The sequence below is a fragment of the Anabas testudineus genome, chromosome 2 (assembly GCF_900324465.2).
Source record: "Anabas testudineus chromosome 2, fAnaTes1.2, whole genome shotgun sequence".
Lineage (NCBI taxonomy): Eukaryota > Metazoa > Chordata > Actinopteri > Anabantiformes > Anabantidae > Anabas > Anabas testudineus.
The window spans coordinates 29,816,156-29,871,814 of record NC_046611.1 but is presented as its reverse complement, the minus strand read 5'-3'; the positions used below and the strand labels follow the sequence as shown (position 1 = coordinate 29,871,814).

Below are 55,659 nucleotides of genomic sequence, written 5' to 3'. Positions count from 1 at the left end.
TATGTGGTGTAAATGCTACCACTGAATCAGCATTAGCATGTGCTATGTTAGACGTTGAGGATACATTTAAGAGCTCACCTGTGTATTTTATGTGTTTTGTGAATTAGAACTGTGGTGATAAATGAGCAAAAGCAGCTGTAAAGTGTTGACATCATCCCAATAAAATAACAATGCTGTAGGTTTTTGTCAGAGAGAATGAATGAAAAACATAAGTAAATCAAAATCTGACAGGGTTCTGCTGTGTTATTAGTTTAGTCGTAGTTACATCATATCAGACATTGTTATGTTTTCTTATATTATTGGTCAGTATGCCAGGGTTGGACATGTTATTTATAAATTGTGATCAATTACTCTCCTTTACTTTACTTATTATTCAGCATTAACACTAATGAATTACATTACTCATTATGTTACTGTATAACTGATGATGTCTACAACATTTTCACAGCTGGACGAAAATAAAACGGAACCATTTTAACAGAACAGCGCAGGAGCCGTTAAATCAGACTTGGGTTGTCTTTCAAAATAAGTCAAGAAGCAGAAGAAGAAGACACGTGCACACGTCATAATCCTACATAGAACAAAAATCTAATCCTGTCAGAAATACAGCGCAGACATTGTGGATGTTGTAAACGACTACAGCTGCTTTTTTAATGGAAGATCTGCACAGACGTACATCAGTCCAGTGTTCCAGCGGTACACTGCGTTTGTAACTATAAGCATGTATGTTTTGATGGAAAACAAAGACATTTGTAAGTGATCCCAAGCTGTTGAACGGTGGTGTGCCAAGTCATACTATAATTAGCTTTTGATATCCAAAGACAAACAGCAGATGTGGGCTTTTCAATGTGGAATTTGGTAAATCTTTTCTAAAAGGAAGACATGCAGTGACTTTTGTTTGACAGCTCTATCCATCTGTAAAGACCATAAATATATATAGATTGTTTTTTCTGCATGTCTCACAGGTTATGTATTATAGGTAGATAAATAGATTTTCAGTTATGTATGAGCTTACGCTGATCTGTGTGTTTAAAAATGGAGCTCAGAAAGAGCAATTTGTCAAGCGATGGCATATCAAACTGCCCCTTTGCACATATGCACATGGTTACACACACACAAACACACTGGTAATGCCTCCGTGTACATTCTGCTATTTAGTGGTTAAATAAATGAACATGATATTTAAGTGACTGCTATTTCCTGAGCACAGGCTTTTCTTTCCTCCTCCTCCTTCTCGGCTTTTCTCTAAATTTCCCCGGGGACGTTCAGCCCCCTGGGTTTGGCTCGGTGTCACAGTCCCGGCAGCCATGATACTTCATCAGGCTTTTGCACCATTATTGGCAAGAGCACTCCATATCCTCTTAGCAGTTATAGTTTTTCAATTTTCCTTTGAAATGCTGAGCGCAGCAGAACATATAGCAATATCTTGGCTTTAAGTCCTGGATCGGAGTGAAAGCCTGTAAAACCGCCCTGCATCCTGAACATGCAGCCAGGCTATTCACTGTTTGACCTTTTTAAGAGTTTTAGAGTGCGCCTCCACGCTGCTGTGGCCACTGTTTAAGACATTTATAATAGGCACAATTACAAGACGCTACTGGACTGGATAGTCTGCCACACTAATGTTATGGAGTGACTCCCTGCCCCGAGCCCCCTCAGTAAGAGCCTCTGGACCCATTCAGTTGGAGTAAAATCTCTGTCTTTCCCCATCATTCAACTTCCTTTGGAAGCAGCGTGTGTCTTCAGAGGGGGACAATGCTCAAATATTGTATGTACACCAGCTATTGTATCATTTTCAAGTGCTCAGCAGACTATGGATTTTTAGTCCACTCCATTACTAATTCATGCTGTTGGGGGGACTGGTGCAGGAGGAGGGTCGACCCTCCTAGAAACCTAATCTGGATCAATAGGGTTGACCTTGGGCTCGGCTGCTGCGAGGCACACTGGACTGAAGGGGTGTGCTTCCTGATCACCGAGGGGGGTCCGTGCAGGTCCTTCATTCATATATACATATTAGTTTAAATGAGAGGCATTTTTGTAAATTCAGTTTCCTTAGTGAGAGTTAAGAGTTAGCTGGAAGATAAATCCCACTGACGTGACTGAACGCAGATTGAGAAGCTCCATCCAGTAGCTGGTTAGTTTAACTATGATATTGAAGCTAGTTAAAGCTACAATATGTAACTTCACAATACGCTAGCACGAGACTCTAAATCAGTCCACTCTGCTCTGGTGTTAGATGGATGAACCTGCTCCTCCATCTCTGCCATACTTCCAGTCTTTATGCTAAGCTAACTGGCTGCTTCATATTTTACATAAGTACCAACCTTATCATCTTGTTCAAACAGAAAATCACAACTTTTTGTAGCAAATATTTAAAGCACTGCTTTTCAGAGTCATAGTTATAATCAACAGTCGAAATGAGGAAAATGTTCAGTCAATACAATCTTAAGTTTGTTTTGAGTTGATTTTTTAATGTTGATATTTGCTTAAATATTGCAGCGAAAGCAACAACTTCATACGGTGTGATTGTACTCTCAATGACAATATCATCACAAACTGAGCAGCTTGTAATTGATGTATTTTATTGTGAGATGGGGAGCCATAAAAAAATGAACAAAAAAAAAACAAAACAAAACAAAACAAAAAAAACAATCACTATAAAAAATTAAGGTGTTAAAAAGGGAGGGGGTATAAAAGCGGTGTGGTCTTGACACTAACATATAAAGTAACAAATTGGCACAAATGAAACATAAGAATGTCAATATTATTTTGGCTTGGCAAAGAGGACAGTTTGTGTGGTTAAGGATCATCCTTCAATACAACAGCACACACTCATGCTATTAGACATACAATTAGTTTTCAAAAGTTCAGTAGCTTCATATAAGAGAGGGGAAGAAAACTAAACTAATATGAGAATGTATGCAAAGAGGTCACAGGTTCCAATTTTCAGGCTTGCAGGCTGCAAGATTATTTTTTTTCCCGAGGAAAAACACAATTTCATTTGTTCGAAAAACATACTTCAGTATGCCGGAGTCTCATTTTCCAGGCTTGTATTATTTGCGTTTGAACCTTTTTTCCATACTAAAATATATTATCGTATTAATACAAACTACAGTATTGTACACTACATAGTGTAATAAATAACCACAAAGAAATATAAAAAATAAGACACATAAATATAAAAGTTCTCTATGACTAAACAGACATACCCATCTCACTGGGGGTGGGGATAATACTGCCATTGCTGAAAACATACAGTACACTAAAACTGAACATAAAACAACATAAGAGACAAAACATAATACTTTGTTGAATTAAACTCCTGGGATTCTTGTTTGCCTACATTTTGTTACCTGAAGAGACATCTGAGCATTTTATGGTGTGTTAAACAAGTGCACTGAATAAGCTTGGAGAAAGGCAGGACACAGTTAACAATTAGAAATCATACTTCATCGTCATTCACTTGAAAACATGTGCATTGTAATTCATTAAGTTGCAAAGAGTAGAAATAAAAGCAACTCATCTAAAGTCTATGATACACGGATATGTGTTAGGCTATACGTTCTCTCAGGTGTGGTGGCAAGCCAAAGTTAACAGTATTCCGGCTTATTGGTTGATCTTGGACTGGCAAAACCTGATCATAGTTTCTAAGCTTCAACAGCAATACTCAATGGCACTTTTGATATGCATGTTTCTTTTGATTTTGTTTTGAGTTTTTGCATAAGGCTCGGAGCGGGGGGTAGGTATAGGAGGGGTCAGGCCATTTTCTAAATCCCCTTTCTGCTCACTCTTGACATTTAAAACAGGAGTTTCACATTTTGGGAACTAGGCTTATTTGCTTTCTAGCTAAGAGTTAGATAAGAAGATAGACATTACTCTCATATGTGTCGTGTAAATGTATAGCTACAGCCTGAAGATCATTAGAGATCATTGTTTGTAGTTCAATGAGTACAAACAAGGGAAAATGGCAAAGCTTTGCTCTGTCATTTTTACAAATTCATATGGATTAACAAGCAATAATATATTTTGTGAACTTAAGCTAGCTTCGTGGTCTGTGGCAGTTGGCAAACCAGCTGACATGTTCATTACTGCCACCTGCCGGACTTGAGTTTGAAGCACTAAATAGACAGCCAGAAGCTACTAGCCTGAGCCACTTCAGCTTGCAGTGTCCATTTCTTTTTCCAGTCCTCAAGCTAAGCTATGCGAAACACTATTTTACAACACGGGCTTGAGAGTGGTCTTGACCTTCTCACAAAGAACGCAAATAAGCTCATTTCCCAAAATATGAAACTATTTCTCTAAAACACTGATTTGTAAAAGACACTTTGACAACAATGTGTCTACACGTCTGAAAAAACTGAAAAAACCCGTCTGGCTTCCATTGTTTTTCTTCTTAAGGCTCACAATCCAATTGAAACGACAGCAAAAACATAAAAAATAAAAGCTAACATCTGCTAGTGTGATGGCATGGTATATCTAGTGCAGTAATACTGAAGGGTAGACGACACAACTCAACCAGTCAATCCATAGGTAAACCAAGCCACTTGTAGTGCACAGGATTTTTCTTATTTTCCTTCCAACTTAACAAAATACTGACTTTTTTGTTCATTGGCAATAAAAAGGTATAGAAATATCTCCCAACTGTACAGCTTTTAAAGGTTAAAATATGCGTGATAAAATTAGTAACACTGATAAAAAGAAATGACCCAAGGTGTTTTAGTAATAAAACATTATCTAAAACATGTCGGCTCTAGCTTCCAAAGTCTGTATAATGCATTTCTTTTGTTTGTTAAAATTCGTGTTCATCTTCATTGTTTTCTTTACAAATTTTCTAACAATGAGAAATTGTTCTCCTGTGGAAAAGTCACTTGTATTTTTTCAGGCACACCTGGATTTCTACACAGTAGTGAACTGAAACAAACTGTCAGAGTGACCAGACATCATCTCCCGCATTCTTCCTCTGCACAGGGAGAGGATCTGATTGTGTCTCTATGAGGAGTCTGCCTCCTCTTCTTTTAGTCACTATCTCCTCTCTCCTGTGGGGTCTGGTTCTCATCTTCAGAAATCGCACTACTACATGTATCCCCTCCGTTCTTCTCTGTGTCCTCGCCCTCTGCTTCCGTCACCCTTCCTTCTGTATCCATTGCCTCCTCTTCGTCCATCTTGACTGCTTCTTCTTCCTGAACAATCCCAAGGGTCTCCCCCTGCCTTGTGTCAGCCTCATCTTCCTCCTCGTTCATTTCTATCTCTGTTTTGTCCTCTTCTCCCCCACCTTCCACCACTACTCTCTCTATTTCCTCATCATTCCTGTCTTCTCGCTCTTCCCCCTCCTCCTCATCCCCTCCTTCATCCCCTATCTGCACCACCTGGATGTCATCCATGTCCACTGCCCCTTCCTCCTCCTCCTCCTCTTCACTTTCCTCGTCATCTCTGGTGCTACTCCCTCGTTCGTCCGAATCTAGCTGGGATGGGGCCAAGTGCCGCCTCTGCACCTGACTCAGGGCCTCCATCTCAGCCTGGGTCTCGCCATCCTCCTCTGGGCTCTCTGGGCCTCCTCCTTGGTTTTGTGTCTCCTTCTTGCAGTAGGAGTAGCGGTGGTTCATGTGCTGGGAGTAGGAGCCAGAGTGGGAGAAACGCTTGCCGCACTTGTCACACTGGTAAGGCTTCTCTCCCGAGTGGAGTCTCATGTGTTCGATCAAGTGGTGTTTGTGTTTAAAGGCCTTGCTGCAGATGCCGCACTCGTGAGGTCGCTTCCCTGCGAAGGAAGAGAAAATAAATTCAGCAGAATTCAGATTCAGCATATTTAACAAAAATGGAAATTGAGGGAAAAGTGGGAGGAAAACAATAAACGCTCCAGTGCGATTACAGTGAATCCCCCACTTTGTAGCGCCAATGGTGCCAAAGCTTGCAAAATACATAACAATATCTGTCAATGTATCCAAGGAGAACATTTCAAAACAATACAACTAAATCACAACAGCTGAGCTTGAAAACTGTCAGGGAAACTTTATCCAGGCAGCAGCTAGTTTCACCTAGGATGAGGTCATTTGGAGCTGAAAACTGTGGTTACAAGCCAGGTATCAGAGTAATAAAGAAAAAAAAGGCTAAAACGCCTGTGAGAGCATTGACCTGATATTGGCCGTGGAATCATCATCGTAGAGCAATGCAAATCACTACCAGAACTTTCCTCTTGCAACATTTGCTGCTTCACATGAGAAGCTGGCAGTGCAGAGGTGGGGAGTTGGCGGAAAGAAATTCTCAGACCTCTTCTGTGTGTGTTGAGTAATACCTGCTGGTGTAGAAGTGTCCACCCTTTCTTACACTACATCTCAAAATCCCCCTTCTCGCTCACTCTGACTCATCTTTCCCAAGACCCTACAGTGAGTGATGGTGAGACATGTTCCATCTGGGATTGTTTGTGTGTAGGACTGGGAAACTATGACAATTTGTATTTACCCGTGTGTTCGTATTTGTGTCTCAGAAGTGAGCTGCTCTTCTGGAAGATCTTGTCACACAGGTCACAGGCATACATGCCGCTTTCTGTTTTCTTCATCTTCTTCCTTGGTGGGCCCGAGTCTGAGTCGTTCTGCTCCTCCATGGTAGACAGGCCATCTGAGCCTGTGTCCTGTTTCTCCTCCTGACGAATGTGAGAAATCATATTAACACACCAGAAGGAATTCAAAGCGAGGTTTTCATGTTACTTTAACAGCAGAAACACAATGAATGAGTCAGAAAATAGAATACCAGTGAACAGTGTTGCAGGCAATTATGCCGTGTCACACCCTACTCATCAATCCCCCAGGATTCTTTACAAATCTTTTCCTTTCCCTGATATTTGTTCACTTATGAGCAAATTTAGCTTTCAATGTCCCTGGGCTACTAAAACTCATCCACTGATGCAGTGAAGAAGTGAGGCATTATTAGGGAGGAGATATATACAGAGGGCTCTTTTTTTTTTTACAAGGCAGGTCTATGCCAATCCACTTAACACAAAAGTATAATACAACAACAATAAATCAATGAGGCAGGCAGAGGTGTGGTGTTTAAACAGATTCCAGCAAATCAATAGTAACTGTAGTAAAGTGCTGCCTCATGTCCTCTGGGTGACAGCCCAGGAGGATCACTCACACACCCAGTGAGATCTACATCCATCATTACAGGCCCATTAGGTGTCTGCACAATGAAGAACTATTAAAGACTATCATTTTTACAAAGATCTGAATTCTGACATTTCTATATATGACTTATTGATTACACCATGGATGCCCTTATACTATCTATCATGTTCTAGTGGTTTTAAACAATAAGAAGATATCGTCTGGACTGAAGGGTTTGACTGATCACTCCAAAAAGAGAAAAGCAATTTAATTCCATTACACTTGCTTCTTCAATTAGACAGTGAATGCTTTTTTAGAATTGGGCCTGTTTGCTGCAGTTAAACTAACTTTACTCTGAAATGCTGAGGAAACTAATAAAGCTCTGTTGTGTGGTTTTTAACTAGCTTCTTTAGAGGTGTTGGTGGATTTTGTTAGCTAATACAATTGCTTTATTTTTCAGATTCTTCTGACAATTATGCCTTTATTTAATAGCATTAGTAGAGAAGCAGACATGAATCATGGGAGAGAAAACAGGGCATAACATGTATCACACTGGGTACACACATTACATGTCATGTACAATAAACATTAGGCAAATAATCTAAAGAACATAAATGATTGCACACCTTCACTCCATTTAGGTGGATGGTTTCGTGCATCTCGGTCCCTGTGGGGCTGTTTGCTGTAGTGGTATAGGTGTAAGCCAACTGGGGGATCAGGATAGTCTGTTTGTTGTTGGTAGCTAGTGCTTTTAAGCATTGCATTGTGGTCACAATATCGAGGGGTTTGCCACTCAGCTGGTTGGCGTAAAGTGTGACAGGACTGGAGCCCATGGCTGACAGTGGCAATGCTTCCTTCTTTGTGCAAGTTAAGTTTAGGGGTTCATCCTCATTGGCAGAGCCAGAGAAAGGAGAGGGGTAAACACAGGCTTTAGCCACCACTTTCTCTGATTCCTCTCTGGTGGGCTTTGGCAGTGACAGGTCTAGGGGTCCCTCTGTGCTCTGAGGAGGTTGGCCAGTAACAGGACTGCCAGATGTCAGGTTTAGTGGCAAGGGGGAAGCTGGTGAGCTATGAGTGCCGTTGACCTCCGCTGGGGTGGCTTCTGTAGGGCTGTCCTGGATCACAGAGGGGCTCATAGTGGCCATGTCCTTCCCTGGGACAAGAGAAACCACGCTATTAGCTTCATAGATGTCCTCTTCCTCTGAAGGGGGCGTTGGGGCACCCAGAGATATCTGACCCTCCTGCATTTTGTCAAACCACTTCTTAACCACATGGATTGGCAAACTAACTGAGTCAGAGATCTTGGCCAGCTCATCCTTAGTTGGCTCTGCATTTAAGGCAAAGTAGGCCTTGAGCAGGGACAAGAGGTTCTTGGGCTGGCTGCAGAGTCCTCCCTCTGAGAGCAGGGCAGCAACAGCAGACTCAGACTTTTCCAAGCCTGCTCCATTCAGCCTGAGGCAATCCTTCTTGCAGTGCTTGAGGGCATGGAGTGCTTCCAGTCCACCAGGACAGTTATCACACAGGAGACAAGTTTTAGTGGTCTTTTCCTCTTTGTCTTTAGTCTCATGGGGCCTGATGCCCCTGAACGTAAGGTCTTCTGGGAGTTTCTGGGACTTGAAGGTATCAGTGGTGTGAGCTGGTGAGACTTGTTCAGGCTCTTTCTTCAGGTTTTGGGCTGTGAGCTGGCCCTGGTTGGGTTCTAAACTGTAGTTTATAATGATTTTTGCATTTCCATCCTGACCCACTATAGGCAGACTGATGGCTGAGATGAGTTGCTGCTGTGGGGGGTGGAGTGTTCCAGTGGTTAACCCCTGGCCTTTGGCATTGTTTTCCAGCACCTGGCGAATGACGTTACCATCCACTGCCACTTTGAGAGCACTCTGTAGGTCTGCAAGGTTGATGCTAATTGGTGACACCAGCCCCACAGTGGGCAGGACCACTGCCTGCACTGTGCCCTGCAGAGGAGCCGCAGCACCTCCGTTGAAGACCCCACCATTCATGGCAGTCACAGCTGGGGATGTTACCACTGTTGGCTTGTACTCGTAGTCCACAGGCTCAGTCTTGATCTGGTTGAGGGGCAGCTGCTCCTGCAGGGGTTTGCTGTGCTCCAGCTTCTCCCTAATCTGGGTGTGGAGAACTGAGGGTTGTGTGGGCAGCACTGGTGATGAACCCTGGGGCTGGGTTTTGGTGTTTTCTGAGCGTGGTCTGCCGTTAACTGAGATGACGCTTATGCACTTCTTACTGCTGATGTGGGAGCTGTATGAGCCTGAGTGGGAGAACCGCTTCTTGCAGTTGGAGCACTCATAGGGTTTCTCTCCTGAATAAATGTGTATGACAGAGAGAGAAATAAAAAGGTGGAGGAGAGAGAAACAGATTTCCATTAGTAAATGAAACTAAATGAGAAAGCTAGGCTATGAGAAGAAAGAAGAAAAGAAAGAAGAATAAGAAAGGCAGAAACAAGCTCTAATGCATTTCAATGATGCTTAAACGCTGATGTAATGGTACCATTGGGAAATGCCCTTCTCTAAATGCTGTCCCGTAATGCCAAAAGAAACACAATTATGGCACATTAAGGAAGAGTACACAATAGGCTGAAATAAAATGAAGGACATCTAAATACAAGGAGTTGGCCAAAACATAAATAAAACATAAATATTTGTGCGGTTAAATCTGAAACATCTGTGGCCAACAGAGAATCATCAATCAATATGCAAAGATGTGTACTCTTGATCTGTGAAAGTGTACGCACACATACACAAACACACAGAATGCTGCTTTGGTGACAGGGGTTGTCCACTCACCGCTGTGGATACGTAGGTGCTCCTTCAGATGGTGCTTGTATTTAAATGCCTTGCCACATTCAGTGCACTTGAATTTACGATTGCCTCCCGACTGTGTGATGTGTCTCTGTCAGACAAGGTGAGAGGGGTCATTCAGTGAGATACACAATCAAAACACAACCTTTGAACTGCTACTAATACCTGTCACAATGTCTTTAATCAATAAAGGACAAAAGTTCATATTTATTTATCATGTTTGAAGGTTAGCTGCTAAAGCTTCAGTGTAGGTTTGCATAATTCAGAATCAGCCAGGAGATACTTACTACAGCACTACACAAAAACAAATCACATGCAGTCAAGCTACAGTGAGTATTTGAAAATGAAAATGTCTAGTGTAGACTAATTCATATAAATAACATAAATATTAAACCACTGCCTGGTTTCAATAAGGCTTCATAAAAGCTACTGGTTATGAGGGTACAGTAGAGCAGTAAAAAAGCATTAGCATTAGTAAAAAAAAAAAAAGGGTAGGTAAGAGTTAAACATTAGAAGATGCCACAAAGAAGGAGATTTTTCGCCCTAATCAGTTATTGTGTTTTATCAGTACCAGCCCGACTCGTTTTTACCTGATCCCGTCCGCTCTTATGCACCGTCATATGCCTCTCCAGTTGAGCCTGGTATGCAAAGCTGTAACTGCACTCAGGGCACCTAAAGCTCTCTTCAGTCTGCTCGTGCCGGTACTTGATGTGCTCCTTCAGGGAGCTGTAACGCTTATAGCCACGTGCGCAGTATGGGCAGGTGAGCAGCTGAGAGAATGAATCAGGAGTTCCTGGGTGGAAAAAAAAACACAAAAGGGAAGAGTTGTAAAGACATGTGACACTGATGTGGGGCGGAGAGAAAAGGGTTAACACATGGTCAATAGGAAAGACTCTTTGATGTTACACATGGTCTGCTGCAGTAACACTCCTCTGCTATTTCACCAATCACTGAAAGAACCTCCCCCACAGGTAAACAGCAGTCAGGTAACCAAATGGATAAAGACTGATTACTGATCTGTAGTAACACCTCCGTGTCTATGTAGAAACAGCATACTGGGCTGCCATTGCAGGACAACCTTTTCTTTTTGCTTTTGTATTTTTCACGTACACATAGCCCGGCAATTACAACTTTCACATGCTTGAAATTCCATCACTTGATTGCCTATTGTGCATTAAAACTGTTTCAGAAACACCCACACATGTAAGGAAAAGTGAGCTTAGTGAAAACCAGCCTCCTGTCTGGATTCAAGCTGCTTAACAGAGGGTCTCAGTTGCCTGGCTCCCACACAGTTAAGCATTACTTCGTTAACAGGTGATGTATTAAGTTCCCCTGTGGGACAGGTGAGGGCCTCGGGATGAGAATGCACACACATTATCGCCCAGGTAGCTGTGAGTCAGAGCTTGCACAGACGTGACAAATTTACTCAGGTGTTGCTGTTTCTCTTCCTCCCCCACTCCCTCCTCCCTTTCTTTTTTCCCCTCTGTGGTTGCAGGTAAAAGCCAAAAGCCCAGGAGTCATAAAGGACCCTCTGTGCTGCACTTAACAAATCACAGTGTGTGTAATGATGTCGGAGAGTGGCGTTAATGGGGTGGAGTTAACACCTGAGGTGAGACAGGGAGCAGGTAGTATCATCCCTAGGGGGTGAGTAATTACTGGGTAGGTGCAATAATAGTGTGAGAGCTCAGTGACTCTGAGCTCTCAGGTGGAAATTTAGTGTGTATTTTAGAGTGGGTGTTATGTAGGGACACTGCACTTCGCTTGTGTGCCCTGCTGATAAAGACATGAATGACATTTGAAACAATTAAACAACAGTGTTTTGGTAAGGCATCAATACACACAAACAGTCTTGATAAGAATGTGTTTATGATTGATAATGTGAAGCGCTTGTGACTGCTGTATAATGTGTACCATTTTCATCATGAACCCTGGCATCAGGGGTGCCCTGACGCTGTGGCTCATCCTCTGGGGCCTCTGGGTAGATTACGGCTGTGTCTTGTTGCTGGAGCATCTCCTCCACCAGTGCATCTGTGCTCATGCCATCTTCACCATCTGACCCACAATCTTCCTTCACTGTGAGAGATAAGAAAACGCATACATTGATTATGGTTATGCCTGCTAAAAGGTATTATTGATTACCCTGGTATTTCAAGACTTACATTCTTTTCTATTGACGTTATGGTATGCAGATGAAACCTTGACCTCTACAGTATGTAGGTAATGTGATAATCCAATAATACTGCAGTGAGTGCCATTATAGCTGAACCGGAGCTTACAGGCTAAGTTCTTGATCATGATAAGTTCACCAGCATCAAATCAAGCATGCGGTGCCAGGAAAAAACACAAGCGCTGAATGCTATTGTTCACAATAGGATGAGAAACCTAATTTGCATCAAGAGCCACAGGTTACTGTATGAGCATCATGCTCTTTGTAATAACTGAATGGCAAGCCCCAATTCACAGTATGTTAGGTAAGGTACTTGTTGAGACTGTGACAGATAATTAGGTAATGAATCTCGTCCTGATGTGGCCCGGCGGATACTTATCACGCAGGAATGGATGCACACACACATGCTCTGCTCTCTGGAGAGGCATGGCCTTCAGCCTGTGCATAATATGTCAGCAAATGAGAACATGCATGTGGGAGCTGAGCATGATCTTTCTCCACATCACATGATCCCGGCTAGCTAGTCTAACAAGAGCTAATTACCAAGCTATAGGAAGTGAAACCTGAGGACGAAGTTTAGGATGCATGAAAGCTTCCTTTTCTCTTTCCGTCTCTCACTCTCACACAGCGCTTCCTGAAGTTGATGCCGGAACCAAGTATAGTGTGTCCGCAATTGAACTAAGCATTAGTCCTCTATGACCATGTAAGTGTGCTTATGTGTGTCATTACAGAGAATAATTACAAGGGTGAGCTATTAGATAAAAGCAAAGTTAGGCTTTGCTTTTAGATACTGGTATTGTTTCCTAAGCAGATGTTTTAATATGTTGATTTAAGTAATCCCCCTGCTAGTGGAGATTTGAGAATAGTGCTTTGTAAATGTTTTGTGTTAAAAAAACAAAAAAACAGGACCAGCTGTGTTCTCCTCTGAGATGGGAACAGGTGTAGAACTTCACGACTCACAGACGCACAGTGAATACCAGTACTCTGACATACACTGCTCTGGCTTCCTCTGGTGCACCTTAACAATTTGAGTGCAGTCATTTGTTGCTATGGTTATTAAAGAATATTTGAAGAAGACGGAAAGAAGTTATCTCTCTGTAAGAGATAACGCAGAGCAAGAAGTGAACAAGTGTGCATATCTAAAGCTTGTGCTAACAGTAGATGCTGAGAAAGTCACGTCACGCTGAAGAGGAAAAAAAAAAATACACCATTGCATTGGCAAAGGTGTCAAACCAGTCTTTGCAAATAAGTGTTACATATCTGCAACAACTATTGTGGAGTAAAGTAAAACATATTAGAAGTGGAAAAGTGCTGACAACATTACCTCCCAAACCCTGCTTAAAGGTAGCATCCAAACACATAAACCTCTAGGCTAGAGAATGTTGAGCATGTGTGTGAAATAGAGTCCCGGTTGGAAGTCTGTGGTGCAAAGGTATGACAAGCTGTTGTTTTCTCTTCTTCTTTGTGTGTGTTTGTCTCTCTCAGCTCTTTGTTAAGTACAGAGGAAGGCCAGGAGAGTTCACAACCTCGCTGAGGCGGCTCTGCGTTATCAGGCTGCTCCCCTGACGTGTAACATCACACAAGCCATTTATGTGCTGACGCAGGTATGTGAACGCACCACTGCACACGTGGAAAATGGGTTTAAAAAGTCCCAGAACTCAAATCCTGTGAGGTTGTAGCAGGACTTTCTGTTGTATTTCTCATGGAAAAAAGTGGTTTAGTTATTTATTTCGCAGTGTGACCTTATTACAGTATGTCTTAGAACTAAATCACCAGACCACCCACTCCTCTTTCCCTCTCTCTTTTCTCATCGTTCTCTGCCCACATCACTGCAACATGATACAGCACTATCTTATGATGCATTTCCCGGCCTAGCTGACCTTTGCCCCACTGCTTCCTGTGGTCGTGCATCCAGACCCGTTCATAGATTCTATCTTGTATAGGAGAGACACATAAACGATAAGGATTCTCACCAACAGCTGAGATATTCCACAATCATTAGTAAATATGTTATGTTTATCTCCCGTCAACAGGAGGTAAGTTAGAGAATAGCTGTGAGGTATTTCAAAATCTGGGAAGATTTGCTTATCCTTGGCTTAGTGCTATCAGCATTTGCACTGTGTGTCCCCACTGGACAATCTTTCCAGTGCTCTGGAGATTCTTCCTTTCCTGTGTAGAAGGGTGGCTCAGTTTTAACTTTCACATCATGACATACAACACACAGGAATGTAGGTGTTCCTTTGTGTCCACAGAATCCCTGTGGACACATCTGCACACATTCAAATGTCTCCAATTGTTATAAAATCATCACAGTAGGTCAGGTCAACGGTGAGTGTCATTATGCACGAGGGACTTACAAATTCACTGCTACTTGGTATAATGCAGTGCAATGTGAGTGCCCATCAAACCAACCAACATCCAACCAGCTCATCTTGCAAACTTATGCTGTATTTTAATGTAGTTAAACCCAGCCCTTGGCTTTTAGTAAGTTCCACTGCAGCCTCATTGCATCAACACTCTCCAGCTCCACCCTGCTTATTCTGTGAGATGTAATCATTGTCTACAACTCATCAGGTACAAGGGTGAAACCCTCCTAGGTCAGCTCTCTCTACCTTTGCCTCCACTGGCCTTTTTCGTCTGTTCTTAGAGCAAAAGAGGCTGCAGTTTACTGCTCCAACACTCGGCTTCCCCACACTACATAATCATTTAGGAGTGAATGAGTAATGACAGTGAGCAGGGGAGCCATGATACTATATAATCAAGAGGAATGATTCAGAACAAGAGAAACATTGCGAGAAAATAAAGGAGTATAAAAAAGGGAGAGGTGGCAAAGCGCTGAAAAACCACTGTTTGCTTTTGGAGCACGGTAGTCTCAGGAGAAGTGGTGTCAAGGCTTTAATTTGAAGCAAACTGGCCTCTGCTGAGGAGAAGATTAGTGGGTGGTGGTCACTTTTTAAGGCTTCACTTCTCTGTTCTCAGGAGTGAAATCAACAGAGGGAGGGATGAAGGGATGAGAGTCAGGAGATATATGTGGCTTTCCCCATGTTTCATCAGTCCAATCCTGAGTGACACCAAAGATGTTTCTTGATGTATGAGATGAGGACTGGGGTTGGGGGGTGGGGCTGGGGGGAATTAAAATGTGTGTGAGCGTATTTTGTGTGCTTGAGTAAAACCAGAACAAAATATGCCTGATCAGGCATAACTGTGGAGATTGGCCAGCACACTGAGCTGTTGCAGTGTAACTTACTCTTTTGAAGTGTTTAATGTTCACAAGGCCAAAAGCAATGACATTATTCTTCCCCCAACCTTCTCTTTATTCAATTAGGTACAGCTGTAGAGCACTGATGAGAACGACAGCATACACTGGGGAATAGGTGGCTACTCTGTGCATAGGTCTGTGGTTTAAGTGTATGTGCGTAATGTGCAACTGAAAGTGACTGGGTGAGCCGAAACTGAAGTCAGCTCATTGGAGAGGAATTTCTAAAAATCCCACCCTACACTGACACTGATAGGTTGCTGGACATTTGCTAACTTGACCTATTGCTAAATCAAAGAATCTTTCGAGTTTATATAGCTCTTGTCCATGGAAAAATCGAGCCATAATAACATAATAACAGCTAAAAAAATATTCTTGTGTCTCAATATCATGTCCGTTACATATGGGCTTGTCACATTGTTGCATTTGTTATACTTGGCATACTCCTGAAACTGACGGCATCACACATGCACAAAAATTTCTATGCATATGCTGTATCAGGTCAAGAGCGCAGCAAAGCCTTGGGCCCAAGCTGAAACACCAACATCCTTCAGCACCTGCAATTGTTGTTTTGGCAGGAGAAGAGAGTGTGACATCAGCCCTTCCTGTAGCAGAGAACTGCCTCTGATGTCACTTCCACATGGGTTTGAGGTAAAAAGAAGTTCACGGCAGTCCCTTCAATGCCCACCAGTGCTATAAAGTTCTCCTCTGGCTCCTTAGTCACAAGGCTATTTTCTGTATGTGAAGGTCTCTCCCTCTGTTGGCATTGTCTTTGTTTAACACTGTGCTTCCTGCCTTAGTTTGAAATCCACCACGTGTAGTACCTGTTTCCTTGCACTCAGTAGTTCACAATGAGACAAAGCCTGGTACTTAACTGTGTACAGATATCAATTGAACATTACTTAACTTAACTTGCATCACGTCAGCTGAAGTCAAAGCAGAGGTGGAAAGTAACTAAGTACATTTACTCCAGTACTGTACTTAACGTTGAGGTACTTATACTCTATTGCTGTATTTTGCTTTTATTTTTAACCCACTACAAATCAGAGGAAAATTATGTAGTTATTTTGACATCATTAGTTAATATTTACTTTTTTTATGATTAGATAAAAATTATTATATAATATATATCTTAATAAAATGCTGATGTACATTTTATGTATTAACTCCTATCATAATTAATTAAATAATTAAGGTAACAACATATTTTTACCATAATTTTCACCTTTGAGTACTTTCCTGGGCATGTACACACATTTTTAGAAGATGGGAATAAGTCTCAAGTTCAGAGATGCTTTTTTCAGAGATGTCACTTGTTGTGATAGTTGAAATTAACAAGATTACACAAACACATACTGAACTTTTCTACAATGCACAAAAGTTGCAGTTGGAAAAATAAGTGATTATTTGCATTTAGATGATTGAGTGTGGATATGTGATAGTAATAATGCACCATATGACTGTGCATTTGGTCTCACCTCGATCCCAGCACTGCTCCCTGGGGTGCTCGTCGTCTGGCAGGGTGCTGTCGCAATCGGCCCTGTCCGCCAGGCTGCCTTCCTCCTCCACGATGTGCAGCTTGTCCTCATCATCCGAGTCTGAGGTGGCCTCCACCACATTACTGTAGTTAGTCACTGAGCAAGAAGACAACAGAGGCAGAGGTTAGAATGACTTGTGTACTCTTTAACTAGTCTTTAAATGACATAGGCCAGACTACATATATTAAGTATTTTGGTCCTTTATAAAGATGATAGGAGGTGTACTGTATATACTTATACTTAATACTTAATTTTTTACTTAACACAAAAGACTATGAGACGGAAAGGTTAAATATAAATGTCAAAACTATTAAAGGAAATGGTTGAGTAAGGAGGGTGTAGTTAACTGCAAACACCAATTCAATACACTCAGCTCCAGTAGATTAGATGAAACTTCAAATAATCCCCATGGGTAAAGTGGGTTGTTAAAGCAGGAAAGAATAAAAAACTGCTATGACGACTAACAACAAAGTAAATGGGGGCTATTAAAAAATGTGGTTTTGATGCTGCAGTGCAGTAGAAAGAAGCAAAGGAAAACTTGAGATAGACACAAATCTAGAGTGAAAACACTGTTAAACAACAGGCTCCGTGTTGTAAAGACAAATTCACACTTAGACACTTGTAAAAACACATACAATACCAGTGTGTGAGATCATTACATTGCAGGTTGAAGTGGTGTGTGTGTTGTGTGGGAGTCGGTGTGACCTGGTCAACTGTATTATGGGCTGAAGGAGCCAAGGGATACACAGACGGCCAGCCTACAGAGAGGGTTATTACGGGGAGTAAATTTTCCTGACCGACTGTCTGCTTCAGATGTGTGTGTGAGTATGTGTTCCTATGTCTTCTTTTCATTTCCACCCTGCTCCTCCATCTCTCAATTCCACCTGTGTTACTTCCACCCACTCTCCTTCCACCCCTCCTCCCCCCATATCTCTGTTCCTCTGGGAGAGCTACAGATCCTCTTGGAGGCCAAATCAATTCTCCTATGAGAGCAGCACAGTCAGCAGAGGGTCTGGGCTGCAGCGCTGAAACTACCTCCCCGGCTACTTCATCTCACATCACACACACACTACCCACAGTACTTACACATACACACCACCTGCATTCACTCACTGAATATGCACTGCCAGTACAAAGCACCTGGACATTTCTTTCTCTCTATCTTCACTCACCCCCAACCCCACTCGCCCACCTCTCTCTGAAGTGGCTGCTAATGTTTTTTGTCGGGATGAGGCAGGAGAATCGTGGTCCTCCTTTTCAATCAATGAGAATTGTTTTGTCTCTCCCTTTCTCTCTGCACTGAGCAGGTCATTACAACCAGTTGGGATTCACACAGACTTGGTAGACGTGCAAGGTTAAGTCTGAGGGGGAGGCGAGAGGTGTGGGGGCGGAGGGATGAAAGGCGGAGGAAGAGGGAGAAGCACTGTTATTTGGCGAGTCCTTCGTAGGGTCAATGCCGCTGTGCCACAGCTGCAAAATCCTATTGGGGTTCATCAGGAGATCTACTTCATTCTCAACCTCTTCCCTATCTTCACCCTATTCCTCATGCAACAATATTATTCTTAACCATGGTTTGATGGTGAACATGTTGTTGTTTTCAAGAGATAAATTCAGCCTTTGTACCAAGATTGCTACTCTTGCTACATGTTATAGTTGGCTGAGCTAATAAAATAACTAACCTAGAAGTCACAAAGATTTTTCCCTTTCAAATAAATTATTACATTTATACAGCGTTATAAGACTCTCTTCCTTGTCTCTCTTACACTACCCTTCTCATCCTATTCCTACCTCTTTTCTTTCTGTCAGGGAAGCTCTGCCAGGTGATGTATTGTCCATACAGAAGCTCAAACAGGGTGCAACACTTCATATTGAAACAGAAATACTTTAGGGCAAGCCTGAGAGGCTGTTTAGGGCTACAGCCAGTCAGGTGTGGAGCTGAGGTCAGCAACAACAAAGGCAACACTCTCTGCCGGCAGGTTTAAGAGAAAATTATCAACTATAAAGCTGCAGAGAGACAAACAATGTGTTGTTGTGTGTGGACAGGGGTGGCAACAATGACGGGGACAATTTAAGTGGGTACTGTGAAAAACAGCAAAGGGGGGTGGGTGGGGTGTGGGGGGGAGAAAAGTTAAGGATGCAGGGTGGTGTTGGGGGTGTGGGGAGGTGTTCAAAGATGGTCTTCCTGTGCCAAATGGTTAGCAGTGTTGAAACAAAAGTGTGTGTTCCAACAGGAGATGTAACACCTAGAATCAACAAAGGCTGTGGTCCCTTCTGGCTGACCGGCTGAGCGTTTGGACAGCTGGCCTCATTAGCGCTAGCATGCTAGCACACAACAGGAGGACAACTCCTACGCATCTGAGAGGGAAAGCATTTGTAGGTGGAGGAGGTGAAGAACTTACTTCTGAAAGTTTACTTCCCTACATAGGTTGCAGCTTGTCAAACACCTGAGAAAATATTAGCTAACTATGGCATTGGCTCCAGGTTAGACCATAACCAATGTAGATGACACAATGTTCTACATATCTGGGCGACACAATCAATGAAGGCTGAGTAAACATTAATGTCTTGATTACACCTTTCCACATATGTTAGGCCCTGATCTCTATAGACCTTATGCATTTTGGACTTAAATCTATTTGTTAAAGTAATAATAGAGAAAAAAATAAAAAGGGTATAATATGTTGTTTACACCTCGACATACTTCAGATACAAGCTGTTGAGCTGAGAATGGTAAATGGTTTGTACTTATAGAGCAATTTCTACCTTACTTGTACTCAAAGCAGTTTTACAAGCACTTTTCTCGCTCACCCAATCATACACACTCACGCGCCCAACCTGACTCAACTTTTGGGCTTGCCCAAGGACACTGTCAGGAGAAGCTGGCAATTGAACCACCGATCCCATGATTGGCAGATAACTGTGCTACCTCCTAAGCCACAGCCGCCCCCAGAATTGCTGATGTTTTCCACTGATAATGTGAAATATGACTGAAACCAAATCTACTTGAATTTCTCCACTCACACTATCACTTATCACCTTCTTTCCCTCTTGCACAATTCCCAGAGCCTTCTGAAAGACAGTACCAGACAGTCCATGTCAGTGCCACTTAAATAAGCCTGTCAGAGACAAGGTTGTGTTGTTATGACACCTGCCAGGCTGTATCAATTACTAGAAAATGAGATAGTGACTGGTTGGTTCCTCCCAAAACCATCCCAATGTTATTCTGTTGGAGAGGATCACCTTAGCAAATGTGTCTTCACTGCTTTGAACATAAAGTGCCATTCTGTCCCTGTCAAAGGTTTGTATATTCTCCCCTCCAGCCATTTCAGGAACTGAACTGAGGAGTGCTGTACTTGTACAACACCAGATTGCTTGGTTGCTGCTCTCGTACATTGAGGCATGCCAGATAGTAATGGTAGTATCTCAGCCTCCGTGGGAGTGAGCTATCTCTGTGCTTGGAGCCCCTCGAGGTGTGAGTGACTGGTTTAATAACTGAGCTTTAGATGGGGACACAGAGAAACATCTATAGCTTGTGAACAAACACATTACTGTCTGAAGTAAGTTTTTATCTTGATTTATAGCCTATAAGAACGTCTGTAAAGAACCCAAAACCTATACATATTATGTGCAGACCGACAGCCCCATACCAGGACATGTATGAGGTATGTCTGGAATGTCCAACCAAAACACATTTCACTGAGTTTGGCTCTTAAAGAGACAGATCAAAGGGCGTGCTCTCTCCCTGCTACTAATTTCAGTCAAGTGACTGACACACATTTTGAGGTCTGCTGTTCTTCTGCTTGTGATTAGACATTGACTCATTATGAGCAGCAGCAGCATTTTGTCTGCATTGCTACTTCTCTTCTTTCTCTATATTTAGCCCTGGTACAGACTCCCTCATTGAGGGACACCACTTATCTCATCCAGAGCTCAGGGCCAGGCAGGCAGTGGTGAAACTACCACAGGCATCCTCAAAGAGTACAGACCCTGCCGTCTCAGAGTCTGCCCTTGTGGCTCTGCAATGCCATTTTCTCAGGGAAACCAACCACTACAAAAAACACAGCTCAAACCAAAGTAAAACAAAGCCATGCCGTTCACAACCTCAAGTATGCTGTCTCAAGGTGAGGCGCCTCATTCAGCACTGAGGTAAACGCTGCTGGTTTTGTTAAAACAACAGCCTTCTTCGCACAGAGTCAGGAAGGTCAACTCAAGTGCCGATAACAAAGCAGAAGAATTGGGGATTTTTCATGGTTTGCCTCTTTGCAGTCTGCCTCAAACTTGCTAGGGCATTTAGGTCAGGCAAAGGCTGGTTCATACAGAGTTACGACCTATATGATAAAGCACAGTATCCTTTCACACAGTCAGTAAGCTGTAGAGGGCACTAGGTGTCCCTAAGGACAGTATACTTTAAGCAACTTTAGCCATACCTACAACAGCAGTTGATGACAAGTCTCACTTGTCAATCAAGCAGACCAGTCACATCTAGGGCCAGTCATATCTTGGACAATCTGGAAGTTGAGTCTTCCTTCTTGTTAGGCTGAAACATTTCACTACTCATTCAAGTAGCTTCTTCAGTCAAACTGAACATTGTCCAAGATGTCGTTCTTGGTCAGTCAGACTGAAGAAACGTTTCAACCTAACATGAAGGAAGTCCAGTTGCCATGACTCAGCTTCCAGATAACTCTGTATCTAAATCTGTATGACTAAAAATCTTCACCGACATGTGGGGCAATGTTTCTCCATAAGAACACAGCAATATTCACACAGCTACAAAACTTTCTACCATCAAATGACTCTTACTCACTGTACTGAGAGAAACAGCAGTACAGAAGCACTTTTTTGTAAAAAAAAAAAAAGAAAATAGAGCTAAGCAATCCTGAGAATGTGTCCCTTTTGATGTAGTTCTGTATTTACCTGTGCTACAACCACCAACTACCAAAGGCAAAGCACTTCAACAACCTGTAGAGCACGGGGCTTCACAGGAATCATTTCAGAGGTGAGGTAGAAGACAATGGGCTCTTGTCTTCCTAATGATGCTGATCAAGGGTTTAGCATGTGAGCTAATGGGCCTCCACAGGTCACTCATCTCCCATCTGATGAGCACTTTCCATGATAACACTAATGCTAATGGACGCTATTGTTCTCTTAATCTGCATGATGGCACTTCGAAGTGTAAAAGAAGTCAGTGGGTGTTAATGAGCGTTAGAAAAAAAAGCTTAACTTCACCTCAGAGATTGTGGAATGCTTTTCAAAAAAAAAGACTAAACCTTGCCTATTATCAGCTTTTGTTATTCTGCCATGTCTCCTTATTTTTCATGGCTAGTCCTAATAGAGCTGTTGTACCTAAATGACACCCAGGTAATAGACCATACTTCTACAAAGGGGAAGTCACAGGCTGTTCTGGGTACGAATCATAGTGGCACGCAGTGGTGTTACTCTCCAGGGCTAATGAGCATGATGATGAGCCACACACATTCTGTTACACTGGGTGTCCTCAGAGAGTTGCTGCTTCTGGCTCCTCTCAGCTCTTCTAAATAAGGCCAGGGGGCTGGTTGGGCCTGGAGGGTGTGATCACACCACACACACACAAATACACACACTCACACAATCCACAGTAATGCCCTGGCCACCAAGTTTACACTAGTCTCCCAACCCATGTTTATGTTGGAGGTGAGACAGCCCCATCCAAGGTAATAACACTGGTACACCTAAGTGAGAGTGAAGAGTGTGTGTGTGCTTGTTTTGCAGATAAGCCATTAAGAGGCATGCTAGGCATGTTGTGGTGACTGTGGATCATTTGGTAGAACAATGGTCTACAAGCCCTGGGGTTGGTTGTTTGATTCCCGGTTTCCCTCATTTCCTGGCCACATGTCAAAGTGTCCCTGGACAAGAAACTAAACCCTGAACTCTTGAAGCCTCAAGGGGGCAGCCTCTCTACAAGGAAAGAATAATCAAGTACTGTTATTATTATTATTATTATTATTAGAAGGCTGTGGTCACATGCCATTGGCTGCATATACATCACAAAAGGCTATAATGTTCGGTTGGGTAACACATTAATCCAATGCAAAAGGTGATGCCACCTTATACAGCTCCCACCAACATGTGTCTAAAGGCTATGCTGTCCACTTTGAGTATCTGTGGTTCATTCTTCCCTCTCCACCAGTGAGGAGGCCAGCTCCAGTTCTCGTACACTCAGCAGGTTTCTAGTGAGAGAATTCCCACCTAGCAAACTAGTATTTACAGTATAGGCAGGTGACTAAGAAGTGAAATGGAAGGTGGGTGAACAGGGGGAGTGAAAGAGAGAGGTGAGGAGAGGAAACATCTGCTGTTGATTCTGGTAAGGCCAAAAAACATGCAGTCACACATCCGGAAACCACCTTCCTTCTGTTCTCTCTCTTTCTTACCTCTCTGCCCCTTCTTTTATGCCTTTTGCGGTTGATCTGTCACAGTTTTTTCCCCCTTGTCTCAGTCATACCAAGAAATAATATAGTATGAGCTCTACCATGTATTAGCTTGATATTATTCACAGATGACTACACTGAAATAACCCAGTACTCAATGACAACACCAAAACATTAGAACAAATATTTACTCTGCACAGGAAAGCTTCAGCACCCACCTTGGATAAACAGTTGTTTCCCTTCTGATAGGGGCTTCAAGTTAAGTGCAACACCTCTGTAATACCAGGCAAGCAACCAAACACAAACCTAGCTAATGTAGCGTTAGCTTCCGTCAAATCTTATTGGAGTGTCACAGGCAAAATGAAATGTCCCTGTCACCTCTGCTGTCAGACTCTATTTAGGCTACAGTTACACACTGATAGGTTTTGAAAGCTGCACAGTAGTATTATAGTCTTCTTCACCGCTGATTTTGCCAGGTTGTGTCTAGGGTTGACATTTTGAGTGGAGGCTCTGTGAGGATATTATTAGAGCAATTGCCTAAAGGTATTTGGTGTTTAAATGTAGTCAGTACATGAGTATTTACAAAGATTGCTTCCTTTTTCTTCAACCACTTATGCGCTATGCTCTGATCACAGCAACATGACTGGGTCAGCAGATGCTATTTGAGTCCACATGTGTGAAAAACATCCACTTGTGCTTTAAGGCTGTACAACAGACAAATGTACTCAGAGCCGTGATAATCATTTGTCATCAACAGGAGGCCACATTGTTGCATCTGTTCCATGTGTTGTGAGAGAACAGAATCCAATTTCACAGCACGACCCAAGCGGTGTTAAAGATACACACAGGTCAGATGGCTGAGCACTTCAAAGCTATGGCTAACATGCTTGAAATGCTACCAGTCTTAAATAAAAATAAAAATCCATCATTTTTTGTTAGTTTGACATATTTCTAAAATCATGTGTAAATGCACAGCATGATGCTAATTTCCACAACATAAGATTGTGTCATAACCGCAGAACTAGTGCACACTGTGGTGAGCATTTAGATATATGCAATGAGCAATAACGGTGTTATCCAACCTGCTTGTGTAGTGCAGGTCTATATTAGGTTAGTGTAGCACAGGGCTGTTGCATTTTAGGAGCAGGTGACTGGACATTCCTGCCTGTATTAGGCTTGACAGTTTACTGTGGGGGAGTAGAGCGCAGGGAGAATTACACTAGCCTATGAAGAGGGAGGGAGGTACACTGTCAAACAATTCTCCAACTGGAAAATCTCATTAAATCTTGCTTACCTGTAAGTACTCCTTACAGCAAAGACTAGCACACACTAGCATCAGTAAATCCAACTTCAGTAGCCAGAAGTCAAGACTGTGTTTGTTATTTAGATAAATACAAAGCTTGTTAGTTAGCAGCAGGGAGACGTGTGCACACACAACACAAAAGAGGGCAGAAAAGGTGAACGGAGGGGAATGATCGCAAGGTGGGTGGAGAGGAACTGCTAATGGCTTAAAAAGACAAAGCTGGCCTGTCACATATGATGCTCATCTGAACTGATGTCTGCCCCAGGGAGGGAGTGTCACAAAGTGTCAAGAGAGACTGAGAGAAAGACAGACAGACAGAACATAGATGAAAAGCAGAGGCTGGGAAATAAAAAAAAAGTTACGAGGGTATTATTATGGGTAGTTGTAGAAAGAGGAAAATGAGGTGAATCATTTTAGTACTATTTATAACCAATTACATGAGGAAGGGAAACAGACAACATTTATGTTGGGCTGTGTGCATTTGGTGTTTGCCCATGCCTCAGTAAATGTCAGGTGTAGACACTGTGGTTCTACCTGACAAATGTCTGACTAAGGTGACAGGCTGTAGGACAACAGGCAGCACACATGCACAGTTGCACATACTTGTACACAGCGACATGCACAGGTGGAAGTGCAGAAATAAGTATCTTTTTTTGTTACATCTAATTTTACAACAGTTGCACAGTTGTGTTTATAGCAATCAGCAGGTCAGCACACGTCAGACGAGACATGGCCAAGATTCATGTTGACAACCTACTGTGGTTTCACTAACTCTGACACTAACATGTAAAAGTGCAGTGAAGATCTTCGTTTTTGTAGATAACCCTCCCCTTTATGGCATTTTGACAACAGCTGACCACTTTCTCTCCAGAATGTCAGCACTGTCACAAGACTCCTGAGGCTAAACGTCCTGAACAACCCCTGACACACACAAAATGCATAATCAAACGCACAGCCTCAGGCTATTGCTCAGTTGTCACAGTGGTTTCTTGTTATTCATGTGAAGTGGGGAGAGAAAGGGGTTAATGCCGTAAACTTGCATCTACAAAAGCTCTTTTGTCACCTCAGTCCTCCACCAGCACCCCCTCCTTCCTTTCTCCCCAGGCAAAGTGGCCTTTCCCCATGTGATCAGGAAGGGTTAGCCTCCTCTCCCCACAACACCAGCCTCCAGGGTGACTAGAGCCGAAGAGCAGTCAACCAGTACTGCTCACACCATTACCCTGCTGTTAAATGACCATGAGGGTGGACCACAGACGGATGGACAGCTACAGAAATTCGTCTTGCTAAACCAAGCGAGAAAGAGTGGGTCCATGTGTGTGTACACATGTTGGAAGACCTCACCTAAAGTGTGGATATATAGGAGGTCAAATTAGTCCACTGTGCCCCACTGCCAGCTCAATCCATTTCACTATGACTGTACTTTGATTTGTAGAATGGGGCGGACAGATGAAAGATCACAAGCTGAATGGGCAGCATTGTTATTAATGCACCCTCTCAACATGGCACTGATTAGTCAAAGGGCTGATGCAGCAGGTAAACACAGGTCTTCAGGTATTGATGTATTGATGCACCCACTTTTGTCCATTACACCCAGAGGTGCTGGGCTGGTATGTGGGCGTGTGTCTGGTTGCCACAGACCCCCGGACACCATTACTTCAATGTGTCAGAATTCGAAGGGGAGTATCGACAGTTCAGCTGGGGGTAATCGATAGGCACAGATCGCTCACTCCCCCTTGCCGTCTATGGTAATAGGCCTACAATGAGTCAAACAGTGCTGCTGTGGGACCTCATGCACCTCATGTTATATCATCTCGCACAGTGTATCCAGTATTGTAAACAGGAACAAAAAAATGAAATGTTGAGTCAACCAGACTGAAGTGGAAGTGACTAACTATGTTCAAACAGTCAGACTAATGCAGCTGTCAACAAAATAAAGCTATTACTTTATGTAAGTAACATACAGTAGTCTTGTCCTCTCTTCAGCTGAGTCTTGTTTTCAATGTTCTCTGGTCAGATGTTGGTTATTGCCCGGACAGAGTCCAGACCAGGGCTTTTTATATGCAACAGCCAACAGGGTGGGACTCTGATTACCCAAGCACACTGCAATCATTGGACTAGACTCTTGGGACTATCCTATGTGATGTCACCCATAATGTGAAGTCATTCAACAGTAAACAGCCAGATGTTTTCTGGGATAGAGTACTTCAGAGTAAAAAGAGAGCATAGCTTTGCTAGAGGTAAAGCCTCCATCTATAAAGATCACAGCTCTCTGTCAGAACAGCCTTTCTAGTATTGTCCTACTAATTTTTTCTGTGTGATGAAATGGCCTGTGTTATCAATACCAATTTGTAATTAGTTAAATGAAACATGGGAGTTCCTGGAGGGTTGTCTCGCCCTGGAAGGCCAGATTCTTAAAAATTCAGCAATTACCTCAGGGCACATAGACATTGTGTAGCCCTAACCCTTATGGTAGAGCAACAAACATCAGTGCTGATATCACCAATCACATTACTGTTGTTTAGCTCTTGGTACAATTCCTGTACTGGTGTACTGTACAGTTGTAAGTCAGCCAAACGTAAGAAGCTTTGAGGAAAAAACTGTGAATAGAAGAGACTTTGCGCTTTGTTTCTCTGACACTACAATGTCTGACATAGGTCAAACAGAGCTATATTTTTATCATCTGAGCTCCGTGCAGTTGACGGGGAATTCCACTGGGCAGTGCGTGTCCCTGCACACTGACCTTCCTGTTGGAGTTTGGGGATGAGCTCTGTAGCAGAGAGGAAGAGGAAAGAAAGACTGTTCTGTCCACGAACCCTTTGTCACACCACCAACATTGGTGTTATGTGTACTTTATATTTACAGTTCATATTTGTGTGTATGTATGTTTGTGTTGTTTGTGTTCACGGCTGTGCAGCTGCTGTGGGACAAATCAGTGGTAACACTCTAGCTTTTAATAAACTCAACAGGACTGTGCTTATGTTACCTTACTGAAAAGTCCTGAGCATGTGATTAATGGGAGCTTTAGCACAGTAAACACATGCACACACTGTTACACATGAGAGAGGGGTAATCATATGTAGCTGACATTATTCATCCTGTGTTCATCCATGTGAGCTGAGCCCACCGTTCCCCATATTGATGAGCAGGGCTGAGTGTATTAGTCACTTTATTTACATAGCTACATACACACACACACGCACAAAGGAAAACAGGCAAATGCAGCCCCTGTGAGACCAGGAGTGCAGAATGGGGGCAATTTAGAGCATTTTGGACCTTTTTCTTTTGTCTTTTTCCTTTTTGTACTTCTTACATCCTGCGCTTGGAAGACAGGGTGATTCAGAGAAAAAAAGACTGAGAGAGGGCGGCTGAGAAGGAGAGAATGGAGAGAGAGCAAGCGGGGAGGAGGAGAGGTTATTTTGGAGTCTCTGAACTGTAATCACCACCTACAGCTGCTTCCTCCCAGGTGCTCCAACTGGACATCAACACAGAGAGGGATTGAGAAAGTGGAGAAGAGAGAGCAGTCACACAGTCCTGTAGCTGAAGTAGTGGACTTACTGTGTTGTTTATAATTATCCTGAATTTATCACTACATAACTAAAACATTCTGATATGTCTTCCTTGTCCACTGTAGACAGATTGCTGTGTCTTTTTACATATAAGCCTATGCAAGGCAAGGGGAAGTTCAATCTTTAGGAGTAGGAGGAAGTTGAAGGGGCTATCGCAGAGCTGACGCGACACTTCCAGGACCTGCCAAAAGAGACAGGATGGTGACTACTTTCAGAGGAAGCTAGACTAGCTGTGAATTATGCCAGACAGCATGTGACTTGCACAAGCACAGCTGATGACCAACAGGTGAGATCAAGTCACCAGCTCAGTTTCATCTGCATGCTAACCCAGTCTACATATTGCTTTTAGTTATTTACTCTCATTACATTTATTTTATCAAAAATAAACAAATTATAATTAGCTGCTATATTACTATATTTACTGTACATTATGTAATATAATTACAGTTTGAATATTGTAACTGTACAGTAATATCAGGTGCATGTGTAGGTTAATCTGATATTGTAACACTGTTGACTCAGCCCACAGCCATGTAATGAGCTGATGAGGGCTAACTTCTTTAATGGCTGGCTTATTTTCCGATAGAAATAGATTCAGCATGACCCAGCAATGACCTCAAGAACTGTCCTGATACAGTGGATTTTGCACCAGCATAAGCTCACCATAACATGAGATCTACACATCAATCCAATCAACAGTGACTTTGTGACATGCCATAAGAAATTGGAACTTTTAAAGCATCATTAAGATTTTACAGGGTGTGACTCACAAGTCTAAACACACTCACAAACATAAAGAAGTTTGTACACTGTAGAAGTGCAGCTAATGGATTGCCTCTAATCACAGTTTCAGAAATGTACTGGCATGAGCAACAAACACTATCAGTCGCACACCCAAAAGTCACTCCCACACAGTTATAGGTGTTGCTGCGTGAAGCCTTCGAGGCCAGAAAATACATCATACTGATTTTCATATGGAAAATCTTCCACACTTGTGCACCGAGCCTCTTCTCTTCAAATAAAACCCCTTGAAGGTGGTGGGTGCGTCCCAGTAAGTCACCCATGGCAGCCTACCATTATTGTCCAATAAAAGCAGTTGGCGCCATGTGAGCCGTGCATGTCACCACCAACAGCTCCACTGTCTGCTGTGTTTCCAGCCAGCACAGAGTGGCATACTGGATTCACCAACATAATCTGGACTAATAATACCAATATAGTAAACATAAACTAACTTAAAGGAGAGATGAAGAAAGATGGGCGGTGGAAGAATACTACACTACAATTTCTTTTGTATTTTTTGCGTCTTTCACCATTTTACCAACATTTTACTTAAAAGCTCCCACAGACTCACACACTAAAATGTCTGTGCACAGATGCAGCCTATTCATGGATAAATAAAAACAGAAGCAGTGACAAAAAGTCGTAGTGCTCTCTACCAAAGGTTAATCATGCAACATTGTCATACCGTTAAAACCAGCACCCTGAGCCTGGCCAAACAAATGTAGCTGATAAGCACGGTGGTGGCATCAAAGCTTTACAGATTATAGATTACCATTAAATCAGCCTGTGCTCTGCTGCAACGGACAGACACCTGCTACATTACTATAATGCCCCTTATATGTGGGGCTGGTGAATAGGGCAGCATGTCTCTGTGTATGTACTGTATATGTGTCTAACAAGGCTGAGCTGGACCTGTATGCACAAAGGCTTTTCATTATTGATGGGATGGTGGTTGATATGTGGCCTGTTTTTAAGCCCTCTCATGTTTGCATGGCTGTGTGTGAGTGTGTGCCAACGTGTGTCTGCAGATGCCTGTTTACACATCACAAGGTTAACTCACATCTGGTCTGTGGCTACGTGTGTGTGTTTGTGTGCATGCGTGTGTGTTTGAGTAAGTGTGTGTGTGAAGCTGTGCAGCTATGTGTACCGTGTAATAGTGCAATTTGAGCTTATTGTAATTAGTGTCCAATATATATTATTTTACATACAGTGTTATAGTGGCACAGAGCCATAACCCCTCCTACCCCAAACATACTGTCTCAAAGCAGTGTGTTGCCTCTCTGTTACTGTCAGGCTTGTCTGCCAGCAGCACTTGTAGGGAAATCCTGACACTGTGATCCACCTTTCTTTAATGCCTATTATTTTAAATGACTCCTCCAAAACTAACAGGCTGGATTACTGCTCAGGTGCTCGCCCAGAATGCCGCTAACTCTGTTTTTGTGTGTGCATGATGCTGCACACTGTTCCCAACATTATTAAATGATGACGATTACACACATATGAAATTGCACTAATAATGATCTTTGAGATGTAGTGTCTACATGTCAGTGAGGACAGAACAAAAGGATGAGTATAACTATATTCAATTTATCTGTAGAGCACAACACACACACTCACTCCTCTCCTCGCAATGTCACTGTTGGCTATTTTTCCATCATTTTTACAAATCAGGGCCCTCACAGGGAAACAGGGTTATAAAGGTGGCAAATGCTGATATTGTTTGGCCCTCTGTTTATGTGTCATCAACTCTCATGCGCCTTTATTGGGAAGGAATAAAGGATGATTCAAAGCTTGGACACCAGGTTAAGATGCTGTTTAGCACCTTCTGGCCCAGTGCTGAGCATTATGAGGAAGGGTAGAAGTAAAGGAGACATGCTAGAGGGAGAAAAACAGCAGAGGTGACAAGAGGGTTTGAAGAGGACATTGTACCAAATTGATAGTACTACTGTAGCCAAATCTACTGTATAGCATTAAGAAAGTTGTTCGGGGGTTGTTTTTTCCAGAGTAAACTTTAGCAAATTAAGAAGCAGGGAATCAGAGAAAGCAGAGAAAGCTGATTGTTGACACTGAGTCTGGTTCCATACGCCTCCACAAACCTCTTTTCTTTGATCCACCTTGGGAAAAAATGAAAGGAGCGGGAAGAAGAAAAAAGAGCAGAAATGCACAAAGTCCTTGAAGAAGGCATCTAACGCTGTACCTTTGACAAAAAGCAGGGTTTTGTGAGCTAGATGGTGATGGGACACATTGCCAGTTTTACTTAGCTTGGTGAGCTACTCCGTCAAGTGTTGTGCATCCATAACAATTGAGAGTTGGGAGAGTTGACAATGCGATGGCAGTGGTGCCAGGCTGCTACCTCAGACAGAGCCATAATGGCTGCCACCTGCCCTGGGTTATGGCAACCAGAAAGACCTCGCGGCACCACCTGTGCTCAACAGTCAGATTGCCACATCAAAACAAGCCTGACAGAGTAGATGACAACTGGTGGTGGAGTCAAAGGGTGCCTGAAGAAGCCATAGACAGAAAGACGCTTTTCTCCCTGCACTGACACCAGTGTAAAGGTGACTGCAAGTGCAGTTAAGGCCAAACCATTTTGTAAATTTATAACTTAAATTATTTATTGACATCGTATCACCAGTTTATACTCTTTTTCAAGAGCTAATCAATCATATCAAGGTGAGGCAAAGCATCACAACTCATGAGACTTTACAATACAACACTGAAAATGAAGAGAGGTGGGAGCACAATAGCAGAGCTCGTAACAAAAAGCAGCAAGAAAGTGTTATGATAATGACAGCTAAACCACCTGGGCAGCACCTATTTCATAAAAAAAAAAAAGAAATGAAATGCAGAGTAGTGTGAAAACAGCTTCCTGCACTTTGAAGCTTATAAAGTCTGGGGAGTATTTGAGGTGGTGGTGCCATGTCACATGGTGTGAGTGCATCTTATTATAGAGTGAGAGGTTGAGATAAGGTGTTAAAAGTAGGGGAGGGAGAGGAATGCTGAGCTGTCCTTGTAAGTCTCGATGCACAGTGGATGTCATTTCCCCTCCCAGGTTAAATTCTTTGATTACAACCACTGCCAGCTAATGGTCAAAGAAAATGCCCTTTATTGCATTTGTCTTGATCCAGACCATTTACTCTGAGAGATATTCCACTTCAACCTGCTAAGACCTACACTATAATAGTCTGTCCTTTTCTTTGAGTGATCCTGACATCTCCAAATGCACGCTCTCTTTCTCTCTCCTCCGTGTCGTCTTCTTCTTCCGTGTGTGTGTGTGTGTCTCTCTCTCTCTCTCTGTACCCCACACAGCAGTTTATTTAGCTGCTGTGTTTACATTCCTGTTCTGTCAGCCTCTCCCAGGGGAGGATGACTGGATCTGAGCACTGGGGCTGAGTCTCTCTCTCTCTCTCTCTAAAGGCTCAAGTTGGTTAGATGACAGATAGCGCTGGCTACCACAAACTAGCTCAAACGAAACAAAAAGTCACATATCAATCCTAAATGATGTTTGTAATGAACTTCTCCAGCACAACATCATTCAGAAACCTGTTGCTCTGTCGCTGCACAGTGAAGCACTGTTTATTAATGGTTATAACAAAGCTAGATGTGGTGTTCACACTGAGCTGTCCTGAATCATCTAAGGAGACTACTGGTGGGGACAGAAGAAGCTGAGCAAAGGATGTCCTGAGAGCTCAGGACCCCAGCACTTCACTGGCCTCATCATTAGACTGACTGGCTCCTGTGGCCTCCGGCAGAGTGCTGTCTGCACGCTCTAATGACCGCTGACTCATTGAACACGCAGCACCGTCGCCACATTAGTCCAGCCCAGAATAGCCCCAAATAAAGAGAGATGAGAGGAGAATGGGGATGTTAGGCGCCCATGAAGTCCAGTAAGACATCACTCTGGGCTTCATGCAACTCTCTTATGTTCATTTCTGTTCTATTCTGGTCTCAGCTGTTTATGCATTCAGTCCAAACCTGATTGTATCTCTTCTGTGCTGTTTAACTAATTTTTGTATAGACTCAGTCAGTGTTGTAATAACTTTGTTGATTACCTCAACATCTCCAGCCTGAGCAGAATTGCTAGGATATGTCTGATTAATACTGAAAACTATTTAGGTATCAACACATAAATAAATAAAAAGTGTTATACAGATGCTTACATAAATTATAAAACTGTTAAGCTGTCTTTATGTTTTATCGTGTTGTGAAGAAAACATTTTCAAAAACTATGACAAAGACTGAGCTCATTTTCAATTTTTCAGTGAAGATTATTCAGAGTTAAACGGTGTTGACTTGTTTACTGAGCTAAGATCAGCTGCTCTTAATTACTAAGAATATCAATTAAGTGAATTGGACATAATTCAATGTACCCATGATGCAGAAGGTGATGCTGGTCAGCACTGTTAATGCAAAACAGTCTTAAGGATTATTTAACAGTAATGAGGGCAACACATTTTAGTTGTTCTAGCAATAAAGAGAAAAACTAAAAAAGACACGTTGGATAAGAGCCTTAAAGGAACAGTTCATCTTTTTGGAAAATATGCTATTCTACTTTCTTCTACTTACTGTAGGTAATTTCTCAAGAATTCAAGATTTCTCTCGAAAATCTAACTAACTATTCCTTATCCTATTCACTAAATATTTACTAAATGAAACAGTTGGTGTGGAACAATACAGAACCTGGCTCAGCAGAAAGCTATGGGTTAATCTGGCTGTAAAACCCACATGAAGGCAGGACACAGGACTGCTCTGTCTTCAATGAACCATGGGGGGTAGGAGGATGCGAGACGGAGGGGTGGAAACAGGGACACTTTTGTAGTGCTTTGCTTTCAAAAAGAAGACAGCAGTAACTCTCCACAAGCAACACCTTCTCAGTCTAAGAAATGTTTAAATGTCTGGTGGGAAAATGAAATTAGTTTGGATAACGGTTAGGTCAGCTTTTGAAAAAAAAAAAAAAAAGGCAACTGTTAATAAAAGAGAAAAGGCTGGTTAATTATTCTGAATGTTGTCCTGTGTGTCAATGTGTGCGTACGACAGGGAGAGAAAGAGGACACATCTGCTAGGGATCTGACACTGGCTGATTTCACCTTCTGTCAGGAGAAGAAAGTAAGTGAGGGGGAGCGAGCGTGAAAGAGACACGGTCTGTCTAAAACACACCAACCAAGTGCAGTATCAGCCAAAAATACTCCTTCTAACACGTCAATACTCTGTATTGATTACTTCTGCACAGGGCTTACGCAACATCACCACCACCAGTGTACAATTATGGTGAAATCAGTGTATGCAGACCGGGGTTTGCAGAGCAACCTGCTTGCCCTGCAGAGGGGGAAAAGTAAACTCTTCATGTGTGCCACAGGGTCCTTAAATCAAACTTCACAATGTGAATTTATGGCCTGGAAACACTGAGAGATCCATGCACGTTTAGACCCATATATAGAGATAGATGCAGGGGGAGAGTACAAAGGAGGCAGCAGGAGACAGTGGGACACTGGCGTGTTAAATGTTTACAGGGTTCTGAGAAGTCCTCAACCATGGAAATGACTTAGTGATGAGAAGTATTCTGCATTCATAAATCTAGAAGAGATTAGAAGCTATGTGAAGCTGAGGTGCAGGAAACAGATTGAGTAGGGCCAAACTGTTTGTGAGACACTTCTGAGCTAGATGCAATTGCCTGTACTCATCATTGTCCAACCCTTCTCTCCTCACCTGCTACTTCTTTTTCTCCTGCTCTTAGCCCTCCTCCCCTTCCCTCTCCTCTCCTGAAACCCAACGCAGCACCATTTCCACCGGGACTCTGATGTGAGCTCGGAGATGGCCATGCTTAATCGATAGTGCCAGGTTACCAAGACAACCTTGATTTCCTGTCACCGTTTTTGCAGAGCGCCGGTGATTGTGCCGGGTGTCCATTGCACCTGCCGCTCTCTCCACCTCCCCCTCTTCCTCCTCTTCCACTGACTAATCAAGCGCTCCTTATCCCTTGCCTCTCTTCCTTCCTCTTGCCCTCCTCATGCAGTATAGCAACCGTTAACAAAAAATGAAAACAGACAACGGCAGAATGCATTAAACCCAAATGATTTGGTTTGAACAATCAAAATACAGTGTTGTGTGAGGTGTGAAGCTAAACGTACACACACACACATGCATGTCACTGTAAACAAACACACACACACACACCCTGTCATCCTTAACAAAAGCAAGCTGTGACAGCTATCATATCTACCTTGGAGGGTGATGTCATTGCACCCAGGGAGCATTTAATATCAGGTCCCCTCATACACACACACTCCTCCCACCCTCTCCCCCCACTCTCCTACAGGAGGGGTTGGCACCTCCTGTCTTTTTCTTTTTTTTCATTAATGGAGAGCTCATTAATCGTGGCTGATAACGAGGACATGGGACAGGGACATGATTAAGGGGCTCTCTCTCCTTTAGCTGATCGCCCTTGGGAATAAACAGGCTGTGTGTGTATGTGTGTGTGTGTGTGTGTTTTTTTGTGTGGGCCGCATGTTAAAACAGGTAAAAGACATGCACCCAGTGCTGCCTCTAGGACATCTGTGGGATATGATACTACACATGTTTTCATTGTTTTTGCAATTATCAGCACAGCAAATTCAGTCTGCTGTATCCCACTGAGAATTTGACCTATGCCTGTACGTTATACCATCTTCTCTTCAAGATGTAATGTGTCTTCTTTAAGGATTCCCTTAAGACAACAGTTTATTCCTGACTGAGATGGACTTTGGGTTCAGACAGAGGAAACTGAGACTGTTTTGTTAAATCCTAAAGTGAATGTGACTATCAAGTTATCTTACCGAGACAGATATACAATATAGTATTATACTATGTCTATTGTTTTTGATAAAAAAGCGTATCTTTTGGCTTTTGAACCATGTATTTTAACCTGGTACATACAGAAAAGTAGCCATTGAGTCACCAAAACAAACACAATATCTGGCAAATATACACTGTTACCAAAAAGGCAAACTCACTTCATAAAGCAAACTTTTATATAATACAAATATGTAAATAAGGTTATAAAATATAATAAGTAATGGGTGTGACTGATCCACAAACATAGTAACATGTTGTGACGTCTCAGTCAGACAACAGAGATCGGTCTTTATGTTTACAAAGGCTTTGTAGTACAGCCATTGTTTAGCCTTACACACACATTAAATACATTCTGTCTGGACCAGGATTCTAATCCCCTCTTCATGATCACTGTGACAGGCAGACAGTAATCCTCCATATTTGTATATTAATAGCCAGAGCCTCACAGGGGGCCTCTATATATATCATGATGTATGTTTTATTAGTTGGTTAATCTCCTTGTCCATCAGAGGAGCTGGTCTGTTTAAACCTGGGTTTTAATAAAAACACAGGCGGCCCTGCCTGAGGGATAAGCTCCCTAAGGACAAGGCAAAGAGCATGCCTGGGTTCAATAGAGTCATCATCAACCATAAACAGCTTTATATCAATGTTATCTGTGATGGGGCTATACAATTATTAGGCACAATTCAGCTCTAGGCCTCCTCCCTTCCTATAAGAAGGCTAGGTAAAGCCTGACCCATGTATAAACCTGCTAGCTTGTTACCATAATGCACACTTCAATCAACTCTAATCTTATTTCTGAGGGTGTACTTCAGAATCATTGTGTGACTACAATAACACTGACTGCCCTGAGAATTTCTCCCCATCCTCCTGTGGACTGTGAGACACTTAGGAGCAACACATTTAGTTCTATGTGATTAGATACAACCAGCAGAGTAAAGGAGAGCACAGAGGTGAGATTCCTTTGGATCTGAATCACGATGGAGTCGTCTGCTAACCTCTCAGTGCGTCTAGACGCTGTGTCACTACCGCACCCCATCGGACGTCTGTCCTGATTCAGTAGATTTATCAGACAGGCATTTGATTAGAAGGGCACTGCTTTAAATTAGCTGGCCAGTTGGGGAGTGATGGAGCTCGGCAGGACAGAAGGACCATTACAGCCTACAGGGGACATTGTACCTATTGCTTACCAGTGGCCCATGGTCACCAGGATCACAATGACATCTGTAATCATTTGATTTACAATGGCTGTGGATAACTACTGATGCAAATAAATGGATCCATTTGTATGTTACTCACTCATTTTATTCTGAGGTATGTGGTATCAGTGTGCAGGCACAGTTTTTATAGTAGGCATCAATCAAAGTGACTTCCACTGGGTAAACAAACATACAAACAAGCAAACAGCTTTTAAACATCTGTTTAGGAGTGTGTGTGTGTGAGAGAGAGAGAGAGAGAGAGAGAGAGAAAGAGAGAGAGAGAGAGAGAGAGAGAGAGAAAAGAGAGGCACCCAAGGGAGATGTGTGGTTTCCTCTGAGATCTGTTGATTAGGTGGAAGCATGGAGGGAAGGACAGAAAATTAAACAAAAAAAAGGAGAGGAAGAACTTCAGAGACAGTTCACATTCGGGTCAGAATTCAGGTGGAGGTCAGGAATACACTCACAAAGCACGCTTAACACACACCCACACGCACATCAAGACACAAAAACATGGCCTTTAAATGCATTGCAGCCAGACCATGTGACTCTCACGGGGTAATCTCATGGGAGCATCCCCCACCCCTGATCTCACTGATGGACTATAACAACAGGAAGTCAGCTTGGCCTGCAACATCACACCTACAGATAACTGTTCCTTCTCTCACATACAGTATATATTTATACAGAAATACACCCAGGCAGAAAAACAGATATGCACCCTCTCCCTGCATCCCTCCAGTCTTCATATGTTACATTAACAACAGCCATTTATCAGTCACCACAGTTAAGTTCAATCTCTCTATAAGTGTGCTTGTGTGGCTAAAGAATTGGTGGCACTGTGCCCACTGCTGTTGGCGTTGGTGGCGAGCGAGATGCGCTGCAGCCTGGCACTGAAACAAGGAAAGCCCAAGGCTGGCAGGGGGTGGGCTTTTCAGTGACTGAATAGCCCTTGTTTATCTAGGTCCCTCTGGGAAGTCAGGACACTGCAGTGAATAGGAGCCAGTTAGCAGCGATGGCATAATAAAACCAGGGGGAGGACGGGGGTCATTGAAATTCAACGCAGGCCACTGTCAAGACAAACCAACCTTGCCAGCTGTGGCAGCAACTCAAAGGAGCAAGGGAGTGTTTTCTAAGGCTGAGGCTTTGGGTTAACAACACAACATTAGGTGACCAACAAGCTTTAATGTGCCAATGTTTTCTCATCAGAAATATCTGAAGAGAGTCAGAAGCATATGGTGAAAGGAAGGATCTTTCACAATATTAGGCCATTGTTTTAATAAAGTTGAACAAAGGAGAGGAGGAGAGGCTAATTTAAGTCACAAACTTCCTTAAATGAATGACCATGGCATGACAGGCAAACAGGAGGCTGTTTTATCTTTAGGCACATGTGTCACACTGTGCCCAGGCACTCTCAGCTGTTTATGGAATAGTCAGAAGCCACTGGGAGCACTAGAAGTCACTGGGTAGGCACAGTTAGCAGTGTTCTTCAGCTTGACAGTGAGGTGCACTGTAAAAAAAATCAGACCTTTCTGAGCCAAACACTTTTAATGCGTCTGAAAAGAGACTATTTTTCTCTTCACTCTGTGTGGCATGAAAACCGCCAGACCTAGATCTTAGCAATAGCAGTGATTCTTTTTCCAGGCTTTCATGTTTTCTGCCCTGGTTTGTGGTCTCCACAGCCCCTGATGAGGAGCCTTAAATAGGCTGCCACAGGTGCCGGGGGCCGGGTGGGTGAAGGAGGGGGAGGTGGCCTGGATGGGAGCAGGGCCGCAGGAAGCCTCTTGTTTTCACAGAGATAAAGGGCTTTCAGGTTGCATCCTGGGCCGTAATCTCTCACACACTTCCTGGTTTTGTTCACAGAGAGCAAGAGAAAATGACAAACTAACCTTCGCTTTGAGAAGCTGATCGATAGCTTCTGATGAGACAGGATGTGTGTCTGGTGGTGGTGGATTTGAAGAGCATGAAATGACAAAGAGACAGCCTGGATTTGATTTTGAGCTGTGTTCATTAACAGTCCTTGATCAGGGCTGATTTATGGGTTCATTTATTCAGAGTGCTGGTTCATTACTGATGATTATTATAACAATGTGTATATAATTTTTTTTCCTGACCTCTCCATTTGCTTTTAAAGCGCAATTAACACTGTTCCAAGCTCTTACATCCTAACTACAGAAAAGATAACACTTCCTCCCTACAAATTCAAGTTCCTTCTTAACTAGTCACTTAGTGGTGGCCTTGTGTTTAGAAAGATTCATTTACTAGAAATTTGCATGAAAGGGGTTTATTGAAAAGTTGGCATTGAGGAGGAGTGAAAACTTCAGAGGAACAGGCAACACATTCACAGTAAAAATAAAAAAAAAAGAAAAGCTCACATTCCTCCTCTTTTCTCTGCTGCCCTCACATTTTCTCTCTCTATTCTGAACATGTCCTTCTTGAGAAGGCCAGCATTTGACCGTGAGCCACACCCTGTTCTCCTGCCAGAGGAAACTTTCAATCTCTGCCTCCCTCCCTCACTCTGGCTGTAGCCCTGGCTCTCTCATACTTTTGTCAGGTGTTATTTATGAGTGCTGTATAGCTGAGTTGCTGCATGCCTACAGCACCTGCTGGTGCTGAAGAATCAGAGCCAAAGCAGCTGCCACAAAGAGGAATGAGAGAAAGAGAGAGCAAGAAAGGAAAGAATACACTGGATTCAAGAGTGATACACTTTATGAGAAAGGCAGAATGAAAGTGAGGGCGCACAATGGCAGAACAAGTGTAGGATTTTGGTGATGTTGTGCACTGGCATGCAGTTAACACACAACACAGCTAATAATGATGACAACAGTAGGGCAAAACAAACAAACAAACAAGTAACGAGTGAGCACTAATTAATAGTGTCGTACAACCCCAATCATGATCAGTTGAAGTCTATGCTTTGTTGACTTGTAGGTAAAACCTACAGCACAGAGTAACAGGAGAGGGCAGTTGTACAGTTGCCTGGTCATGGTTATCTACTCCCTGTGCCCACACATACACACGTTACACCCACATATTTATGGAATGTTTGCAGAGAGGCTTCGGTGTGTTTTGAGTGTAAACACCTGAACCCTGGTAGTGATGAGCAGAGACAGGACAGGTGGGGTGAGACAGGTCAATGGTCACTGGCTTAATTCCAGTTTCCACAGTACGTTGCAACCACGTGTAAAAACCCCACTGCACTATGTACTTTGCTCCACAAGGTCTTTTATTGTGTATTACAGGTGTTTTGGAGTAAAAAGAATGTATCTGCTTTTTGGTCAGAATAAGCAAGAACACAATCCTAACCTAAAATACTGCACATAATGTCTATTCCAAAGGGTAAGGTAACCTATAAATGTGCCCTACTGGTGGATAGAACAAATAACAGTGACACAGGAGGTACAAGTAAGAAACACACGGTGTGACGCAATAAGGGAATAACGTGTTTGTGAAGCAGAGTGTACATGCATTATCCATTCAGGTGTTTCTCTTTAAGGAGTACCTTTATAAAATCATAAACAAACACACAACTGAAGAAAACACACTAACATTTTTAGGAAATATTATACATTTGACTGCTGTATGTGTCTTTTTTCAGTTTGTCAATTGTTGGAAATAGATTGTGTTAACTCAGTCCAGGTTACTTATAATATTGTACCTATGTCATCTGTATTTTCTTCATGCAGACTTAATCTTTCTTATAACAGTCAATGAGTGTATCTGGGCTTGGCTGCCTACTTAGGTTAGGTCACACTGCTGGGGTCATGGGGAGCTCAACAGGACGCTCATGGGTTAAATGGGGCGATGCAGATGCTCCTTTCCTCCTTCTATTCTACCCTCCCTCTGTTTTCAGGCTGGCCATTCTCCTCTCATTAATCTGGTGTGGATGTTTATCCATGTTGACATTCAGCACAGCAGCCAGCCTTCTCTCTGACTAACAAACAGGGTGACTAAGGTTTTTTCTGCCGGAACTGTCACAGGGCTAGTCTAGTCTAGCAAGCTCAATGCAAAATCTTGGGGGACAGAGTGGCACTCGATTTGTTAGTCACCATGGCCCACAGGACAACTGGAATAAGTATGTGAATATGAATGTGTACCCCCTCAGGAGGGCCATTATCAGTTTTGTGTGCTATGGAGAGGAAAATCAATATGGTCATCATAATGGGCTGGCAAAAAGCCAGCCACTCGGCTATGTTCAAAGCACAATACATGACAGAGGATTACTCCTCATCTGATGTCATCTAATTTCATCCCTGTAGACAGACACTGTGAGACTAAAAGGTCAAGCACATTTAAAAGAGACAAGACATCCAACATTTTAGGTAAAAAAGAAAAAGACAACAGTCAGGTGGTCTATAGCTACAGTTCAGCAGATGAGTTTTTGCCACACAAAAACAAGCTGGCGAGGAGCCCCTCACCAGACCCGCCTCCTGCCTATTGTGTCAGTCCAGTCTTTTTCATTAACCGCTCCACTGACGACCACGATGGAGGGAGGGGATAGATTTGTGGGCAGGGAAAGAAGGAGGTAGTGGTGATGATGGGGGAACAAGGAGGGGTCTGCAGACAGACCCAAAGGGACTCACTGTGAGCCTGAAGAGCAGCCACCAAACACATGATTAAAACCACACATCAACAGGCAGCGCTGAGAACATACACAACATTTACCTTGACTAGGACGGCAATTTAGAGGTAATTCCTCCCCTAAGTATACACACTACTGGAGAATATTGTCTCTCATCTCCACACCTGTGGAGGAGGGCTGAGAAGGATGGCAAGGCCAAAAAGGAACAAGGGACAGTTAGGATGGAAGAGAAAAGAAAAGAAGTTGGAGAGTTCATAAAGTCAGCCTGCAAACACACCTGTCTGCTCATGACTCACTGCTTTGGAGTCAGAAGAGATGAAGAGGGCAGAGAAGGCTTTTCTGCCCAGTTAGCTTACATGATACACTTAACTGAGCTCTCCGCCCTACACTGCAACAAATACCTGCCTACACCACTTTCTGAGTCACTTTCTTTTTAGGGTCAAGGGCTCAGCTATTGCAGACCAGCACAACTTACTCAACAACAAGAAGGCCAGTATGGATGCTGTTCTAAACGTGGTGCTACATCAAGGCACCAACTCTGGCTACTACAATATGCAGACAAGATGCAGCCCAAGCTGCTATTCTGGGGAGGGTGGTGGTAGTGGGGAGCAATTTGCTCCAGAGCAACGGTTGTGTTTTTGTTCAGTTCACTGAGCTGACGCGTTGCTACAAGCTCCCATCGCCTCATCTATGTATTACCCATTACCCCTTTTATCTCATCCCCCCAACTCAGCAACTCTCAGAGACACTGTGGAGCGCTGCATCATCATCAGTTAGAGAGCCTCCAAGGTGCACGGCCCCCCTCACATTGTCCCATCATGCAGATGGACCCCTCATGGTCCATGATGGGGATTTAGGAAAACTCCTGCCTGCTGAGTCAAATTAAGCCTTCACCCTGACATTAAAAACATCACACTAGGTAGCACCTCACCACTTTAAAATATACTGGACAGAAATGCCACGGGGATGCATTGGCATTCATGTTAAGGCAAGCAAGCATCACACAGACAAATGTGTACATATCCAAGACAAAAATGTTACACGGAGTGCTGCAACGCAGGCCCTTGAGAGCCCGAGGGCCGCGTGAGAGAGGGATTTGATGAATTCTGCAAACGTTCCACGGATTCCTCCCTCACGGGGACCTTTGGGAAAAGAATGGGTCATATGCAAATGGCATGCACAGTATGGAGGAGACTTTTCCCACAAGCCGAGTGTGAAAAGGGCTCTCCCTCCCCATGCCGGGCCCGCTGAATGGGTCTTTTCTTCTGCCACTGAAAGTGTATGAGGTAGAGCAGGCAAACTGCAAAGGTAACTAGGCTCTTTCTCCTCAGGCTTTCTCGCTGAAGCCTGAACACACAATGGTTCATTTAAGCATTCAACCACACAAACCCCAATAAAGCACATCCAAGCGCAGTTAAGGGGGTTACTGAAACTGACTCTGGGTTTAGAACTCCTTCTTTACCTTTTTATAGGCTAATGCGTGCAGCCTCCATGGGAGTAGCTAATCATTAAGCTGCCTTAACAGAGGTGGGAGTATGGTTGTACATCACATAATTTTCATTCCGCTGAATGATCACATGAGGACAGGCGTTTTCCCACTCGGATGGACATGGTGGGAGATGGAATTTGGCTGGAAGCAAAACTTTTCCCCACATGATTAATAAAAACCCTATGGTTTAAGTTGTAAACTTTACTTTATAAACTGTACTATATTTATAAACTATTTTTTTTTACAGATGTATGTCTGAAACACGAAACCTGTTTTGACCCTAAAATCCATACAAATCTGGGAGATAGCAGCCATTTGTGCCATACTTTTCATCTGCCAGCACCAGTCCCTCAGTTGTCACCTGTTGTAAAATTCTTTAATCACCGCAGCCATTTCTCACCAACTCTCTCCATCCCCCCTTTCAACTCCACAGGGAACATGGAGCCCACAGTTTAAGGGGTCAGAGAGAAATGGATGGAGAGAAGGAGGGAGTGAAGAAAAAGCTGCAGCTCCCACAGCCCCCTGCTCCTCTCTTCCCCTTTCATTCAACAGACTTCAACACAAACACAATTGAACATGCTGGAAGCCTCACAATGGCACGGGGGGAAAGTGAAGTCATACTCTAGGCACGCATGGGTGCCTAGGTCAGGGGGCAATCAACAGCACCCCTGGCTACTGTGTCCTCACCCCCCTAAATAAAGGACAGGCTCTGGAAGGAGGAGTGAGAGGGAAGACACAGAGAGAGCGGAGGCGGGGGTATTTTCTTCTTACTTGGCACTTTCAAATGAAGCTGCTGAGGAAGTAGGTGAAAAGCAGTGAGATAAATGAAAAATTTCCTCCTCTGCTAAACTCTTCACACAACAGGGGTGGACCTTTTAAATGTAAACAGATGTCTTTTAAAAACTGAAGTGGCATGTGGAGCTACACAACCCAAACTCCACCCTCTTCCACTGTAGCCCAAAACATTGCTTGTTGCACCAAACAAACTAACTATAGCTAAACCATTGTTTTTCATTATTCTCCCACAAACTTTCAGCATGTGGCTGTAGTCAATGGTTTCTAGACAGAGTGAGTGAGCCCAAGGCACTAAGTATAGTTTAAGTATAGTTTTACCAGGCCAATAAACATGTTCTTCAACATTACATGAGTTGTTGCCAAGTACCAAGCCCACAACCTCATTTTCTTTATTTGATGCATGATTCATCAAGACGTCTGTGTGAGAGTGAGTATGACTTCAAAAAAGGGGGGTAATGGGGGGGGGGCGGGGCAGATTAAGGGATGAGACCCCTGTGATACTGTCAAAGAAACAGAAATCCAAAATCCTAGCTACCTGTGTGCACTCTTATTTTTAACCACCTGGATCCAGCCCCAGAGCATGTGCAGTAAGTGGCTCCAGCACAGCCCTGTTTATTTCTGCAAAGAATGTTAATACCCGGCACATTCCTTTATCCACAAATTGCTGTGTTAAATTACCGTTGCAGGGAACGGCTGCTATTCCTAAGGGCAACTGACTGGGGAGAAGCGACAAAGGAAGCTGTAGTATCCCGCCGATTGCAAACACCTGTCGTCCTGCGGGCTGTTAACACCTCTCTGTTTACAGCAGGGAATGAAGCTTACCTTGATCTCAGCTCCCCCTGCTAGACAGGGACCAGGCAAAGTCGCTGGCCGTAACAAGCGGGACACATCTTGATACCCTGCTTAATTATAAGAGCCAAAGCAATAACTATTTCTTCTTTTTTTTTTACCATGTACAAATAGTGTGCAGTCTCAGGTTGCTATAACAAGAACAGCTGATATGAAATTGCCAACTTGTTATAAAATTGTAATGAAACCTAAGGCTGTAGGAGCAGTCAACACCAGACTTCATCCTAACTTTACAAAGAAGTTTTCTTCACAAAGCAGAGAAGCTGATTTACATGACAGATCACCAAACTCGTCAGGAGTGGGGACTTAAAAGCACACCTTGAGGATCCTTTGAAGTAAATGTATTTAGGGCAAAGTAACAGGAAACACATCGGCTTCATTGAAGAATTGACTTTAAATATCAATAGGGCTGTGACGTTATTCAGAAAGGTTTGCTCAAAAACCCTGTTAAGTAAAACAGAAAAAGCAACAAATGACAGGCAGGCCTCCTGAAGTGTATTCAGTGCAAACAATACGAGTCTTTTTCTCTCGGAAGGCAGAGAATCCACACCTTGACAGCCGGACCGTTATCTGAGGTGTGTCCACACCGTGTACATATAGTTGCACACAAGGACGAGATTGTCTCTAGATCACCACATACAACAAAAAAAAAAAAAAAGAAAGAAAAAGGAAAAAGGAAAAACCGAAATGACTGTCAGAATGATCACTTCGCGATCATGAACAAAATGCTTCTCCTCACATCACTCATCAGGTACCCACAGAAAATTCACACGACAGCCACCCAGCACCAGAAGACAACATTTGGTCGCTTTTTTCCTCCCACGGATTACTGTTTTTAGCACCGCAGCAACTATCGCTTCTTACTAAGCGACTTCGGCTGGTTCGGATTTGTTGTGAGAAAACAACAGAGAATTTCCTGCGCTGCCCAGTTCCTTTGAGCTACGCTGGGTGGCACAGCGCATTAACACGACCGCTTGATCGACAACACATGTTGTCAGAGCTCCCGACAACTGCCTTCTTTATCAATTAAGACATTTCGAAAAGTCCTTTCGACTTTCGGTTATAATAATAATAAAAAAGGCAAATCGGCGTTCACACTTATATATAATAACATCAGTAACAATATATCCAGTCTTGACGAGAGCCCTAGAGGCTACTAAGTCACCATATAGGCAATATTCTCAATAAACTAGGTGAAGCCCCGTTGAGATCCGCTTTGTAAAAGTAGAAAACGCAGCAGAGAACTGGATCACAGACCGGATCACAGTCTGGATCACAGACCGGATCACAGACCTGATCACAGACCGGATCACAGACCTGATCACAGACCGGATCACAGTCTGGATCACAGTCTGGATCACAACACGCTACATAACAACACCGCGAGTGCGTTTCGCTCGTGTCCACGGTCCTCCAAGAATCAGGATTCCCAGCGCGCGACAGGAGAGGATCCGCTGCCCTTATATGGGCTGCGCTCGCTCAGCCAGCGCGTGAGATGCCCCTCTCTCCGGCCGGAGCCCGGTCCCCCCTCCAGGGCTGCGCGGAGCCCGGTCCCCCCTCCAGGGCTGCGCGGAGCCCGGTCCCCCCTCCAGGGCTGCGCGGAGCCCGGTCCCCCCTCCAGGGCTGCGCGGAGCCCGGTCCCCCCTCCAGGGCTGCGCGGAGCCCGGTCCCCCCTCCAGGGCTGCGCGGAGCCCGGTCCCCCCTCCAGGGCTGCCCGGTGCCCGCTCCGTGCTATCTAACACTTCAGTTGGAAGAGAGGGGAAAATAAGGCAGTAAAACTAACGCGCGTCCCACTCAGAGACACTGTGTCTTTTCGCTATCTGCCTTAAAACACTACGAAGCCACCGTGGTCAATATAAACCGAGTTTAAAGGAGACGACAGGCAGGTTTGAATCGATATTTACATCTATGGACGTGCGTTTGGTTTGCTCAGCTCTCGCAGTGCAGCAACAGTGTCCTGTCGCTACCTGCCGCGACTGAGAGAAAGAACCAAAGAACTAACCCAACTGTAGTTTTGCTCCTTTTACACAACACGACCATGGTTATTTCACTCAACAGCTGCTACATCAAATGATTGTTGTTGTTGTTTTTCTCCTTTGACCTAAGTTGTTGAAGACGGCTAGTCTGTCGAGGTCCGTTATCACGATCAGGTAGCCCGTCTCCCCACGAAACAGGTCCGAGTGTGGTGGTGGGCTTCAAAACTCGACACGATGTCACCGACTCAATGAATGGAGAGGTTACAAACACGGACAAAGTGTCTGGAAATGAATAAAGACGTAGAAAGTGGAGACAAACGCTGCTCCGTTTATTGGAGGGTGAGGTGCGTATAACGGTCTCCGGTGCAGCGGACCGCTAGGCGGAGGGAGAGACGCGACCCAGGTATAACGGTGCACCGCACAGGGCTGCAACACAGCGCTCACTTGCTACTTCCCAACACTTTCTGCGGCTGTAAACTGCACTCATGGGCTGCCAAAGTTTTCGGTGAAACTGCCCAGGGTCCGAGCAGCCTCTGGACCGTTTCCCCGAAAGAAGAGCTCCGCGTCGGAAGTAGTTTTACTCACCGTTGTTCCTCCTCGGGTTCGCCTGCTTTCTGCGCTTACACCTGGGGCCATCCGCCATGATCCTTTCGTTGTGTCTAAATGCTGCCGGAGAGTCACCTCCTCTCTCACCCTCTCTCCCCCCTCCTTCTCCTCCCTCCCCTCCACCTCCCCTTCTCCGCACCTGGTTTACGACACTCACTTTACGACATCACCTTCCCGCACCTCCCCGACCCACGCTGCCTGCACCGCTCACTCTGAAATACTGGAAATGAGAGGGATGATGACCGCATGGTCACCGTACCTGCCCCGCCGATTAGTAATGTAGTGTGGAGTGAAGATATTAGTTACAGCTACTGTAGGCTCTCATTTTCTAATAATAAGTGAAAGCTTCAGTTCTAAGTGATTGCTTAGATTAGTTTCCATCATTTATGACATCCCACTTTAGCTTCTCTATATTGTAAAGTTTGTTTACCTGATTATAGTGGAGGTCGGACCCTTTATTTAGTTATGCTGTTGCCTAAAAATACTTTGATCTACTAATTATGACAGTTTTAGCACTTGAAGGTTAAATGAATTTATCAGCGATATGATCTGTGCACATTATGTTACAGTAAACACCATCAAATGTGGCTTTTTGTTAAGGTTCACCTACCAACTTGCTGTTTACGTGTAATGCCTGTATGTGTGTGTGTGTGTGTGTGGGGGGGGGGGGGGGGGCACAGTAAGATAGCAGCCCAGCAGACAGACAGAGTGTGTGTGTGTGTGTTACAGAAAGGAAGAGGTCATGAGACCGTCATCACTGATTCAATCCTCCACCTAAAGAAAGACCCTGCTGTTCTCCTGAGTCGAGCTCACTTCAGCGATGATGAAGAGGACGCAGACATGCCAGCACAATCAGCAGGTTCAGACTGCCTCCAATCACACATCGGTACACACACACACACACACACTTATCACACTGTGCTTTGTGTAAATAGAAAAGTTAAAAAATAAATAATAATAATAATAAAAAAACGGATCACATGTTGAGGTGAATTCCTCTGGAAAGTTGTGGTAACAGGAAAGATGAAGTTTATAAACTCAGCACAGAAAGAAATGATGCTTGAGGTCCTGTGACGTGCAATTATAGGTCAGAGGAGCAGCAGTTGCTGCAAGCCTGTGACTATTCTCGAGGCAGATGACTATAATGCTCCTGGTGCCTGGACGTTTGCTATGTGAGATGTTATCATCATTCATTCTACTACTGCAGCTAGACTGTGTAACCCAGTTTTGCCTCAAGTTGGGTGTCCTGTATTGTCATGACAGACTGTTTAAGGGAGCCATGACTTTTTGTTATTATTGGCAGTGATTTAGGGAGCAAACAAAAGTTATCACTCTCACTTCTATCTTTGTTAAATATATTTGGATTACACTTCCAGGGTTTTTGTGATGTAATTATACCCAAAATACAACTGTATTTACAGATTTATGCAGTTATTTTACTGTTTACATACTCACATACATTCATTGATTCAGTCACATGTGCCAGCTTGTATACATAGATGGATTACAGAATGGTCCTACTGGTCTAAGGGCCAAGAGGTCGGGGGGTTCCTGACTCAGGGCTTCTGTGTGAAGTTATGATTTCTCCAAAAGTCACAGAGCTCAGTTATAAGATTTCAAATAACCTCAAAGGGACATAAAATACAAAAAAAAAGCTAAATTAACCCAGAGATACAAAACAAATGATGACCTAGAATGTACACGAAATGAGTACAAATGATGTGACGTCTTTACTTTGCTGACGTTGTTTTGTGACTCTTTTAGTCAGTTTTTCAGAGGAGGGGTTTGGGGCCCTCTTACTAGTCTGTGTCCAGGGGCCCATTTTCTCATAATCCCTCCATGCTTGTATACATAGAATGACAGATCTCTGGGCTGAATAATTCAGTAGCAGCAGAGTGGCCCAGGTCTCAGGGCAGGCTGCCCACACAGACAGTGATAGCATAAACAACACCTCCAAATTTACATCAGGTAACCAATCGGCAGCCGGCTTGAGAGGGAAATGGTAAGGGGAGGGTGCCCAGGCTCTTTCTCTCTGCCCTCTGTGATGAAAAAGAAAGACTGCATCAGCACAGATCATTGATGAGATGCTCAGCTAACCGTGTGGTTGTCCCTGCGCACAGAGCCTGGAAAAATAGGATGCTCGTTATCCAACGGAAAGCCCGATCTTTCCCATTTTCCGTGGCTCGCACTGCTATTAGCATGAAGTCATTTTTCAGCATCTGTGGAAAACAAAGAATAACAATTATACGACCACTACTAATACGAAATAGCCTGAAGACATCTCTGATGTGTTTCAGAGCAAGTGGTGTAAAACAGGGTGATTTATTTTCTCTGGCAGATCTCTGTGTATTTTGTACTGGAGCAAATTCTTACCCCAGCAAAGGAGAACTACGCAGAGCTGATTATGTTGTTAGATACATGCAGGTTTCCTGATTATCCCTCTGTGATTTGGATGACTGCAGAGCCAAAGAAGTCAATTACAAAACATTGATCTAATTTGATAGAAAAAACAGCTACTTTACACTAAAACTACTATCTAATACATACAGTATAATTACCAAGGCCCCACATACATGTTCTGTTCACCTGAGCGATCCTGTCAGTAATAAAACCAAGATAGTGCCTTAGCTAAAGTGGGACATGAAATGAAAGGCTGACTCCTGTTCTTCCTATGGGGAGTTGAAACTGAGGATTGGCAGGGGGAGAGTGAGGGATAAGCAGCCAACCTCCACTACATTAAGGGATCATGCTGCTCCCTGAAAATGAGTATTGATCCTCTTAGGTCCAGGATCGTTTAGGAGATTAATGGGAGTAGTGGTTGAGTTCCATGGTGCTCCACACAGAGCCAGGGGATCAGCTCAGTGGGACGGCCCAGCCAAAGCAGCCTATCCGTGAGTGGGGAGAGAGGGGCTGGTGTGCGGTTGAAGTCTGGGGTGGGGGTCGGGCCCCACTAGCTCCGTGCCATCTGGGCTGTCAGCTAAGAGAATCAGCTGGGGGTCAGAGGGCTGCAAAACGGCAGTGCAAAATAGGGATAGTCTCGGGGAAAGTGAAAGAGCTCAGAGTGTCAGAAGCAGGCAGGATGGACTGAAAGAAAGCAAGCGACCGGAGCCGCAGAGAGGAAATGAGAATCGAAGAGAGGAACAGAAAGCGCAAAAGGAGGATGACGGAAAAGGTACACCCTGCCCTGCTCCAAATAGAGAGCAGAAGCAGGAGGCAGTGTCAGTGATAGAGAGAGACACGGCAAAGACTAAACTGCTTAATCTCTCCCAAGAGACAGCAGCTAAATGTGAGGTCCTCCTCCTCCTCCCATTTCCACAGACCACCAACCCCCCACACAACACTATCACCACCACGGCACTTCTGCTCAGCTGCAGTCAGGGCTGTTATCCAGCTAAAAGTCACACACGCACGCACGCACACTTTAAAAAGTGCTCAGGTGGAGCCGACAATGCAACTGATACCTTGGAAAAGAGAAAAGATCAATTTCGGCCCAGAAAGGAAGGCGCACTGCACAAGAAGAGCAGCCGGAGCAGAGTTTGAAGGGAGAGAACCGTTTTTGATTTACAAATTCTGCTCCCATGCAGCAAATAAACAGATCTTATTGCAAGCCTGAGAATTTTCTCATGTCTCTCTCTTGGGGTCAAGTCGGCCCCTTGGGGAAACTCCTGAAACAAATATCAGCTGAAGTATTCACAGGCAGTTCAATGCCTGCCGTCAGAGTCTGAAACCCAACAATGCAATGTTTTGGGGACTAGATGTCAATCTCTCACTTTTCCTCCACCGAGCCGGAGTATTCTCCGCTGGCTTCCGTCTTCCTCTATAGATTTTTTTTTTCTCAAGACAGGAGGAAGCTGACATGGTGGTCAGAGTGAGCCACACCCCAAACATGTTGGTCAGGAAGAGGAAAGGTGAGCAGGACAGAAGCGATAAACGGTCATTAAAGGGAGGACTCCACCGATTTAAAGTTCAGTCTACTTATCATGATGTAATCTGTCATTAAAGCTCTTTTTCACTTCACAGGTTCAGATTTTACTGTATACACAAACCACATAATGAGATAATCTAATATGCTTCCTTGCTCCTGATTAAACTACTTAGTTAAATATAAACAGGCTAATTAATAATAATTAAAATAGTACAACATTCACATGAACTATTTTTGCAACTCCTGATACTTTAGTATGTGAATCATAAAACGTGAAACGTTTTAAAGAAAATGTAAAAACTGCAACTGCAATTCAATTCTGTGAATGTTTAGAAGCCGGAGCCTTGGTCAGAAACATTTAGCAGTGATTATCTCTGGGATGTATCTGCACTGCTGCCGTCTCTACTAAAAACATTTGACAACAGTTCACAGTTAACATTTTTAATGGAGGCTTAAGTGAAGATGCTGATCAAATATATGTAGCGTGAATAAAATAAAAGAATATTTCTGTGTGTGCTGCTTCAGTTTTTTACCAAACCGCTCACATGTTGTGACTCCTCCAGATTTATTGAGGTACAATGCTAAAAGACCTTGGACGTAGCACAGGCCAGCAGTGTAGATGTGTCCACGTTCCATGATGTCTCAACCTAACTTCAGCTGTCTAGCACACACACCTGAACTTCTAATCTTTGTTGTAAACAGTTTAAACTTTTTCCTTACGTCATAACTGAGCATGATGAGGATTGAGGTGTGCTATCAGAAGAAGCCCAATCAAAGATAACCTGTGACATCATCGGGGTTACTTTGTCTGACTTTGCAAACATCGTTGTCTTTTAACAGACTCCTCGTGCATCATCAGAGGAAAACTAACTGTGGGGAACTCAGAAATAAAAGTTTCTTTTATTATATTTTCTTTCTGCTTGTGATGAGTCAAAAATCAGCTCAGGGAGGACGGGCGTACGGCGGGGGAGGAGAAGCCCCTTCTGATGCTCAGTTACACAAACAAACACAAACTCCCCCACTCCCATGATTCCACAGGGGTGGGTGGCCACGGGGCTGAGAGCTCCTGACCTGCGGGTGAACGTAACTTTGCCTGTCTACACTGCAGGCCAAGATATATACTTGTTTTGGCTGGGCAGACGTGTGCATTAACTTATGCTCACACATGCGCGCACATAGACATGAATACAGCCAACCAACCTCAGGGCTCCAGTCAGGCTTGCCCCACAGTCTTCTCCTTCCTCTTGTGACTGTCAGAAGGAGACAGCCGTCCTCTGGAAAGCCCAGTTTAAATTTATACTGTATTTATTGGAGCGCCGGTTGCATTTTACTCTTCATTTGTCCTTGCGGCTGGAACAGTGTTTGTGCGCTGTGTGAAGACGTCAAACTCAGCCTGTGAAGGTGTTATTTTTGGAGGCATCTTCTCTCACAGTTGAAACCAGTCTGTGGTGAAATGATTCGTGTGAAAGGGACGCGATGATCTTATTGATTAGGTGATGCAGCAAAGATAGGTTTTCTTTTTCACTCTTCTGCTTATGTCTTCAAAAAGTTGTGCTGTACTCCTACCTGTGAGTAATTTTTAATTAGAGCTCCTTTTTTGCAATGGCAGCGTTGTTAAAGGGCTGTTTCACCCAAAAACAAAAAAGCAAAAAGAACACATTTTTGATGACTTATAAATAGAGTAATCTACCCACTCAGATAGCCGCAGTTTTATGACCTGTGAATAATTAATTTCAACTACTTGTATCAAGGAATGAGTAATGGGGACTGGAAAGAATGGTTTCAGAAACTTTTCATAAGCTGCATCTGTTTATTTTTAGACCATGTGGGGGCAGCAGCACAAGGTCAGAACATAATACTCACATAATACCGCAAACCTGCACATTATTCAAACATGGAGCAGCATTTGGATCATGTCACATGATGAACGGAAGTCGTGGAAGTCAAATATTCATTCTCCCTTTAGCTCCGTTTTGATCTCCACCAGCTCCTGGGGGAAACATCTGTCTCTTTAGCTGCCAAACGTCCCACTGTGTTCACTAGCTAATTGCTAATTCTGGTCATCTGGTTGTTTGGTCCTGGCCAAGTCGTGTACAGCGGTGAAAACGGCTGCCTGCTGTGGCTGGAAACAGGGTTGACACGGAGTTTTTCGTACTCAAAGAAATAAAAAACTTGCTGAGTTGAGGATCAAAATAAAGTGTGGTCTAGTTTCCTAACACACAGTCATTCGATCCACTGTTACTGCTGATCACTGCAGCTTTAAAAATGTAATTGAACTTTTCAATAATTACAAGCACCATAAAATTCCATTGTGGAGGCAGATGGTTGAACACATTTCTGTAGTCAGACATCTTTATTTAGAAGTCTTCTCCTGCTGTCTCTCTGCATTTCACCAAAATTACACGTGGCAGCTCCCAAAATATGATGCAACTCGCTTTGCACTGGTGAATAGTATACGTGACCTTTTGATACACAGTTAACACATGGCATTCCCCTTTGTGAGAATATGAATCTGTGCATCACATTTCCATTACAAGGTAACACATCTGAAAGTGAAGATACAATGGTGAGGTTTTATGAGTGACTAGTGCGTGGGTGGTATATGTTTGTGCATGTGCTTATATTTCAATCTGCGATAGGCCTGTTTTCACTGGATGAATATGAATACCACACACCTACTCTTTTCCCACACACACTCATGGAACATCAGAACATTTTTCTCCGCACAGGAATAGTGGCGGAGCACTATAAATGAACATCCAAAATGCCAGCCAATTACTATGGTGTCCCTTTACTCAACCTCTCCATATTAAGTCCTGGTTGTCAAACAGATTGTCTCCGGTGCTCCGAGCAGCCTGCACTGTGAAACAGTTTTCATTAAGGGAGGATTGCCATGGGACTTAGGCTGGCAGCTTAATGCAATTTCACAGCTCAGCGTCCGTGTGGCCACTTCAGGGTCCAACCATGGCCACCCACACCTTAACAAGAGCCAGATAGAGGCGCTGAAAGGGCGACAGTCTAAGAGTAAGTTTTAGGAGTGAAAAGGGAGGCCCAAAATGAAAGTCTGACACAGGCCAATAAGGCTCAGGAAATAAACACGCGGAGTGATAGTCTTCAATTAGTCTTTATAATGCAGTGCTCACAATGAGGAGAGTTGCTCAGCAGTGGGTACATTTGGTAATCTGATGCTTTAGTGGGATTCCTGCACTGTAGCATGAGAAATACTAGTGGTAAATTGTGTTTCATTCATTTCCTGGCAATTTAAAAGGAGCATATTACGTCTAAAATATTGACATCACTACCAAACCTAACTAAGCAAATATAATGGATGCTTACGTGCTTACACATGAGCAGATTTGTACACGTGTACTGCTCAGCCCTGATCACCTCTTGAGTATTCACCCCAAAGGTGTAAGCCAAGCGTGCCTCAAAAGTCCCTATTAGAAACATGTGGAGAGCGTGGTGCATCAAAACTCAATGTGACATCTGGACAGCACTGAAAGTGAGATAGATTAGTGTTTCATTTTCATGTTTTACAACTTTGGAGAGCAGAAGACGGCCTTGGCTTAATGGCTTAGAAGGGAGAAGAGGCCCAAAGAGCAACGAAGCCAAGAGGAGGTTAGGCTGTTGGAAGATATGTGCACAAACGCTGGGACAAACACGCTGAACACAGCCAGAGAATCTAACAGGAATAAAGAAAACATTAAGTGTAATTTGAACATTCTCCCCCCCACCACCCTCCATTTTCCATGTTTCCCCTTCTCCTCGCATCACACTCTGGGAATAAATGTTTAAAGGAATCTTTCAACATTTTATAAAGTAGACTCCTTAATGCTGAGAGGTAAATAAGAAGATCAATACTTCTCTCAGGTCTGCACTGTAAATATGATGCTTGTGCCAGAAGAAGGTTAGCGTAGTTTAAAGTGGGGTTATGTGCGGGACTGTTTCCTGGCTGGGAGCGGTGGCCACCTGGAGTCGCCACGAGGTTTCCAGACATCCAGCAGAGACTGCAGAAATAGTCCAGGATTTAATTCCCTCTAAAACCACAAATTGTCATCTTTATTCCTGGATTTTGGCGCAGATCAAGAAAGAGGTATTTGGGGTTAATTAGTAAGCTTTAGACGTCTTAGCAGACACATTTTCTCACCTTTGGACAGGATAGCAGTCTCCCTATCTCCAGCCTGATGCTAACTCAGCTGAAAGGCTTCTAACTGGAGCTTCGTGTTTGCCGCAGAGACGCGTCAATGTTCTCATCTTACTCTCATTTTGAGTATTTCCAAAAAAGGTTGACCTATTACTTTGACATGACACATCACCCCCGCATTTACTTCACACACACAAAAACACAAATATATGTAGCTTTTGTGATGTCAGACAAACAGCACCTACAGCACCTACAACATCTGTTGATAATTGAAAGCAGTAATTCATTGTATAAGTGTTGGAATAATGTAAAGAAAATGATCAAACGGTACAGACATACAAC

General features: G+C 43.5%; 1 protein-coding gene across 1 annotated transcript; it reads right to left on the bottom strand.

Annotated features, from left to right (window-relative positions):
* Positions 1-2,465: 2,465 nt before the first annotated feature.
* zeb1b (zinc finger E-box binding homeobox 1b) lies at positions 2,466-47,285 on the bottom strand. Its single transcript, XM_026363085.1, has 8 exons — positions 47,228-47,285; positions 16,812-16,967; positions 11,822-11,983; positions 10,501-10,703; positions 9,896-10,001; positions 7,721-9,411; positions 6,454-6,634; positions 2,466-5,752 (listed from the first exon to the last, which is right to left on the bottom strand). Exons 1-8 carry the CDS (start codon positions 47,283-47,285, stop codon positions 5,013-5,015), a joined length of 3,297 nt encoding a protein of 1,098 aa, XP_026218870.1. The 3' UTR covers positions 2,466-5,012.
* Between the last annotated feature and the right edge of the window lie 8,374 nt (positions 47,286-55,659).

What these genes read in the sequence shown, in the direction of transcription:
- zeb1b (XM_026363085.1), bottom strand. Translation starts at nt 47,285, where the DNA reads ATGGCGGATGGCCCCAGGTGTAAGCGCAGAAAGCAGGCGAACCCGAGG. An exon ending in GAACCCGAGGAGGAACAACG is followed by an intron (nt 16,968 to 47,227) that starts GTGAGTAAAACT and finishes CTTCTTGCTCAG; the next exon opens with TGACTAACTACAGTAATGTG. An exon ending in GGAGCAGTGCTGGGATCGAG is followed by an intron (nt 11,984 to 16,811) that starts GTGAGACCAAAT and finishes TATCTCTCACAG; the next exon opens with TGAAGGAAGATTGTGGGTCA.